A 71,512-nucleotide genomic window follows, 5' to 3' on the forward strand; every position below is an offset into this window, starting at 1 on the left:
TCCCACTGTGACCTGGGTCACTGTTGAGCCTCATGCATTGGAACTGAAATAAAAAGGGGAAAAAAACCCAGAGACTAATCTGAAATAAAAGCATAACTAAATGGGGTGTGAAAACTAAATTGCCATCTCACAGCTTAGTGCCCAGCCCAGAGCTGGGTATTATCAGCACTTATGATACAACAAGCCATTGACTCATCAGTGGCATGACAGTTAACTGCTCTGCTGACAACCATAAATCTATTCCACCACTACTGTTTATTATTAATTAGGAGAAGGGGGGAGCTGCATCCGCAGCACAAACCAGTGGCTCATCCACTGCCTAATGTGAAAGATTTTATTTGGCTTGAAACATCACCCATTTAAATTGTGCATCAAGGTCATAACACACGGGCAGTTTCATTCACCGTGGCGTCTCGATGGAGGCTGTGCGAGCTGGGAGCTCCTATGCCATGTCATTATTTCCCACACATCAGAGAAGCAAATAAACTTTTGATTCATAATAGGAACACAATGGAAGCAAGCTGAAAACCTGCTCTGAACAGCTCTAATTAAAGGTATTAGGAGTTAAGGTACAAGCTTGCAGAGGGATAACAATATAAATCTACTCAGTCTCTACAGGAGTATTTATCACTACCCCCCACTGCTGGTACCTGTGTATGTGTTCCATCAATATTCAGTATCGCCTCCACTTTACCCGGGGTCTGTGCAATATGCTAAATTAGCTTTTTCTATTACCATATCAAAGGTAGGTTTGCAATTGAACATCACTGTAATTTAGCTGAAATTACAGGCAGGCCAGGTCTGTCTTGATCAGTTTGCAAACCCCTCCACATTAATCAAATAAAAGACACTGCAGATGAACAAATCAGCAATGCAGGCAGAAAGCTGGCTGCCTTGGGGAAAGTCCTCACATGCTCTAGCACTGGAGATGCAGGGATGTCTATCTGCTGCTGCAGATGGCTCTGGCCATGCTAGCACCTTGCCCACCATGCCCATCCCCTTCCCCAGTCTCACACCACCCAGCAGTGTTTCACCATCACCAATAACTCATCATCACCAAAGCAGCACTCAGTGGCTAAAGGTTGCTCACAGTTCCTCCCACATGTTTGCCTGATTTAAAACACCATTATTTCCCCTAGATCACGCAGCAATTAATATTTCCAGGTATCTGTCAACAGCTAAAGACGGGTGGCATGGTGCAGGTGGCTTAAGACACGCAGCAGGACTGGTTAGCTCAAACTCACACAGCAGCATCCCCAGCAGCAGGGATGCAGAAAGCCGGTGGGAGGAGCTTCCATGCATCCTGCTCAACTCAAGCAGCATCTATCCTGGAAGGATAAGGTACAGACAGATACACCCATTGCCCTTCCTGACCCTGGTGAGTGCTTGGCTCCTGGTTCAGTTCTTTGCTAAGAACATGAGCTCTTGCCTTTGTCTTCTCCAGCACCTCCACCCTTTGCTGCCTACCTCCTGCTTTGCCTCAGACATTAATTGTTCAGTAGCAATTTCTCTTTTTTCCTGAGGTGACTTACTTTTGCTCAGGATCTTTCTGCTTTTAACAATCCTTAAATTATGTCCTTAAAATAAACCTCACAATCAGCAATATATAAATTATAATTTCCTTCTCCACATGCTTCAACTATTATCTTAATCAAGCAATCACGTCACTTCACATATAGTCCCTCATTATCCAAGTCGTGCCCTGTTTGTATTATATCATCCTTATCTGACGGCACACCAAACCATCTGGCAAATCCTCAAAGTTCCTTAAAAGTCTTCCAGTCTTTTGGCACTGCTAGAACTGATTTCTATGCAGAGCAATGCCCATTAAGGGATCTCCAGGTGATGAGGTGGCTTTCTTTACATGTCCACCACATTATCTGACTTTGTAAGCGAGACACAGAAGGAAAGCATCACTCTGCTAAGTACTGGGTGACCTTGGGTACCACTTTACCTTTAAAAGAAAACTCTCCAGAGTCAGGTCTTTGCTGGGATCGCTTACACAAGTGAAGCTGGCAACATTTGGACTGGTGTTGGAGACATTTTAAAGTAAGTATAAACCCTCCATTGGATGGCCATGCATTTGCCTGGGACATGGTCTTTCAGCTCAGAAGTAGCCTGAGCACCAGGCACAGAATACCTGAACAATGCATCCCTGGCAGTGCTCAAGGCCAGGTTGGACACAGGGGCTTGGAGCAAGCTGCTCCAGTGGAAGGTGTCCCTGCCCGTGGCAGGGGTTGGAGCTGGAGGAGCTTTAAGGTCCCTTCCAACACAAACCAGGCTGGGATTCTGTGATGCAGACTCCTGCTTCTGCAGCCACATCCTCTTCAGCAGAGCTGGTGCTGCTTTTTCACACAACCACTGCCCAGAAAGTGCATTTCTAACATGGAAACACCCTATTTGTATGCTCAGAGCCAGCCTGGCCGCTCGCCTAGCACCCGGCCTCCCTTAATCCATTATTAATGAGCTAAATCAGTCTCCCATTTTCGGTCAGCTAATTTGTTCCCACAGTCATGATTCCAAATATCACACGAATAATTTAGCAAGTTATTTTAACTGTGGTTAGATAAGCCTGTTAGCCATCATAAATTTAAATAAATTACCCTTTTCTCACCCATGGAAGTGCAAAGGCAGAGCACTTTGTCAGATCAGATACACATCCCTGCATCTTAGGTAACACAAATGGTACCTAGCCACTCAAATCTGCATGGAAGCATGCCCTAAAGAGCCCTTCTCTGATCTGCAGCAGGGAAAGGGGGAGCCAACCCCAGCCACCAGCCCTGCTGTTGTGCCAGTGTGCATCTGGGTCACCACAAGCACCTTAGACATGTGCCCCCGTGAGATTTCAATGTCACAAATGTCCCAAGGTGAATGAGGAACAGACCTGAGTGTGAGACCCCAAAGATGGAGAAGCTTGGCTTGGTCCTGTCCTTCGGGAGCCATTGGCTCTTGCCCAGACACCTTATTTCCTTTACAGAAGCCAAACACCTTCCTCTCACACTTGCTCCACTCCTTCGAGAGAGCAGTTGTACAGTAACTCAAGACTCCAGGTGTATGGAACCCTGAGGCTCCTCACTGCAAGATCCCATTTGGTGCTTTGTAATTCTCCCTTATGCATCCTTGCACAGCAACAAGGTGCGCTGCCAAAGGAGAGGTATGGCCAGGCAGTCTTTTGCCACTGTCACCACTTGCTTGACCACAGGGGCTCACCTTGCTCTAGGTAAGATGAGCAGCTCCGTGTGACCCCTTATTTCTTCAGTCCTATGAGGCTCAGCCTCCCCTCAGCAGAAGCCAACAGAAGAGGATGGAGATACTGTGAAAACCACCCCAAAGCACAAACAGCCCTTGGGAAGGAGCTGTTGTAAGCACTGATTGTCATAAAGGTAACCTCAGTGTGGCAGTCCACACATGTGAATCGTGCCTGGCTTTTAACCCACTGTGAGAGAAACACCCATGTGCTGACACACAGAGCTTTGCTGACAAGCCACGAGGCTGTTGTCTTCACCACACCAGGATGGCAGTAAACAGCTGGAAATAATATATAGGGAATCTCATTTTAGAAGGTAGGGAAATGACAATAATAATCTTGGTTTAAATTGCTGGTAAGAGGGGGGTTTTCCCCAAGGATTGTAACCGAACCAAACAGACTGAGGTTTACCATTAACAACAGGAGAAAACATTGTGAGGAATATCAAACCTTGGAGTTTTTGGGACTGAAACACTCACTGTGAGGGATTAGGATCAGATAGTGAGAGGCAGAAGCAGATTATCTCACATCTGCCTATGCTGGGGCTCTTACAGCATCTGGTGTCCACCACCATGTAGAACACAGGCATGAGACTCAGCAAGGGCTGGAGTGGAGTCACTCAGGCAATTCTTAACAGCCTTGCCTCTGCACGGATGCCACTACCTATGGGTGAAAGATGTGCAGCTCCTTAATATCACAGATCTAGAGTAGCAGCTTTAAATTAAACTGGTACAAGTACAGAAGGAGCTGACTTTCAAACACTGCTTAGGAAGCATAGAGAATAAAAAGGCATTTTTCAGTCTAGTTATCCAATTTCTTGGTTTTTTAAAGCAACAAAGGATATGAAAACCCTGTGAAAGGGAGACAGCCCGTGGGCTGAGATTATTCTGATTTCTGAAGCAAACACAGAATGTCATCTGCCTCCTATCTGTTGGCTACACAGACAGATTCAATAACCTGGAAAATGATGGGCTTTTCCCTTCACGTTCATTGCTGCATACAGCACGTGGCACATGGGCACCGGCATCAATCACAGCAGTGATTTTCTTCAGCAGCTCTTCTCAAGTGGCAGTACCAGATCTGCTTTCCCTGCGAGGGGCATTGCTGGGGTCAATGTGCTGCAGCTCCAAGTGCTGAATCAGGGCAGTGCAGGCCCCCCTGGCACTGGGAGATCTCCATCATTGGAAACAAAAGTCAACAGCACACCTAACCTAGCTGGGAAAAACACTTACATCTCTGTAATAACAGGAGGTGTGCAAGGGATTGACTCAGCCGCAGCCATCCTGCAGACAGAGGGGCACATGAACACCTACAGGTCCTGTCTAATCCTTCCTGGTAACTCTCATTTTCCCAGCCCATCTTTTTTGTCCATTGAATGCCATTTTCCTGCCCCTGTTCCTTGCTACCTTCCAGCTCCTCCCTTTGTCATTCTTTTCTCGCTCAGGTCTGTCCTTCCCTAAGTACTCCTGCTTGTTCTCCCACCCCTTCTCATCCATAAATTCTGTTCCAAGATACTTCAGTTCCCTTCAGTTGCCACAGGAGAGGTGAGAAGCGGGAGGTAATTTTTGACCTTGTCCTCCATTTCAGCACCCAGTTTACTCTTCTACTGTACCCATCCCTACTCATAACTGTGTTTAATATTGCTGGGCCCTCTCGTCTCCATTCCCCTTCAGTGCTGGATCCAAAGCTTTCCTTTCACTCCCTGCACAGAGAGAGTCCCTTGGATCTAAACTGAACCTCAGACCCTGCCTGACTATTGCAGGACTCAGTTAATAAATGTTAGTGAAACGCAGAGATCCCTGGATGAAAACTGCAGTGGAGCTGTAGGCTGCCACGTCTCACTAACTCCTTATTATCTTATAAGGGCTTCACTGGAGCCTAGAGGACTGCATGAATAGTGCATGAATCTGAAGAGCTTGCTGTCATCCTCACCTTCAGCTTGAAAACGTGGCTCATAGGAATGCAGACCTGCAGGATCCCTTGGCTGAGGATGGATGACACGCCTGGGAATGGATCCCATCCATTGGGAGGGAGCTGGGCTCTCACATCCCTTTGGAGTTTAGCGCAATGCAGATAAATCACATTTAATTAAGAGGGAAACCCTTCCTGAAGTTAAGGCCAGCATTGTGTAATGCAGAAAAGTGATGGACAGTGCAGGCAAAGCAGGGATGGTCACGCGCAAGGTGGTAGGAGAGAAAGGATGCTGCTTTTCAGAGGATACTTCAGTAAACAGCAAAGCAGCCGCATCCAACACCTCCAATCACCCCAGCACCCATAAAGGATGTCATTTATCTTCTAAGTAAGAAAGAAAGGCTCCCAGGTACCAGAGGAAAGCACTGAAGTTGGGGTTTTCCTCTCCTAGGAAACTTGCTCTGCCTACAGATAGGATGGGATCCGATGGCAACTGCTGCTGCAATTGGTGATGCGTCACTGAGCAATGAAGTGTTACTGCTTTACAGAGGCTTTCCAACTGCTCTTCTAATCAGCACAAGGTAACTCATTTGTTTGTAAGCACTTCATTGTGGTATTTTAAAGGAAAACCATATCTCTTTGTTTAGCTCAGCAGTTTCAAAGTTCATATGGCTGAAACGTGGGAACATCTCTCACCAGGATAGTAGCAATATAGAGAGAGAGATTTATACAATGTAAATCACCATTGGCATTTAATTTATGAGGATAATTGTACTGGTATCAGCTAATTTACTAAGAAACACTTTGTTATTGCAACATTTGTATGGAGAGGGTGAGGAGACCCATAGGTCAGTCATTTAACCTCACTTTCCCACCAGCTCCAGCATAGCTCTAGTACCGAAACCCACACTTACACACACTCTGTACCTGGTGTGTTTTACAGCTAAAACCCAACCTGCTAGAGGATGCAGGTGACCCAAGCAAGGATGCTGGGCAGTGTGTGAAAAACACCCAGTCACAGGTTTTGGCTTTGGCTGTTCTTGGCACTGGGCATTTTCTCACCTGCAACTTCATATTTCATTGTGTTAGAGATGCTTTGAGGTCTATACCTAAATACAGCCTGATTCCTGCCCCCTTCTGTTCTCAGTCAGTGATCTGAGAAGACAGACAAGACTTTAGAAACCATCATGAAAATGCCAGCTGCTATCCCAGGGATGGAGCTTGTAATTCTTGGGCATCCCTTATCTCAGCCCCTTGATGCATTTAACCTAAGTAGTTAATGCTGTGGCTCTACAGTACTACTGTGGAAGCAAAACTGTCTAGAATGTCAGGCTGATGGTCCCTGAGGCTCAGACAGTGCCAGGGGCTCCAACGTCCAGTGTGACTCCAACCAGCAAGAAGGCAATAAAAGCAATGGCTTGAATTGCCTGAAGAATAGAAGTTCAAGACCAGGAAGAAGAGTTAGTGGAGGCCTAATAAATCAAAGCGGGTGCAGGGATCTCCTATGTACCACATACCTGCAGCTCCCAAACCTCTGCCCCTGCAGCCGCAGGGCTGCCCAAACCACAGTTCACCTCCAGCTGCTTCCTACTAAAGCACACAGCAGGAGATGAAGGCAAACACCAGCAGCACAGACTGAGAGCCTGGGGGGAGGTTGTGGCACTGACATCTCGGTTTGGGCTCAGAGCGGTTGCTGAGCACAGGGTGCAGATGGAGGAGGAGGTGTCCCCTCCTCACCAGCATTCAGTACATCTCTGTGACTGTTGTGCTAATGCCAGCCAGAAATGGGTGTGTATCACAAAGCCCTTTCAGATGTTAATGACTCGAGCATCACAGGGCTGGTCTTGGTTAAAAGACTTTTGATGTTGCTCTCCCTCAATTCACTGCCAGCTCCAGCTCAGCCTCAGGTTTGTTTTGGCACTAATTCCAGCCCCACATTGCAGGGCAAAGCTTTAGCATTTAATAAATCCAGGGGCAATCTGTGACGTACAGACATCCACGAACTTCACATTAGCAACAAGGATGAATCTTGACGTTAGCAACAAGGAAAACTCTCCTTTTCCTCCAAGACCACAAGCTCTCATGACCCTAAAAGCACATCTACTGCGTGTCAGCAGCACAGGGCCAACAGCACATGGAGGAGCTGCACTTCCAGCTGGCAGCGAGCACCAACCCCGAGGAAAGCATCCTCCGATGGCACTCACCAGCCTGCTCCAGAGCCAGACAGAGCCCTCGAGTCCACCCCAGTGACTTCACATCGACTCTGGCACATGCAGGATGAACTTGACGCAGTGTGCTTCCCCAGCTGACATTGAAATAACTTTGCAGCAAGCAACCACACAGACACCCCGTGCTCCAGCTACCTCCCCCGAAACAGAAAGACTGTGCAAAGCACTTTTCTCCATCCAAACATATCCCGGAGATTCAGTAAGCATCTTTGCTTCCTAATTGAAATCATACATCACTTAACTTAAGGGATACTAAATCAGACGCAAACACCACTGGCAATTTAAGCAGTTCCCTGGTCCAGGAGACAACAGGCCCTCTGCCATCATAGACCTCACAGCTTCCTGTGAAGCCCACCCCAGCCCTGCTCCTGTCACCTTGCCCCACTTCACTGTTGCATCAGTCCCACAGGCAAGTCTTTGCTTCAGTTGTGACATGCATTTCATGCTAAGGGCTTTAACCTGCCCGAGGGGAGACTGAGATGAGCTCTTAGGCAGAAGCTCTTCCCTGTGAGGTTGCTGAGGCGCTGGCACAGGGTGCCCAGAGAAGCTGTGGCTGCCCCATCCCTGGCAGTGTTCAAGGCCAGGTTGGACACAGGGGCTTGGAGCAAGCTGCTCCAGTGGAAGGGGTCCTTGACTGGTTGGAACTGGAGGAGCTTTAAGGTCCCTTCCAACCCAACCCAAACTTTTTGCATCGCTATCTCCATTAATTTGACTTCTCATACAACGGAGCCCTGCACATAATTCTGAACGTAGCTGAACTAAGATACAGCAAGTAATTGAGTTAAACTTCTCCTCTTCAAAGAGGCCTGATCCCTGCCTGGCCAGCTCGGACCTTGGCTGATGCTGCCGGAAGAGCTGCCAATGGCAAATGGAGAGATAACATTATTGAGGTCTCTCCTCTCTCCCTGTTGAGGTCAGCTAATAAAGATGCCTATTTACTTTACCTGTCCTGTGTGGCTCTCCTCTGCTCGAGCCCCGTGTCACTCATAATAATAGTTATTATGAGTAATCTCTGCCAATTAACTGATTTACGAGACTATTCAAATGGCAGTCCGTGCTGAAATGTAATTTGCTCATTCCCAAGCCTATCCAACTGTCCTGCCCCTATAGCAGAGGAAAACTTCATCTCTGCTTCTGAAACAAGGCGGATTTTCCCTTATTTTTATTTTCATTTCCCATTCAGCTATTAGAAGAAACCCATTCATCAAAGCTATAGGTTTTCCCTCTGAAAACCTTCAGCGTTTAAAAGCTTTTGACTGAACTATAACGTATTAATGGAAGCCGTGACTGCACAGCCCTCTGCTGACCTTCCATAGGCTGAAATTGCTTATTTTGCTTAATCTATTTGCTACCCATTTATCAATCTCAATCTCAGGTGGTTTTAAAGGCCATAAACCAAGCAGCCACTGAAAGATGATTAAAGAATATGGCAATAAATTACAGACTCCTCATGTTATCTCTTCCTGTGTCACAGTGAGAGGCGCTTGCATGAAGTATGAGAACTTGTTTAGCATCTTACATGTGTGGGGATTCATCTGCTCAAGCTCCGTTAATTCTCAGCGTGCTGCTTTGTGCCCACTGAAAGGAGGATCATAGGAGGCAAACTCTGGGTCAGAAGCAGGTTAACAAAAGGGTTTAACTTTCCATAGAGGGAAAAGTCTCTCCTTGGTGACCGACAGCAGTTATTAACAGGGGTTAGCATCATGCTGGGAAGTTACTTCCCATTGAACAAGCAGTGCGGTTGTTACCATGCACGGTGCCCGACCACCTCCAAAATAATTAATGGAGCATTAAACTGCCGTAATGCTGCAGGATTAGCACTGAACCCACTGAAGGTTATAGGGAAAATGAGGAAATCTTTATACTCATTGCCTGGAGGACAGAAGTAAAGGTGAATTTAACCTGATGCTGTGATGCAGGTAAAGCAAGCTTGGTTACGGTAAATACAGGGGTTGGAAACAATTCAGTGGCCAGCACCAGGGAGGAGGATTTTGTGTACAGCTGCAGGAAGCAGCATCGTCCAATTGCCCCGTGTGAGCTGCTCAAGGAGCACCAGAGGCAGCATCAGGCCTTAGCCAGCACTTATTCAGGAGCAATTAGCACACAGCAGCGGTCAAGCTCTCTTCTCCAGCTGCCATCCATCAGCTGCTCCCACCACCAGCCATGGAATCCAGAGGGCAGCAACAGGGATTTGTGTCCAGGTCCTGCCCTGGCACAGGACAGGGCTTCTTCAAAGCGAGGCAGACCAAGGAAGTCCTCAGACCCACACACAGACAAAGCCAGGATCTCCCTCTGCACGATGTGTTACAAGTCACCTGTAAATGATCTTGGCTGTAAAACCAAGCTTCCTGCTCAGAACCAGGCATCAACTCCTCCACGTCATCGGAACAATTTTGGCTTTATTACCAGGAACTTCAGTGCAATGACTGTGCAGTCACTGGTGAATTTTAATTCTTGATGAACCTGTAATTGCTTTGCCCATCGGACTCTGGTACAAGCACACGCAGACGTCTGCTTCCTGCAAAAATCAAACCTCAGCTCCAGAAACTGCCGTTTTCCTCAATATCAATCGATTTCCCAGGGAACTTTTTCTCCATGTAACAGAAGAACATTTTCTCTCTTTTTAAAGCAGATCTACAAAAGAAAGAGCTCCAGATGTCTGATATCTCTGGCAGGGGTATTGCAGGCAGCGCTCGCGACTGATGCAGCCTGAGGTGCAAAGTATGCGCAGCGCAGCTCCGGAGCTGTGATCACTTCTCACTGTTGGGTTTGGTGCCTTTCTTTCCTCTAAACTGATTAATGAATTATTAATAAACGAGAGACGTGCACAGCAGAGAGACAACGTTTTATAAAGACCTCTTTAGACGCAACAGGATGGAGATGAAAACAAGCAAGCAGTAAAAAGGCAAGATGAAAGCAACCAGCAGCCTTCTGAGGGCGTTATCAGTAACAATGGACCCAACAGATGAACAGGAACACAAGCTACTGCCAGGCACTGCCCCTGTAAGGGTGCTGCAGAGATGGATTGTTGAAAAACATATATATATATATATATATATACAGGCATCAAATACATTATTGCAGCTGGGAATAGAACCTTGCACATCAGACCAGTGATATTAAACGTGCTAAATTACACAGCTTTCAGATTGCTTTATCTCTGGTTTTACTCCAAGGCAAAGGAGCCAAAGATGAAATACAGTGTGAAAGACGCCTTAGAGCAATCAAGTAAAACAACAGGGCTTGTGACTTGGTTAAAATACCCAGTTCTTCTCCTCCTTTTCATCCAAACAGGCAGCTCTGCATGAGCCAGTGCAGCTCCTGCTTGCCTTCAGAAGCCCAAGCTTTGGGAGAGCATCCCTGCGAGGGGATCCCTTTCCTCTGCTGATGCCCGGGTGCTTAGCAAGGACTTGAGGCAGCATTTCAGCCTTTCCCATTGTCTAAAGCTCTGAAAAGGGTTTTCTCCACTGTCTGGTTTCATTGAATTTGTAGGGATATCATCGCTTCAAAGCCTCTACCATTGGAAAACAGGGTTAAAGTGTGCTAACACGTCCAGAAATTGTGAGAAGAAAGGCTACCCCCTCGTGCAACCCTGATAACACAAGTGTCATTTCCAAGCTGAAAGAATAACTTGGTCCATGCTGTGACCTGTATCAGTGCTGGCCAGTTTTTAATTCCAGGCTCCCAGCTCTACAGAGGCTATTCTGGGCTTAAGGGATGGGAAAAGGACCCGATGTCAGGCAAGTGATTGCACTGACACAGACCCAGAGGAATGCTGTGGTGGATCAGACCCAGCTTCCATAAGATATTACAGCAATTTCTCCAAGTCCAATTAGCAGCTGATGTGTAATGCACTGAGAGCGCCTGCAGCTCCAGGGTTTGCCTATTAACACTGTTATTACCTGCAGAGTGTGACACATTGTCAGCTTCAAACGTATTGCAAAAGACCTATATTTTAAATAAGGATCAAAAGACCGAATGAATGGGCATAAACAGCGTTCTGCACCTATCCATAATAGAGCAGCAGCAATAGGAAATCAGTGCGTTTGAAAGAACACACAGCCATTCTGAATTACATGATTACAAAACCATGTCTTGATTGACTCTTTGCCTCAGTGCTTGCATTGGCACACTTGGATCACAGAATTTCCTTTGAATGGGTTAACATGTGTTAAAAAAGGATCAATTTTGAAGTTATGAAATGCCCTTGAATTCACCGGTGTGGTTTCCTGCTTGGGAGCCAGTTCCTCTTCCAGACACACTGGGAGCTCATTCTGGCATGTCATTTCTTTCAAGGAAGTTAGCTGTTTGAGTTTCCTAATGATGCTGCTGGGGGGTAACTGGTGCAGACGATGGAACCTCAGCAGAAGGATCATAGTGACTATAAGGACTGCCCTGTTTCCTAACCCCAGCTCTATCACCAACTATTCCACTGTGGAAGTTGCATATGAGAAAGAAATCAATAGTTTTTAAGTTGTTTGAGACCACTACACACAAGCAGTCAGAAACGAGGGACTCATTCTGACCTCACAGATGTGTGTGATGGAGACATCCAAAATAAGGGTGTTTTCTTTCTGCTGAGAACCTGTAACACTCATGAGCTGCACTGGACACGCACATGGAGCACGCTGTGCCTCCAAGCCCTGCTCAGCTTCCCCAAAGTAAAAACCCCATAAGCCTCCACTCAAGCAGCCACCTGAGCCTCCTCCTACCATCAAGGGGAAGAAGAGGTGGGCTCCCTCCAAGACACCATCTGATAGCCCATAAAAGTCCAGGTTCCTATCCGCTCTGATATGATGGACAGGAGTTAATGGACATCACCACCATGAGCAGAAGGAGATCCAGCTCTCCCCTCCACCACACACTCTTTGGGCAATAGCTGCCCTTCAGCACCAGAAGAAGCTCCAGTTTGAAGAAGCTGCACCCAAAGCCCATTTCAAGCTAGTGGTGTACAACAGCACTGCCTAACCCTAACCTGGCTCTTCTCAGCCCAAAGCCTGCACACAGGCAGAGAAACACCGCTCCAAATGCATGTTTGGGACTCACCTAAACGAATGATGGCTGTAGAAACACCTACATGGGACGTGTTTCTGTTGATTCATACAGGACTGGAATTACAGGGATTCATGAGGCTCCTGACTAAAGCAGCAGATAGGGCGCTTATTTGCTAACGCTTCTTCCAACTGCAATAGCAGCCGTATCAACTGAACATACATCATCAGAAAACACAAGCTGCCAACACTAAAGTTCTACCCCACTGCTGAGATTCCCCAGGCTGCAGGGATTTGATTGCCAAGATCTCGGCAGGAATTGAAACGAATCAATTATTGATGTTGCAATCCGGTGCTTACAACAAAGCTCTGCCCCTTGCTGGAGATCTGGCAGCGAGAGAACATGCTCAGTGGCTCTATGGAACATCTGGATGGGGAGCGCTGCTCACAGCACCCCGCTTCCAGCATCCGCTGCCCAGCCAACAGGCACAGGGAGGAACGGGGCAGATAAGGGGGAGAGTTTCCAAACCACATGCTTGCACTTCAATAACAGTCAGCAGCTTGCAACACATTTGGCTCCCAACCGTATGTATCCCAGTTGTCTCGTTAAACATTTTGTGTAAGTTTGGAGGCTCAGCTTTCGCTGTGTTACTACTAATTGCCTTCCTCCTCAGCTGTGCAACAACAAACCTCCCTGAAACACAGCGTTCCATTAGCACCAGGCAGGGATTAACTAATTAGCCAAGAATAAGATCTTCTTGAGATAACATTGCGTAGATAATTAAAACCAAAAAGCTCGGTCCAAGAAGGACAAGCTCTGCCTTAGCCAAGCTCCAGCTTTTGGCTTCGTTATTCCCCAGTCACAGGTTTTCTTTTCCTCTGCCATGCCCGAGGCACAACACATCATTAGAAGTGTACATGCGCCTAATTAAGTAACAAGATATTATTTACTCTTATCTTCAGGGGTCAAAAAGAAAACTTACCTCCTTCATTTACCTACTAACGAATGAGTAACGAATCAGTAACACTGATTAGCTGCTAAGTGCTCACGCAGCACAATGTGATGCCATTTCTGGATCTTTTGGTTAAACCAACAAACTCACCGTGTGCAAACTGGCTGTAAAGGAAAGGAGGAGAGGGGACGGAGGCCTTTACCTGGGAAGACCCCATACTTTGCCTAACAGTAAATCCACACTTCAGTAACTGAGACAGAGAGGGGTGAGAAGTGGGGAAAAGGGGGGGGAAAGGGATAAAAAAGGTGCAGAAAGTTAGAAAGAAAATAAAGGAAGGGAAAAGCAGCAGGAGAACTGTTAAAGCTGCCTCTGAAGCCAACATGTTATGAACATAGGAAACTTTAGCAGGTGTAAAAGCATCAGCTTGCACAGCTGGAGTTTCTACAGCACCACTCAATATGGGCAGCATGACAGAGCAAGGCTGCAAGAGCATCTGATGAAAACATTGTTGGTAGCAGCAAGGCAGCAACTCCTATTAGATGCTGGTGTCTAACAAAGCCTCTCCTGAAGCAGATGGAGGTAACCAGCAACCATCACCCCTGCCTGCAGCAGCACAGCTTTCCAAAGCAAACCAGTCTGTGCTCCTGAGGATCAGAAACTGGAGCCCAGGAAACACGCAAACCCAATTCACATGGACCAAGAAACTCTTTCCCAGGTAACAGATTATCTTTTTCCATTATGGAAATTACCAGCACACGTCCACAGACAGGGCTGAGCATCAGGAATACAATCAGAAAGCCCTCCTGGCTCACATCAAACTCAGCCCTTTGCTGTATTTGATAATACCTGTTCTTTATGCACAGACAGGAGAAGGGGAAAGAAAGGTATTATCTCATTACTGACACTGATCACAGTGCAGGCACTAAATCCTGCCTAAGAGAACATGCATCAAAATATTCATAACTTGATTGCATGAGAAGAAACTATTATCAGTCTGCAGCGTTGAGAGGCAGTGTCCTATGACATTCAGGAGGAGGAGACCACAGCGTGCCCTTCAAGTTTCATGATTGAGACCAAAACTTGCCAGCATTTCATTATGATCTTATTAATGTTATGAGATGAAGGGAAGAGCATGGCGTAATAGAATTTATCATCATCATCATCATTATTATTTCATCTACGTACACCAAACAAATCAGCTCTGTTACGTCCCAGAGCTTTCACTTTGGCTTTCCTAATTTCATTGCCACTCCACTGGCTTTAAATCCGATTGCCATGGCCACTTCCTTATTTAAATCTCCCTGCTTTTTATTGGCTTCACTTTTTAAGGATATCATTTACTTTGGTTCCCAGTGGCTACAGGAAAACGTCCAAGTGAGTCATTCCCATTGTCTTGCCATAACATGAGGAAACCCCAAATGATGCGATTTGCTTCTTCACTCAGCCTTGAGCTACAGAGGACAAGTAAAAGCCAACTTCTCCTGGCTACATCAGAAGCTTGAGCACTTGAAACTGGTTTGCTGTCAACAGATTGGGGACTGCAGGTTATTGTTGCTTTGTGGCTATTCAGATCATGGGTATTGGACATTTTTCACTAGAATAAGAGACAGATTTCGAGCCCACCCTTTTGGCTGGTACCTCACTGGGCTGGCTTCTCGCTCCAAAGCGGAGCCAGAACTTCTGACATGTCCATGGCTGAGCATTGGCACCAGCATCTCCTAATCCACGGCCATGATCAAGTGAGTAGAAGATGTGCTCACGGTTCCCATCACACTGCAAGTCTTGTCTAGCCTGGATTTAGGTCAGGGTGAGAACACACTCAAGTCCTGCTCTTCAAGGAACAGCACCAAGCCAGTAAAATACTGGAACCAGCAACCAACACAGCAGCCTCTGCAAGGCCCTGAGCTTCCTAATTTATGGAAATCTGATAGTTTGGTTGAGATTTTCCCGCTAGGATTAAGTCTTTATTGCCCTGTGAATCTGTGCAACCATTTGCATACCTGTCAAACACATGCAAAACAGACACGAGGACGTGGTGCAGCTGCTGCGAAGCCCTGTGATGAGTTCAGCCATTTAAACATTCCCTTTAGTTCTCACTAATATCCAAGTATCCATCTAACCCCTGGGTTTTCTTAAGTTTCCTGGTAGCACTGCTTTCAAAGCTCTATTACTACGTGCTGGGGTGTGATTAAAGTGTTTGGCTTCCCATGGTAACATCACCCATCTATAATCTTGTTTCTTAGCGAGATCCGAGCCGACTGTACCAGTAATTTCCTTTAATAATAAGGCTTCAGGAGTAACTCTGCCCTTTAAACCCCACATCTGATGCAACACGTGATTGACAGGTATCAGGCTCTCAGCTAATTAAACACTCTGTAAGCTGAGCCCTGGCAGTGCTCTTAATGGAGATAATTACAGGTGCCAGGCTCCCTGCTGCACCTCTGCCACCACCAAAGGGTCCAGCACAGCCCCAGGGTGATGCTGCCAAGCCATGGAGCTGCTCTCCCTCTGCACAGAGGGGGCTCACAGCCTCCCCCCCTCTCTCTAACTGGGGGTAAATGGAACTCCACCCTCCACTGCACAAGGCAATTAAGCATGCGGTGTTAATCAGTTACAGCGAGGCTGATCTGCTAGAGGAGGGATGCGCTATTCCTTGTAAACACCGCTGCCACGGAAGTGTTAATTTCCTTTTAAGATCAAGCTGCCTGGGTATGAATCAGATGCTGCAACCACCTCAAAATACAAATTGCCATGCAAAGATCATCATCAAAGGCAGGGAGAGCGAAGCGCTGCACTATTCTGCACACACTAGATAGCCCTGTAACCCCCGAGATGCATCACGTCGATGCACTGTGATGCATCAGCTTAACTTTCATACAGTGTGAAAGCTCTGAGCTGGGGTTAGGCTTTTGGACCGCAGGAAAGCACAATAGTGCAAGGGAAGGCACATTGGCACTTTGCAGTTGTCAGGGAGGACAAGCTCTCCTGCACTTTGTCACAAGTTCAGCCCCACGGCTGTGGCTGCTGCTCTTGAGGAGCGAATTCCTCTATATCTTCACAAATACCTTTGTGTGCGTATTTGAGAGCCCACCTCTAGTGGAGATGATTTGTTATGATAAAGCTCAACCAAATCAAGCGTTTTGCCAACAGCAGTTGGAAGGTGTCCATGTTTTTATTGCATGCACGTTCTATACATCCCATTGCTGTTGTTCAATAGTAAATGTATTCATTGCTTGTACCGGTTCCCTGCCTCCGATCCAGGTAGCGTTATAGCCAAAGCAGACACCTGTGTGGACTGGAACACACAGACCTCATCTAACAGACTGTGATACAGAATAAGTCGGGTGTTGTGCCCAGTTTTGCTGCAGAGTATTTAATCTGCTCTGGAGCATCCAGGTCAGCCATAACCCAGCATCTCCCAAACCTTTGTGAGTCCTTGGGCTGAGCTTTGAACAACAGGCTTCTTGGAAAGAAAAGCACAAGAAAAGGGGGGGGAAAGGGGGTAAAAAAGCTGCATTTTTTTAAGAAATGAAAGAAAAAAGGCTTTACATTTGCAAAACTAGACCCGTTCGCATGGCAGTTGAGCCTTGGTGAAGTTTTAGCTGTTCCACATAGAAGCATTGACACGTTTTAGTCACAGGATGCAGGTGGGGATATGCTGGAGAAGGTTACAAACAGACTGCAGGCATCTTGCAACCTCATCGCTGTGTTGTTGTAAGCAGATCTAAGTACATGACAGCACACCCAGGCCCAGAGGGCCAGAAATCAGGCACAGAAGTTGGGAATAACCCCTGAAGGCAGTGGCGCTGCCAGGATCAGGCTGTGATCCCAGCTCCCAAACCACGCTGCGCTATGTGATGCATGGGGTTAACATCCCCCTGCTCCGTGAGGATGCGGATCAGTTGCATTGGATGCAGGATTGGCATCAAATGAAGTACGTGTCTCGTCAGGCTGTTAATGAACACACACAGCACCAGCGGGGCCACTGCATAATTTATCACCACAAATCCCATCTTTCTCTAGAATTTCCACAGTTCTCCTATCTCTATTTATGAAGTCTTAATCTGCCTGGAAAAGGGAAAGACAAAAGGGCAAATGTAAACCCTAAAATGTGGCAAAATAAAGGAAGCTGCAACCGGAGAGGAAAAGGGGATCAGCTCAATGATTTAGCGACTTCCAAATGCCACATGTTCCTGAAATCCTGAGTTCCGTGGCAACAACATTCAGCACATGGAGCCTGAAGTCATCCCTGAGCTGCAGCGCTGCAGAAGAGGACCTGGCTTTGGACTGCAACTGAAACACACCGCAGCTGGGATTGCCTAAAGCCAAGCGCTACGATCCCCACTCTTTGGGTCACTTTGCAGCATTAAAAGCCCCAAAACCTCTTTGGGATTATCCATTCAGTGGGGTAAAGGTTCTCATTTCCTGTATATTCCACATGTAACGGAGTGATTATAGCAACTACAGTAACTGAAAACTCCTGGTTCCTGCACTTTTAGGGTTAAAACTCTGCTGGAAGCAACAGGCTTTTATGTATCCTCAATAAAGGAAAATAGCTGAGGATTTGCCTTTTGCTTTGTTTAAGAGGTTTGATGGTAATAGGTGAGATATTCCATACGTCAGTTTTGTACTGAGGACCTCTATTACAATAAATGGTAAATGCTTGTATAAAAACCTGTTAATGTCCCACTCGCCAAACGGAAGAAATTGTGACATTCCAATACTCTCATCCCAAAGGAAGAAGACAGCCTTTAGCAGCCCAGAAATGAAACAAGCAAATTACTGCTCTAGAAATAGGAGAATATGCTTGGAAAAGCTCTTAAGTATCTCAAGAGCAAAGGGTGATTTGAAAGCCACCATTCAGCCAGGCGGTGTGTCCTGAACGTGCTGGTTCCAGCATCACCTCTATAGCAAATAGTTCAAGATAATCTTGTCCTGGGGTAGGAAAACTGCTTTGTTTGAATGCCTCCATCGCTGCTGGGCTCCTAACAGCAAACTAAGGCTGAGCATGATAAAGCAGGTTGAGCTGTGTAATCCTGGGGCTGGGGAGAGCAAAGCCAGGCTTAGGAGGGTGATGTCAGCCTGGGAGGTTTGCTGGTACAACATAAGCACCCTCAAACCCAGGTGCTTGTTGGATGCTTACACATGAGCTATGTGCCCATCTCCTGCCCTTAACACTGAGGTGGCTCCACCTTCCCTAATGTGAAGGGGGGCAACCCCTTCCCTAAGCCAAAAGGACACTTTGGGCCACAGACACAAGGGTTGCTTCCTTTTAGAGTAATGGCATCTTCTTCCCCCTTTCACAGCCAGCAGCTCCTACCCCTAACAGAGCATCCCTGCTCTTGGCGAGGTGTCAGCAAAGCTGCAGCCATGAGCCCTGGGGAGACAGAAGGAAACCACATCCCCCTGCTCTTAAAGCAGGGCCAAGCAACCAAACCACCCCCTGTTATCGCATTTTCCTGTCCTTCCTCACACAGACCACGTTTCCCCTTTGCTCCTCACTCTCAGTAGAGCCTCCTGCAGAAATCACTGCCGTTAATCCCAAAAGCGATGCAGAGAGAGGGGGGAAGAGCTCTGTAAACCCAGACACGAATGAGACCATCTGGCAAGAAGCACCAAAGCCTGTTAAAAGCTCACTTTGTCCTTCCTGCAACTCCAGCACAAGCTGTCAGAGGCATTTCAATCAGAACAGGTTTCATTTGCAGTGCTCAGTTTAATTGAGGCTCCCCCCCTTCCTTCAATATTGCTTGGTTTATTGTACCAAAGCTGGTGAGATTGCTTACAAAGTAAGGTATAATCCAGCTTGAGTAACAGCATCCGAGCCTGCACCATCATCTCTAAAGCCTCAGCTCTCAATTACCCAAGCATCTGTCTGCAATTCAGTGTAGAGATAGAATTTAACAACACTCAAAGCAACAAGAAACTGGACAGAAATGGGTAGACTCATTCAGTCTTGCTGTGTTCACAGAGCTAAACCCTTCCTGCAATAGCCACTCACACTCTTGCCCTACATTAGGCTGTCTTAGGTTAGTCGTTAGCCTCACATCCAGACCGTCAGGGAGCTTTGGAAGGACTCTTCCTCATTACCACTATCAATATCAGGCCCTGGGAAGCTTTACACAACCTTAGAATCACAGAGTGTCTCAAGCAGGAAGGGACCAAGGATCCAAGTCCAACTCCCTGCTCTGCACACGACTACCTAAAACATTGCCAACCTTACCATGAGGAAGAAGCACCACATCACTCCTGCATCCATCGCTGGATGGAAACCAGGGAAGCCGGATGGAGCTACAACACTTCCATTAAATGAGTGATATAAATTAATTGAATTCATTAAGTTCAGTCCAAAACTTCTCAGCTTCCGCAGAGCAGATTCAAATATTTAAGACCAGCACCAGAATAATCACAAGTCACCATCCAGTACCGCTCCAGTGATGCTGCTGAACCAACAGCACCATCTCCAACCGTCCCAAAGCATCAGTGGCATGTTTTTAATGAGAACCCCTATCTGCTGCTGCTATTCCCACCTCTGGATCCTGCTTTATGTCCTAGGACTGCCATGTTAGAGAGAAATCAAGTGGGAGTTCAACCAAGAGGCATGCTGGATGCTATGATGGTGATTTTCTTTTTCCTTTAATAGTTCTGAGCAATCTCTGTTAGGAAATCAATCACCCTCGTGTTGGGAAAAGAAGCATGAGCAATGTTCTTCCCTTTCTCCCACCTCTTCCAAGACACTTTGTTACCCATCATTACAGCTGCACAGGCATTAGCAATTCCCATACGCTGACTGCATACATGTGTAATCGGAAGGAGAAGTGGCTAAACCAAGTAATTAGGCAAACAAACTATTTACAGATATAAAATAACCACTTTTCAGGCACCAGCTTCAATAGAGAGACAGGTATTAGCAGCGTGTGTACCATTAACCTGTTAACGAGTGCTCTGGTGATGCATTTCTATATCTGCATTTACTCGAGCACGTAGCGATCCTTTGTATATTGCTCTGGAAAAGGTTAGATGCTGTCAGGCAAAATTCATCATATTATAATCCCATAATTAGCAACATTGGTTTCTTTGTATTTATTTCTGTTGCCATGCAGTAACATTTAGGAGATGGGTGTCCTTGTTTACCGCTGTTTTCCTATTGTACAATAATAGGAATGGATGCTGGGTTGAGGAAACAGATTTGTTTTCCCCAGGGCTGGAGATCTCCATGATTTCAAAGTTGGAGGTCGCTTTGCTGAGCCCCACAAGGGTGAAGGCTGTTTTTATGCATATAACCATATTATTGCAGCTCAGATGGATCGAGATGTAAGAGCTCCTGATGTAAGAGACCCACATTTTACAGGACAAGAAGAAATAAAGGTCTGGGGATGCAGTGTTAGAACATAGAAACATTGAGGTTGGGAAAGACCCAGATCATTGAGTAAACACACTCAAAGGAAGAAAAACTCCTTGTTTTGAGGGGTTTTGGTTAAAAGAGTAAGTAAATCCCTTCAAATCTCCATTGCCCCAATGGGGTACAGTGGAGGACACACTCTGGGTCAGCTCCCCAGTTCAGCTTGTCCTCGATACCAGCGCTCACCTCCCTGAGCAGAGAAAAGGGCTTTGGAGCCCCTCCATCCTCATCCCATCACCGTGGGCATCGGGGCACATCCGGCACCCGGGGCTGCAACCAGACACACAGCACAGCGCAGCCCTATCCCTCCTCATTCCGCACACAAGCAGCTGGAAGCGGGATCAGTGTGACCGTCCCCACTGTGCCAGCTTTGGGCCAGAGGGATCCCAGCGCTCGTTTCCGAACTCGCTTTGCACTTCAGTGCTTTGCGGGCTGGAATGCCGCATTCCATGGCGCAGCCACACTCCCACCTGCTGGCTGCTTCCCCGAAAGGAAAAGCAGGGACAAGAAATCGGCTTAACACCTAAACTGATCGCTTTTTCCCTGGATATTACTCAGGGAAACTTAGAGACCCCCTGTCCTCAGCAACAGTGGCTGCAGCACCAGCAAGGTAAGCTTGCCTGCCAGTTCAAACACCTTCCTGTGCTCCCCACTCAATCCCTTCTGTAACGCAGCTTTCACTTAGGACTCTCTCTGCTCATCTGGGAACAGGCAGTGCCCCGGGCAAGTGCTATGGATGGCAACAGGACCCTCTTGTTCTCCCAGCAGCAGAGCACATCCCATTGGTAGACGATACCGAAAGAACAAGGTTTAGACCATGAAAACCCTTTGCACCCTTAGAAAGGACAATCAGCAATTCCTCACCCCAGTCACCAGCTACAGTTTCCTTTGGAAGCTTAATAGAACTATTAACAATAATCACAAGTTCACCTTAACAGGTATATCCTAAAGTGAATCATCGCAGCTTGTTGTAATGCAAAACCTATGCACATAGGTACTTTTGAAAGGGTTATTCACTGCCCCCAACTTGCATGGGGGGAACAGTTCCACATTGAGCACAATGCTTTTGCTCTCTGATAGACAGTAAATAAAGACAGGGACAAGGACTTCCATCAATCATCACAAGTCACCATCAGTCATAAGCCAGTGGCAGATGAAAGGCAGGAAGGTGCTAATACAACGTAATTCTATTGCCTTGCAGAGGTAGCTGACAGGGAGCATTAGCTCTGCAATCAACAATGCAACAGCATCCCAGCTCATCCAACCCGATTCTCAACTACTTCAGCATCCTTGGTACATCTGTGAACCTGAACTTCAGTCCTTAACCCCAGCAGCTTCCTTAAAGCTTAATCACATCCCTTTCAACGGTGTTTACAGACTAGTACAGAGTGATGAAATCTGGCTTCACTCACCTTTAATACAGCCTCAGTGGATGCACCTCCATAAGGAGAACCTGACCTTCGGATTTGCATTTTAACAAAGAGAGGAAATTGCCAAGATTGGTGCTTTTCAGTGTTAATAACAAGGCAATAGACCTTGTAATTAAAAATAAGTTTAAGGAGGCTGCTAAGTGATTCTGATGGTGATTTAAGGACCAATTACAGGAAATATGGCATTCTTCTCTTTCTAGTTAGATATACTGGAAACAGTGAAGCTGAGAGCTCTGATATTAACCATTTATTACACTCATATGCCCTGTATCAGAAAAGTTCAACAGAAGCCACTATAGGAACTCTTCTTTAAAGGCCACTTGCTTGTAACAGAAAAGGTGTGAGAAGGATGTTATTAGTCCTGCTGCTTTGTGGTGGCTGGGATATACGGCCTTGAAGATTACTTCTCTATCAGCCTTACGTGAGGATTTAGCACTCCCATAAACCTACTCAGCCTTGCAGGAGCACAAAATGCAGCTTCGGGTTGGATTTAGGGCAGGAGAGGGAAGCTGCACGGCCGACCATCACCGTGGGGTTAGGGGACCATGCAGACACCATCACCTTTGCCTCCCCAATGAATCCACCCAGTGATTTACCCTCCACGTACCACAAAAAACCAACCCAAACCAAAGAAGCCTCAAATCCTGAGGCTGGCCCAGCCCCTCAGCAACAACCAGCACACTGATACTGCAGCCACCACTCACCCGGACTCTACAGCAGAAAACTCTCTTGTTTGGGCTTGGGTTTATGAGTGAGCTTAGAAAGGCTTTACAAAGACCCAAATTTAACAGCTTACTGCTACTGAATGGGGACATGCCCGCCTCTGTCCCATGCAATCCAAGTGTTTGCCTTAAGCCACCCCCGGCACTGGTCTGCAGCACGGTAAATGAGCTCAGTGCCCCAGAGTGACTGAAAAATCAAGCATGCAAGATTGAAAAGAAAGAGGAATTGTTTTACTGGTTCAGAACTCACCTGTGAGAGGAGCGTGGTGCAAGGGGAAGCCAGAGCCTGCTCTCCACATGTTAGGGACCCCCAGTAACACAACTGCATGGCTGGTGACACCCACAGGGCTTCCAACCAACCCTCTCCTTCCTTCCTCACTGAGGCAGTGGCTCCTTCCCTCTCAGCTGCCTCCAATTAAGGCAGAAAATTGAGGCCCAAACAAGCACCAGCTGGGGCAGATATCACTGCCCAGCACCGCAGCTTTCCATGGACAACAAAAGCAAACAGCATCTCACCCACCTGCATCATCACCGCGGTCCTAAACCAACCGCGCCTCCGAATATCCACACCAGTGTTCTGTCCACCCTGGCCTGCAGCTGCTCCTTGTTTGGAAACTGAGCAAAGATTGCCCAAACGTTTGAGTTAAAGCTGTAAGAACATCCCCCTTCTGCTAATACTAAGTCACCTGTGTTAGAGCCACAGAAATATCCCTTTGTGTTATCTTTGTAGCATTTAAATGTATTTAAGAGAGGTCGCATTCTTCATCTCCTCATTGCAGGTTAATTCCCCGTTACTCAAACCACCCTGCTCACATAAACCTTCCTCTGTTCACCCTGTGCACAGCGCAGCAGCAGCCGGGGACAGTTGACTTCACTGAGTACTATGCACTGGTGCTAAATGGAAATGAAACTATAAATAGTTTAAAACACCTGATTTCCTGGCTAGTAAAAATGAAATGTTTCATTTGGTTAAACCAGCCTCTTCATTCTGTCTGTGCCCGTTTCAGCAAGCACCTCCATAAATAAAGCTTCAACTTTCATCCTGGGAAGTTTAATCAGAAAGCTCTTCAGGAATGGTTTATTCCTTTTATCAGAATATTGATGGAAGTCATAACTCACCTTCATGGGAGAAAGTTGCCTTTCTTCTGTCAAGAAAGGCGTGCAGACGGTCCCTGTTGGTAAGCTGCGGTATCAATCTGCTTGCTTTTGCCTCTATTTGATCTCGGCACTTGACGTTATTTCTGATTGCCTGCTTTTAATTTTCCACAAGCAAATTCAATTAAAGAAATGAAAACCCAGTAGCTCAATCCCCATTACCTCAGCAGCAAATGGCTCTTTTATTGCACATGGAATGACACACGCCCCGCTCTCCTGGAGCCTGCATAAAACTGGAGCATGAGAAACCTTTCCCTATTGATACTGTTAGGAAACGGTGTGTCAATTCAGCAGGGCACTTCCGCTGCCCAGGCCCCAACCCAAGGGCTATTGGGAATGAAAAAGCATCCTTGAATTAAAGAAAAACTGCTGAAGTCACTGTGTGCATTTAACATCTTCTGTTTTACAAGGGTGCAGTCCCTCCTTTGCAGTACCAAGATGAGGGGATGATACAACCCAACACAGCCATTAGCCAGGGTGGAGTGATAATCCACCATTTCTTACCTTTGTTCCAGTATTACCTTGCTACAAGTGAAGGTGAGCAAGTATAAATGCAGGGACTGGTGAGATGCCGTTGATAACAGGCTAATTATTTAGCCTTCATCTTTTGAGGACACAAATGACCAGTGTAAATCAGTACTGCAGCCTCTACGTTGTGCTGGCATTACCACTGAGTGCTGCAGCAGGATCTGCACTGGACAGGCTTTATGAATAGAGCTATTCCACAAACATCACCATCTTATCTGCTTAGATGTATCCACAGACTTTCTGCTTTGGCACAACCAAACACACCTCTTGGGGCAACTTGCTACAATCACGATCAACCTGATGGGGTGAATCTTGCTTGAAGTTCTTAAATACATCAGCATCCTAGAAGTGAATCTGTTCAGACAATCCCCCAAATGAAACACAAAGAACTTCAAGGATTTCAAATTCATGTGAATTCCCTGTGAACTCAGAACCATTGGGATAAGCTGCCCTTAGCACCATTAGTAAAGAGCCTCATTAAAAACCTGTTTGTATAAATATTTAACACAGATCTGTGTTATTTGTGAGCTAAGGATGCTGTGCACAACAGGTAACTGCGCACCTTAAGTGCTTGGAGTGAAGTACCTGGAGTGAGACAAAGCTGCACTCTGCTGAAGACAACACACATGCAAGCCATGGTTTCATGACCTCAAATATCAGTTATTTAACTCACAAGATTTGGTTTTCTCCTCTAAGGTAACCCCATGCAAAAGCACCCTCAGAGCAGACAGCTAAACAGACATAACAGAAGAGAATGTATTAACTTTTGCGTTATAACCAAAGTGAGTTGCAGTCCATTAGGCCTAAACACTGCTAGGTGCACCTAATGAATATTAAATCTGTGGGACAAGTCCTGTCAGAGCATAACAGCATTTTAAAACGTGATGACTGCAAACCAAACTGTTTAGTAATTGAGTTTACATCAGGCCTTGGCCAGTTTTCACTATAAAGCTCACAAAAAGCTATCTTGCCATTAGCTGTGTGCACTCCTCCTCCAGCAACAGTTACGTGGTTTTAAGAGTGGGATTGTTGGAAGGAACAGCTCAAAAACAGGAAAGCTAATGGATTTCTTTCCCTACACACATTGTTTCCACAAGGAGAAACAATTTGAGGGAGGGAGGGCAAGGAAATGCAAGATTCTTCCATCACCATATTAACATAGAGTCTTAAAGAGGGCATTGTTACTCGTTCAGAAGGCTTGGAAGACAAAACATTTACGTTGGTTTGATTCAGCCAATTGAACTGTGCTTCAAGAGCTCTGGAAGACATCCAAGATGGAATAAGGTAACACAGCTATGAAGTTCAGAAACCAACCAACTATGCCTATATTGGTGTCCCTGCCCATGGCAGGGGGGTTGGAACTGGATGATCTTAAGGTCCTTTCCAACCCTAACTATTTTATGATTTCTACTAATTCAGGTCCATGCCAATTTTCTCTGTTTTTTTTAAGCAGTATTCCAGGTGTTACAGTCAGATCAGCATTTTCAGGCTGAAAATACAACATGTGCCTTGACGGTCCAATTCACTGGCTGGGGGGGGAAGAGAAAATGACATCCAAGATGAAACTTTTAACATGGGTATCACTGTAGTTGTGTTCACTGGAGCACTCCAATACCTCTATTCAGGGCTCTCTGTAAGGCGTGTGATACCAAGCTGAAAGGAAACATGCCAAGTGTAACCATACCAGTCTCTACTGTCAAAATCACCACACTTTATGAATGTTATTTAAGGAGAAAGCCCCTGAATTTCTTGAGTGTGAAAACACGAGCCACTTCCTCCAATTCCAACATTCAAACATCCTAAAGGAGCTCTGCAAAGTAACCTTTCCCTTTGGATCCCAACCACAACAGTGTTCAGCTTTAATGCAGGTATGTTCAGGCAAGAGTTTCAAATGTCTTCCACAAGCATTAGTAATTATACAAATCAAGGTAAAAGTTACTTAGAAGTGACAGAACTTACTGATTCCTACAGCTTAAAAGATTCCATTTCAGCCTTGCTATCTGCCCTACATACGGCTTAACAGATGCAAAACTCCGTGCACCCTACACAGAGTGAATTTAATCAGTAATGGAAAAGATGGTTTGGAACCACCTTTTATACAAGCTCTTTATCACCAGGTGCTGTATAGAAGCAGTTCAGATAAACCACCACAAACTTATTGTTGTCATTTATTTTAAAAACCTTATTCAAAATATTAAGTGATACAAGTCCAAATAGGATAAAAATTACTGCAAGAAAAGAGTTGAGGGCTATTTTGTTTGTGCTTTACTTCTTGTGGTTACGTAAAGAATGCATTTAACAGTAGGATCTAGAACTCTGAGCACTTCATTTGTAAGTAGTATCATGCTTTCAGCATCCTCATGCCAACTGCTGCAAAGGTGATTTCCTCGTAATGCTACAGAATTACTTGAATACCAAATTCTTAATTATGGGCTCCTGCTCCACCATTATTTACACATTTCTCAGTTTGAAAACTCAATCACAAACAGAATGTACAGAAAACCAAGATTTTATATTTTACAACTCAGGAAAACATAAATAATGGAAGTACAAAAGACAAAGTAAAAAAAAAAAAGCCAAACCCAAACCTACTGTACCAGTAATGTGATTGACACCAATGCATAAATGTCTGTCCAAAATCAGTGTGCTGTCGCAGCCCCACACACCAGCACCTTCATCTGCCTGTTACCTGGGTCAGAATAACAACATCAATTACCCTTCCATTATTCAGGCCTCTCCCTTTTATAATATAGCAAACCACGGAACTGTTCCCCAACTGTCTTAAAATTCAACAGGAAGCTCTGATGTATCAAAAGCCTGTCGACTATGTTTTAGTTAAGATTATTCCACAAGGCTTCTTTTCCATTCATTAATTGCAAAGAGAATGAAACAACCATAAATACCATGAGAGGAAAGAACTGGACAGTCAAGAAGCTGCATACCTTCAAAAAGGTCTTGAATGTTTCAAGGAAATATGTAGCTTCTGAACTAAAATGGGTTATGATCATGAAATTACTTACTGCATGACCACATACAGAAGTTATGAAATTGCCATGCCAGCAATTCTGCCTAAAATAGGCTCGAATTATGCAACAAGAAAACAGAAACCAGAAAAGAAAACACAAGATGATTTGCAGCATCAGGATTTAAGCACAGAAAAATGTAATTATATTTTAAGTTTGCAATGCAGGGGGATTTATGAGCCATATAAGTGATTAGCAAAGAGACCATTAATTTGATTTAGTGATGCCAAAGTCATTAATTTATTAGACCTAAGATATTTTATGCTTATTTTTTTGTATTACCACTATTAAGACTGCTCCAGACAGAAGGGATGATGCTTAGTGAATGGAAAGAGCACTAAGTACTAAAGTCTGTATCTTTATAGTTGATATAAAACCTGACCAAAGTAGCAAACAAATGTATCATGCCCTTGATCTTCCATGAGATTTAATCTCAAAAACATCCAGGTCAAAGAGGGTGCATCTCATTTCAGTACAAGCAGCATATTTAGAATACCTGAATATCATTACATGACTAGGCAGGCAAAGAGTGGTAAGTTCAGCAAACTCAAATCACAGTGCTTTCAAAAGACATAGTCATTAGTTATCTTGAGGGAAGGCATTGCTTCATTAACATTCTGATCTAGACGATGGTATTCCACTGTCCTAGAGCACAGCCCATCCCTCCATCTTCGGCTCTGGACCAGTAAGAAGATCTGGAAGAAAAAGCAGACAACTTACAGAATGCTATGGAGAAACATTTTGGGTTTGATAAACATATTAATGGTTCTATTGACATGACAGTTCTAACCCCTCGATCCTGGCAATCGTGTTACTGTTGCTATAGAACATGGCACTGATAGTCACTTCCACACTGTCCTTGCCATCAAGTCACCTACCAGCAACCTCAGCTGGAGCTTGGCAAAAACACGTCACTCAACCCAGAACTCTTCCAGTAATGTGTGTAGCTTCACAAGTACTGCGCATTCAGACTATTAAACTATCCCCACATGGTGACATTTGTTAGCTTATTACACAGCAAAGACAAGGCATTTTTATCACTTATGTAACCTTCCCTCAAAGTTAAATTTCCAAAAGTAACACCTTGTTCAACATTTTCCCCCATAAAGACTTGGCAATGCACATTCCAGATACACCACTGCACCGTAAAGCAGAAGTTTGGGGGTTTTTTTAGCTGCGTTCTTTTCAGACTCCCCCAAATCCTTGAGTAAATCAGTGTTCTCTATACGAATAAAACCTCCATTTTCCTCATTTCTAAAGATTAACCTATGACTTAATTGCACATTTGTGCATGCATCAGAGAACTGCTTTGCTCTAAAGAAATGGCTACCTGAAAATACTTAACTCGGAGCTTCTCTATGTGAAACTGGAGTGTTAAACATTTCCTTAAAGTCTGTAGTTAAGCCCTCGGAGTATGTACAATATAAAGACCACCTTGAAGTGAATACTTATTATAAGGATTATCACAGTTGTAACAGGAACATTCCCATGCTATTTGGGATTAAACCTCCCTTAATTTGCTATTTATAATCCTGTGCAGAAACAAAATTAATCAATCACCTTCACTTAACTTGGCTCTGGTCTCATTTATGGAAGTCATGTTGTACACTGCCAGAGTCCATTACTGAACTGATTACTGATGGTATCAATCAACTGGTTTTCTAATCTAGAATGTTTTACTCAAATTCATTTTCATTGTGCAGATAAACTGTCAGTAATGATCTGCATATTAGTATCCCAAGAATAAGCTGTCAAAGATATTCTCCCAACAGCTAAGATCCTTTCACTAGGAGAGCACAAGGCAATGCAACTCCGTTTTAACTACTATAGCTGTTTCTCTCAGCCTTTCACAGCATACCTACCTTCCTCTTATTGTGATAGGTGACATAAACAACAGCTACTAGGAAGGCAACTACAATCAGATGAAAAAAGAAATGGCCATCTTCTTCTTCTTCTTCCAACCCCGTGACAGAAACATCTTTTATCTTCTCATGAAGGCTCTTGATTTCCTCATTGTAGTTACTAATGGTGTCGGAGTCATCGTCTTCTGGCACCTCTAGAAGGTCTGGGTTGTATCTGGAATTCGAGGTCACCTCATAAGGATCATAATCATCTCCATCTGACTCCATAGTTTCTTTTATGATGGGTGGTGAACTATTTAGTGTGTCTTTCAAATCTGTTAGAAGATCTTCTTCCTCAATTTTAGTATCTTCAGAAGCATCAACATCAATCTGAGATACTGAACTAGCAGTCACTGCACGAGAGAGGGGTGGAGAACCCCCTTTCACTGTAGATGGTTTTATTGCAGTCACCGAACTGATTTTAGCTGTTGTTGGGAGCTCCTCTTTCTCTGTTGGGCTTGCTTCTTCTCTGGTTGGGGTTATACCCTGCAAGCTGACTGTCAAATTCTGGGATCTACTCACTGTTTCACTCTCACTTCTAGAGGAAACATTTTCCTGGAGCACCTCTGCTCCCACAGACTCTGAGAAAAGGATGAGAAACAGTCAATATTAAGCACAAGGCACTAACCTGTGGTACTCAAAAATTACTGTAAGTCATTCATTTTATAGACAAGAAATCACATTAGGAACAGGGCATATTTCACACTGCAAACCTTTTAGAACTCCCATGCAGAAATACACACTCCTGTACTTTGGCAACTTCCAAAGAGAAGTCTTGAGTGGGGCAGGAATTAAAGTTTGGAAGCACCAGTATGCCAAAGTGTCCCTGAAAAATCCAGCATGCGTATCTTCCACACTCAGAACTTCAGAGACGAGGCCTCCCCTCCCTCCGTGGATTTATGGTGTCTTGTAGAACTGCGTTTTCTCCATCATCAAACTCTTTCTCCCACAGAATTTGCTGAGGTCTGCAGAGGAAGAAGCTCTCAGTAAAGCTCTTCCAGAGTTTTTAATCTGTCACCACTGCCTATTTTACAACACAAAGAGAGAACACGTTGTGGCATCTCCTTCGGGCAGGACACAAGGTCCTGGCAGCTCTTTGCAGGCACTTATTTTTATTGAATTTGTAGAACTCAGAACGATTTCCAACCTTATGTTAACTCAGATGGAAGTACTGAAGCACAGCTTACAAAACAAGCTGAAGAAAGGACAATGTGACTGCATATGCTCCTGTAGGAAAACCTTTTGTCAGCAGCAAGTTATTATAACCAAGTCAGCGACAGTGCTAGGCAGCAATGCACCCTCAGGCACATTCATAATCACTGCAGTGCCAGGACAGCTTTGCAGAACTACATAAAAACCAAAGTGAGCATTAAAACCCCATGCAGCGCCCATCATCCCTCTTCTGTACCCAAAGAAGGTAAAAAAAGATGCAGAGGGAGTTTCTAAATAGCCAATGGGCTTTAATCCTGAGACAAAAGAGCAAACTATTCCTGCTTGTGGCACATCGCTTCCAGACTCAATCAGGAGGCCCCTTAAAAATGAACAGCACATTTGAGACTTTCAGTACATCATAATTTAAATAGCGGAGCCATTCTTGCCTTGTATTTTGGCAAGCCAAACTCATTTTTACTCTTTTATTTAAGAAAGTAACAACACTTCCATTAAGCACTCCCAAGGAGTTCTCTGGAAGGTTACAGGTTCTAGAAAAGAAGCATTCAACCAACTGCTTGTGCCGAATAAGTAAAATATTATACAGGGGACACTGAATCGTGTTATTCATGAATGGGGTATTTACACAGGGTCAGTTACAACAGCCCTCTTGTTTACATGGTACACTCTTCCACTGGAAATCACTCTGCAACCAAAGAAAACAGAGAAGATTCAACTAATCCCATATGAACGAGGCATTATGGAGCCTCTCTGCTGAAGTTGAAGTCAACTACTCAACATTTAACATGCTTGCTGTAGAAGAAACTACTAGCCTGAATTATCACACCAACATTAACTTGTTCAGTTCTTGTATAGGGCAAGCTTAGGGAACTCTCATCCTCCCTCAGCAATCAATCTGGCTAATCGCATACATGGAAATAAATAGGAAGAAAATTTATGCAAGAGAGTTCCATATTTCTAGCTAGTTGGCATGCGCATAAGATGGGTAAAGCTTACTGCTCCCCTCACCAAAAGTATTAGAAAGTAATAGATAAACTGTTTGAAATACAAACAAGCATGTTCCTCCTACAGAACTACGCTGCGTGTATCCTTACACTTCAAATTATTCTTAAACTCATTTTAGAGGGAAGGTTTTAGAAGGATACATGCTTAAATGCACGGGACTTCTACCAGGTAATGCTGCAGCTTCCTGTTATTCCTAAAAGAGGTTATTTTCTGCTTTACTAAGAATAGCAAGTTTAGCAACTACACCCCAATTGACTTATGCTATCTACCCAAAGCTATTTGGCATTAGAAAGGGTGGCTGCACTGTGTGCAGTTACACAACATGGTCAGATGATGTCACACATAGTGCCCAGCTCCAGAAACCCTTCAGCTTCAGAAATGAGATACTAATGTTCAATCACCATGACAGAACTAACAACACAGCCCTCTTAGTAAACAATGAGCAGAACAACACCGGACAGGGTCAAATTTCACTTCCAGAACTTGGGTTTTAGAAAACAAGTTGTTCCATGGGGTTTTTTACATTAAAATGCCTTCGTTTCCTATAGGTTTGTGTCCCACATCTTGAACCTCTTCCATCCTTACTGCCTACCCATCACACCAGCTGAGGGGCAACAGAGAGCGGGTCTGGATATACTGACTGCCAGGGAAGAAAGGAACTAACTGCTCACAACTGCGCCCTTCCTTTCCTTCAGTAATTCCCTTCCTCTTCACTGCCCAACTGATGCTCCAACTAAAACCAACAAAATCACTGCACTTGAAATACACACTTCTTATTAGCATTTGGTTACAGCTGGTTGAAGGGAAGTGGAAGAAAGAAAACGGTCAGGTTGGACGGGGCTTGGAGCAACCTGCTCAATGGAAGGTGTCCCTGCCCATGGCAGGCGCTTGGAACTGGGTCAGTTTTAAGGTCCCTTCCAACCCAAACCACTCTGTGATTCTACGACTCAACTAGGAGTCATCTTGCACAGTAACAAGCTTATATGGGGTTAAAGGGCCTAAACACAGGCATACCACTAGAATAACTGGAACGAGACATTAACTCCGACGGGCGAAGCAGGCAGCTACGCCGATCTTCACAGCAACAACACACGGTGACCAGCAGCCGAGCCGCCTCTCGCCCACCCGTACACTCAACACGCTTCTGCCGAGCGAACGAGCACTAAACCGCTCACTACCCGCGACAACAGACAAACAACCAAGCCGGGGCCGGCCCCACCGGCGCCCCTTCCCTGAGGAGGACGGCGCATCGGCGGTGCAGGCGGTGGGCAGGCCCATCGGCGGCCGCAGAGGCCTAAAAGCGCTGAAAAGGACTCCGGTGAAAGACTGGCGAGGCGGCCGCGCACACCCACACCCCCCCAGCCACCCACCGCGCTCACCGGTGGTGGCCTGGCCGCGCACCGCCATGGCCCATCCGCACAGCAGCAGGAAGCAGAGGGCGCAGCCCGCCGGGACGCGCCGATCGCCGGCGGCCGCCATCTTGCCGGGCAGCCAGTACCGACGTGGCGATGGCACCGCCCCCCGGCGCGCGAGGGGCGGTGGGGTGGGGGCGGAGCCGTGCGCGGCGCCTGAGGTGGAACGGCCACGCATGCGCAAGGGGCTGGGCGGGAAGGCGGTGCGAGGGGCTGAGGAAATGACAGCCCGTGACAGAAACCGGTGCTTTTCCCTCTATTTCCCATTGTTTCCTCTGTTGTCTCCTGTTTCCTTCAGGCAGAGGTTGATGTTCAGGGTTGGACCTTCCCCACAAAGCCACTGCCCCACACGCACGACTGGGCTTCACGCTGTAGAGCCCATGCAGTGCTTTTGGCAGTTATATAGATTTCTGGCAAAGTTTTCCTGATTTCACCCCAAGTGAGGCGGTCCAAGCTCTGAGGGACGCCTTGAGGCTGATCACAGCAGGGAAAAGTCCACAACAGCCGATTCAGAGGTGAGAAAGCCAAGAGCAAGGAGCCCAAGGGCTTATGGAGACCCCAAGAGCACACGGGACACAGAGCATGCAGGGACCTAAGCTGATCTTGAGCATTTGCCACGTTACTGTGAGCTGGTTGCGAGTGGTTTGTTTAAGTGGGTGAAGTGCACCAGAAACAACCGGCTGGTGCGCTGGTAAAGATCACTACTGGTGCTGCCAGGAGAAAGAGACGGGTCATAGTGGTAGGGGACTCTGCTTTCTCTACTACTCTACTTTCTCTTTACTCTACTACTCTCTCGACCTGACCCAGTCTCGAGGGAGGTGTTGCCTACCTGGGGCACAGATCAGGGATGTTGCAGAGAGGCTGCTTGCTCTAGTGAGACCCACGGACTATTACCCACTTCTGATGATCCATGTGGGTGCTAGTGATGTTGATAGCAGTAGGCTGGAGAACATAAAGAAGGACTACAGAGCCCTGGGAGAGGTGGTTAGGGGCTCTGGAGCTCAGATTGTCTTTTCGTCAATTCTCCAGGATACAGGGGAGGACCTTAAAAAAGCTAGGAGGATTGGCCAGGTTAAGAAATGGTTAAAAGGATGGTGCCATAGTCAGGGGTTTGGGTGTTTTGAATACGGGACCCAAGTTAGTAGGCCAGGTCTACTGGGGGCTGGTGGAGCTGATCTGGCAAAGAAGAGGAAGAGTGGTTTTGGTAGGAGGCTTGCCAGGCTGGTCAAGGATTCTTTAAACTAGATGTGTTGGGGGAGGAGGGCATCGTTCCATCCCAACACACCCAGTCAGGTGCCAGCACCTACAATAAATGCTCGGAGCGATGCAGAGATATTCCAGCCGCTCCAGCCAATGAGCCGGCTTCATTTGGAGCTCGGCTCAGATGCCTCTATACAAACGTCCGTAGCATGGGGAACAAACAAGAGGAATTAGAGATGTGTGCACGTCTACGGGAGTATGATATAGTAGGCATCACAGAAACATGGTGGGATGGCTCCTATGACCGGAGTGTTGGAATGGAAGGTTACAGGCTCTTTAGAAAAGACAGGCCTGGCAGGCGGGGAGGGGGAGTTGCTATTTATGTTAGGGATAGGCTGGAGAGTATGGAACTCTGTCTGGGGACGCGTGAGCAGTTGACAGAGAGTTTGTGGGTCAAGGTTAAAGGGAGAACAGCGATGGGAGACATTACTGTGGGGATCTGTTACAGACTGCCTGATCAAGAGGAATCTGTGGATGAAGTGCTCTATAGGCAGATAGGAACAGCCTCAAGTGAAGTTGCTAAGCCACTGGCCATCATATTTGAAAAATCATGACAGTCAGGTGAAGTTCCCGACGACTGGAAGAAGGGAAATATAACCCCCATTTTCAAGAAGGGGAAAATGGATGACCCAGGGAACTACAGACCAGTCAGTCTCACCTCTGTGCCTGGCAAACTCTTGGAGCAGATTCTCCTGGAAGGCATGCTAAGGCACATGAAAAACAAGGAGGTGGTTGGTGACAGCCAGCATGGCTTCACTAAGGGGAAATCCTGCCTGACCAATTTGGTGGCCTTCTATGATGGGGCTACGAAACTGATGGACAGGGGCAGAGCAGTTGACGTCATCTACGATGACGATCAGGGGACTGGAGCACCTCCCGTATGGAGACAGGCTGAGAAAGTTGGGGCTGTTCAGCCTGGAGAAGAGAAGGCTGCGTGGAGACCTCAGAGCAGCCTTCCAGTGTCTGAAGGGGGGCTATAGGGATGCTAGGGATGGACTCTTCATTAGGGACTGTAGTGACAGGACAAGGGGTAACGGGTTCAAACTGAAACAGGGGAAGTTTAGATTGGATCTAAGGAAGAAATTCTTTACTGTGAGGGTGGTGAGGCACTGGAATGGGTTGCCCAGGGAGGTTGTGAATGCTCCATCCCTGGCAGTGTTCAAGGCCGGGTTGGATGAGGCCTTGGGTGGCATGGTTTAGTGTGAGGTGTCCCTGCCCATGGCAGGGGGGTTGGAACTGGATGATCTTAAGGTCCTTTCCAGCCCAACTATTCTATGTGTAAGCAGTCGCAGATGGCGAGGGGCTGTGGCACAGGAGGATGTGCCTCGTGAGGCAATGGCGTTAGGACATCGTGTGGTTGGAACTGCAAGGGACAGCCACACATTGCACAATGCTGGCTGTTTTCCCCCTTACCACAAGTATTGCTGAGCACATCCTATGTGTCTCATGTCAAATACGGGACCTAACGCTGCAGGGGGAAGTCGTCTTCTTCAGATTTAGAATCATAGAATAGTTGGGTTGGAAAGGACCTTAAGATCATCCAGTTCCAACCCCCCTGCCATGGGCAGGGACACCCCACACTAAACCATGTCACCCAAGGCCTCATCCAACCTGGCCTTGAACACTGCCAGGGATGGAGCATTCACAACCTCCCTGGGCAACCCATTCCAGTGCCTCACCACCCTCTCAGTAAAGAATTTCTTCCTTAGATCCAATCTAAACTTCCCCTGTTTCAGTTTGAACCCGTTACCCCTTGTCCTGTCACTACAGTCCCTGATGAAGAGTCCCTCCCCACCATCCTTGTAGGCCCCCTTCAGATACTGGAAGGCTGCTCTGAGGTCTCCACGCAGCCTTCTCTTCTCCAGGCTGAACAGCCCCAACTTTCTCAGCCTGTCTTCATGCGGGAGATGCTCCAGTCCCTGATCATCCTCGTGGCCTCCTCTGGACTTGTTCCATCAGTTCCATGTCCTTTTTATGTTGAGGACACCAGAACTGCACACAATGCTCCAAGTGAGGTCTGACGAGAGCAGAGTAGAGGGGCAGGATCACCTCCTTCGACCTGCTGGTCACGCTCCTTTTGATGCAGCCCATGAAATACAGTACCTGAACTGAAGCCTTAATGAAAAGCCACTGAACTTTACCCCAACTGGTAACTGTTCGTTGCTCACACCTATTTCTACATAGATGAGTAATGCAACTTGGTGCATTCTGCAGTGAAAGATAAGCAAGTCACGTTATCTTGTTTTCCTCATGAGCTAAACGCATGTTTGCAGTTGCCAGCACTCAGCAAGCACTAAGAATGTGGCCGTATCTGGAGCTTAAACCTACTATTTTGTGTGTGTGTGGTACAAAATACACACTAAGATGGTGCCAGTCTGCTTCAGGAGCCAAGAATTAATATAAAAGTGTTCTCACAATTAATACAAAGACAAAGTAAAAGGTGACATTTCAATATTTATTCAAGTTGGGTTTGGGTTTGATATCCATTTTTAGTAGTGTCAGGTACAGCATTTTGGGGTCTAGTTCCACACAAAATGGAAGACTCTCTAAAAATGTACCCATTTAGTTGCTAAAAAAAAGTGGTAATAAAACAAAGCTCCATTTGAAATTCCGTGATGCAACAGCTATGTGATTGCAGTTACAAAGACTCTTCCCTGATTATGTCCCTGTCTTACAAGCTTTCCAGTCTGTGCAAGGGAAAGGAACCACAACACAGGACAGGGAGTATTGGCTGAGTCACATCAAACCTCTTCCGTGACAGACTTACACAAGGTGGACAACCTAAAGCATTCTGGAGACAGCTGTAGGTGTGAGATGGCCAAATAAGACAAACCATTCCTGAAACACCTAGCTAAAAAAGTAATAATTACAACCAAAAAATCCCTTTTTCAGACATGTTTGCACATTCCATCGTGAATTGAAACCTTAAGTGATGGGACATTTTGCTTACAGAATGAACAGAACAATATAGTGGTCTGAGATTCTTAACATCTCAGGTTTTATATCATTTTAGACTATTAACATATTCTTTGTGCAGTCAATATGTTAGTAAAGGTAATCAATACCTTCCTACTTCCTATCGTGTGGCAGCTGACAGACATGATGGGCAGGAACATTCAAAAGAAAAAGCCTGGAATTAGGATTGGTTTTTATGCTTTTGTCTCCATGTCTTTAACAACATCATTTTTAAAGCTTAGCTGTCTTTAACCAGGACTAGCAGGACTGATACTGAGCAATACTTGCATCCCAGACAAACATTGAAAGGTACACTATATTCTGAAGGTAGCTATGCTGTAGTTTTGATTGTAGAATCACTCCTTACGCTTCAAATTCCAATCCTAGACCAAGTTTGTGTCCACCAGCATTGACGTTCTTGCCATCCAACAAAGCTGACAATGTCAGTTTGATACCTGCGAAAGAGAGAAAAGTGAGAGAAAAAGACAAGTTTTGCAACTTAGAATGAGCTTTATGTTCAATAAGTGCAGTGTCTGCATTACTGCTTTAACTTACTGGGCAGCTGGGTTAAGGTAATTTGACAGCTAGCCTTGTAAGGACCAGCATTTTGAAACAATTTGCAGATAAGAAATCTTTATGAATTATGAAAGTTATAACAAACCACAGTGATAGATTCTGCTTTTTATCACTCCAAGTAATTAAAGCTTGAAGACAGTTTGCTGCTGGTCTGATTAATCTAATTTTAGAGTCCAGGACTATGACGAATTGGGACCTTGATACATACCCAACTTTCTGAACCACTTTAAAATCTAGGTAGAAAAAGGCCCAAGCTCTGTCTACTGTAATATCTCATGTCCATCTGCTCGGTATTCTGGCAGCAGATTTATCAGACTACATTAAAACCAATTTCACAGCGGTAAGATTGTCCGCTTCCTGCACCAGGGGACCTTGAGCAAGTCACATTTTCAAGCAAAATAAACTCTGTAATAGAAAGCTTCTGAAAGTATTAAAAATGCATTTACTTATCTGTGAAATACCTAATTGTAGATACGTTTTGTATCAACATCAAGGGGTGTGTGACTGGTAAGTGGTCTCTAATAATTCTGCTGCCAACAGACATTCAACATTAACAGAGGAGTCGGTAACATTTTGTGACAAAACCCCCCTGATATTTCAAGATTAAAGTATCACTTGACTGATTCTCAATTTCTCTTGCATAGACTCACCTGGCTTTAAAGTCTGAGTGTATCCTAATCCGATCAGACTGGAGTTGTTCACTTTAGCCTTAAAGGGAAAAAATACCATATGTAAATGATTTGGTGTCTTGCTTCAGAGTCCTTCCTGCTTGAAGATTAAGGAACACCTTTAAGGCAGGCACAGGATTTCATGTTTTAAATCATAAAAATAACTATATCTAGAGTTATTTTGGCCATAACTTAAAGCCAAAATTTCAACAGATCTACAGTCACTATGGGGAAAAAATGCTTTATTAACATAGTTTTTGATTTTTTTCAAGAGTGACACAAAACCCTCTCAAATATGATTAAACATTCTGTGTCACTTCTAAGGCAAATCCAGTACTTGTGCTCTCATGCTGCCAAAAGCAAGGCAAATAGATTTATGTGCCAGTTGTACATCACAGACCTGCATCAAACCCCTACTTCCACCCCTGGCAGTGTTCAAGGCCAGGTTGGACACAGGGGCTTGGAGCAAGCTGCTCTAGTGGAAGGTTTCCCTGCCCATGGCAGGGGTTGGAACTGGATGAGCTTTAAGGTCCCTTCCAACTCAAACCAGTCTGGGATTCTGTGATTTCCTGACGGAAACGCAAAGCAGCCTTTACATTTTGAGAGCCTATTTTCAAATGCTTATAAAGGTACATGTACAGCACTCACAGAAAAAGAGGCATCTGGGTCAATCTGGTACTTGGCTGCAATTCCAAAGCGAGTGTTGCTATTCCCGGCTGTCCAAGCAAGATTCACAGCAGTTTCCAGTTTATCATTCACCTTCTGGTAAATGGAGCCGCCAAATTCCGTTCCATCATTCCTGGAAGGAATGCATTAGCCCAGTTTTAAACTGCATCCCAAAACAATCATCTTTTTCTTTTCCCAGTAAGATCTATATCTGCAGAACACTCACATCTCATTTAATATCCCTGGAACAACTAAGATAGAGACATTAGGCCAGACTGGTTCTCAAGTTTTTTTTAGAGGCTTAAATCCATTGATGGTTACTCCATTTCAACAGACAACGTGTAGCACTGAAGAAAAGCCATGACAAACTATCAAAAACAGACAAGTGATGCCAGCTTCCAGTTTTCCCTTCTCTAAATGGGAGTCTCTATAGGAAAGAGAGGCCATGCCCCAGTCCCAGAGCCTGAGCAATCATCCTACATCTGCCTCTGTCACCAGACACAGAGGGACTGTAGCAGAAGATGCCCATTTAATGTCCAAGGCAAATTAATACCACTTGCAATAGTCTTTATGGTACATCAGTACTATAGATATCTCTAGAAATTAAACTATTATTACTTTGCAGGGAACACAATAGCTTTCAGCACTGCTACCAGGTAGCACAACTTCCAGTTACTACTGCCACCAATGTCACCCAGGGAATAAAGTGTGGTAAATAAAATGCAAATCGTTGGAGCATGCAGATCATAAAAACAACAGCAAAAGGCTTCTAAAAGCCTCGCACTCCTTGTAAACCAGGTAACAATTTCCATTTTCACTCATTTTCTTAAAAAAGGATACAAACATACTGCACAAAACGGGCTTTAAACCACATGAAGAAGTCTGCAAGTAAACTACAGTTATTTCTGAACAATGAAATAATCTGGTTCCAATTATTAAAGCATACCAAACCTTTAGTGATTAAAAAAAGGGGTAGATTTAGAACCTCTCCACTTTTACCCCTTTGGCCTGATGTTTCTTAGTTCTATAGATCATGCACCATCCCTGGCAGTGTTCAAGGCCAGGCTGGACAGGGCTTGGAGCAAGCTGCTCTAGCGGAAGGTGTCCCTGCCCGTGGCAGGGGTTGGAGCTGGATGAGCTTTAAGGTCCCTTCCAACACAAACCATTCTGTGATAACCACTGACTAAACAGTAATGATAACGCCTATTGAAAAGTTCAAGCAGTAGCAGCAGCCTTTTAAATTATTAGAGCAATTCTTCCAGAAGAACACTACAATACTTACTTCAGATAAGACTGAAGCTCACATATAACTGCTTGTGCTTGGCTCTCAAGAAAAGGAGGGATTAAAAAGGACTGAGGAGAGCTGGTTACACAGGCAGATTTTTGTGCAAGGTTCCCACTCAGCTCTGTCTTGACCTGCAACATTGGGGGGGGCGGTCTGAGCTATGCTTAAAAAACAAGGAAAGTCATATGTAAAACTAGAAATTAGCCAGCCCTACCTCCCTTTAGTTCTTATTTATTATTAAAAATGGTACTAAGCAAACAAACCTCCTTTTAATTCCAATGGTAATAACAGCACTTTGTAGATAAAAAAATAACAAACAAACCATTATCCCCCTGTGAAAATTAATATATTAAATCACTATTAAGGACAGTAACTTGCTGAAGTCCCCAGCTGGTCTGTGGAACACCAGGAACAAAAGACAATGCTTCCAGCCCCTCCTAGTTAAGTTATCAGCTCTGCCACAGCATCCCTGTGAAACACTGAGCTTTCCAGATACAGCAGCTGAGCGGGAGCTGAAACACATCAAATACCTAACTGATGCATTCATATCAATAAATATCTATTCATATCACATATTTATGGGTTTGCCCGTCAATTGATAGAGTATGAATATTAAATAAACAAACTCGGTGTCCTCCTGAAGAGGATTTATCATCCACATACAGTAACAGGAACCCAAGAGAAAGATGCTCAGGAATCCAAGAACAGTACAGCTCCTGCTGCTCTTATAAAGTTATTTTCTGCTGTTGCTTTAATTCGTAGTTAGAGCATTTTATATTAAAGGTCAATAATACAAGGGTTTGAACCACTACAGTACAACAAAGTTCAAAGTCATTGTGCTCGAAGGAAGAACTGAATTACTGAGTGTGGGGGGAACCCACATATTGTTCTGCTGCAAGTTTTCTGCCCACATCTTTGCGCTTTGGCAATCCTTCAAACACAGTCTGGGCTGTGAAGGTTCAATTGTTCTGTAAGGCAGTGAGAGCTTCCTAAACCAGACCTCTGCAAAACAGCATGAAACAGAACAGAAAACCTTTGAAGCAGCAGCTCCAGGAAGGCAGAACAGTTGCTCAGCCCCTGAACAGGAAGAGCCTGCAGTAGTTCTGCCACATGCAAACTATCCAATTACCCGCGGGAATGGGAAAGGAGGGGCTGGGGAATGGATTAGGGATTGCCTAATCTTAAAGAAAACATCTTCTGCAGAGGCATAAATTGCTTTTTTAACAGGAACAGGAGACAGAGAAATTAAGGTTTTCATGGAATTTGGGTCTTGGTTCCTCACTGTTCCTGTGTTCAGAAGGGACAAATACCTGTGTAAATAGATTATTAAGAGTTATGATACTAAACCAAATGTTTACAACATATCCCTTCCAGCACTAAAACAAACCCAGGCCCTATCTCTTCCATGCACTCCCTTTTGCATGCTCTTGCTTGTTCTCTGATTAACTCTTTCATCTACAGATCAAACCACCGTTTTGTTTCATTTTGACATGCTTTTATTTCACATTTCACAAAGAATATTTTCATAACCCACTTGCTTCATTATTCTGCTAATAGAGTCCAATAACCCTTATCTGTTAGAAAGAGATGCTGGGTACTTGGGTGCTCAGTGAATTCCAGTTCCTTCCATCATGCACTCCCTCCCCCACATAATTAAAAGGAAAGTTAATGCAGTCAAAAAATGCAGTTTGCCATCTTAAATGCAGAAGTCATTTCAAACCCACCATTCCCTCTTTCACCATGGCTCAAACTCCATCCCCTTCACTGGTCTAATAAGCAGCAAAATCCTTTCAAACTCCTTTTTCATGCCTCTCTGCCAATACTTACACATTAGTATGAAGCTGGAACTCATCAGTCTTATAGCCAACAGCAAAGTTGCTCTGGGTTACTCTAGACTTCGTTGTCTCAAAGGTCATCTGGTAACCTGCCAGCCACCCCTCGTAGCCAACCACCAGGGCTCCACGTATTGAAGGACCAGCAATGTCAAAATCCATGTCGCAGCCAAGGTTGATGTGTTCCCTTTTGTACCCTGTCTTAACTTTAGCACTCTTCTTCCTGAAAAGGACATATCTTTGAACAGGTACACTCACAGGGAGCAATTCCATCAGATCAGTTACTTTAACGCAGTGTAATAGCTCTTGAAGACAAAGTATGAACCCCTGGAGAGCTACAGGATATGTCACCTTCTTACCTCTGCAGAACCCTATCTCAAGATACAGCGGGTTAACTGCAGTCAAGCAATAAAATGCTGTGTGGTGCCCCACTGAGCCCTGCTGGGCTGTGCTCTGAAATGAGACAGCACAAAAGCCAGATGGGAGATGACAAAACCAGATCCTCATCTCCAGCTCATTGGATGGCTTGGGAAGTTCGGTAGATGCAGGGAAGGAAAGGGAGCTGCAGCAGTTTGCAGGTTTGCCACAGAAACTCCACATACAAATACAGTTTTTGGACAACCCCAGTGAGCTGGGTAATTTCACTTACTGAGACAAACATCAAGAAATCACTGCTTTGTCTCCAGCTTCTTGAGGGAACAGAACAGTGTTTTCTCAGGTGTCCTTAGGTTGGTTTTACATCATGGATGCAGGCCCTCACAAGACAGTTATGTCTAATATATTCAGCTACTCTTATTAAAGATCTTTTTCCCCTTCTCCTTTTACCTTACAGGTATCTTCTGTCCTTGACCAAATCTTCTCCTGAAATCTTCCTGGAAAGTCAGCCTAATTTGAGATTTCAAAGCAACCTTTCCCTTCGGGTAGCAAAAACCAGCCTGCAAGAACTGTTCCCCTCCTGTATCTGACCCACACAGAGATCGCTCTCCATTTTATTATGAGTATTTCAAACTTAAGAATTCATGTTTTGCAAGATCAGACACAAGAGCAGCAGTGCCAGAAGCACTTGGCCTTAGCTCCTCTGCAACTGCTCTAAGTCAGCAGTACTTCTACCAGCGTCAGCAGGGACAGAGGCAAGCTAACACAGAGCACTCCTCAAAATGACTCTCACTGTTGAAAGACTCCTCGCAGCAGGAAGGAAGGGGGAGAAGGTGTCTCATACTCAGACATGATGCATCCCTGTCAACCTAATCCAGGTCACACCAGAGTTGAATCTCACTCCATTTATTCAAATTACAATAGGCCTCCCACAAGGCAATAGTTATAAATCAGATACTACAGTGTCTGAAGTGCTAGGAAATAGCTGTAGAGCTGTACATTGTCATTATCAGACCAGGTTTTTCTATTTCTAGAAAACCCCTACCAGCTAAGAAATAATTAACACCCAACACTAGAGATTATTCTGGTTAACAAAGTCAAAAATATCTGCTTCATGTACAACTGGGAGTGGACTGGAAGCAGCTGGCAAGGCAGGACACTACAAGACAGGGTGCAACCTCCCTGTGACTATCCCATAGCCTCAGTGCAGTGTGCTGCTCTGGGAAGCTCCTGGGCAGAGTATTTTGACTCTCTGGCAGCACTGCTTGCAAAAAGATAATCAGGGGAATGAAAGAAACCAACATCCAGACTCCAGCTGCTGCTTAATCCCTCTGGCCCAAATAAAACATGGCATCCAATGAGGAATACTCATCCACCACCCCGCCGCGGCCAGCGGGAGCTCACATGATAATGCAGCTCGGGAGAAGAGCCCAGCTCCTGTGCTGACCTATTAGAGCCACGGCCAATTGGCTCCTGGAGCCTGTTCAGCCCTGAACTGACTTGTTTCATTCAGACAGCAGCTCAGCCTCTGACACAGCCAGAAAGAGGCAACAGGAGCACACATAAACCCTTCACTTCACACCCTAACTCAGGCTGTCATTTTCAAGTTACTGGCTGTAAAAGTTTGCTTGTTACAGTTTCGGATTAAAAAGGGATTGTTAATAGCGAGATTAAGATCAGATGCACATGATTTCATCACACACAGGCTGACTGTTAACTGTCTTCGGGCCTTAGGACAGAAGCAGTAAAGAAGCAAGACTATTCTGGAAAACTAAAGCAAAAAATGCCTTTTTGGGTCACTTAAGCTTACTGGCTTCTTACCCAGTGTTAGGAGAGAAGGAGGAGTCAAAGGTCAGCTTCAGGCCACGTGCAAGCTGAACAGAAAAGAAATTCACTGGTTGGATTTACAATGAAGAGACTGACGTAAGTGAACACGCAAATTGCAGCTTCTGAGCCTAAAGTTACCTGGTCTTCAAGAGTAATCTCGGTGCCAAGTGTGTTGTCTGTGTTCCACTTCTCTGTGAACATCAGGCCGTATTCCACCCATCTGTATTTTGTTTCCAAACTCCCACTAACTTTGCTTGTTTCTGAGTTTGCTGAACCTGAGCTTGTGAATTCCTAAAAGGGAAAAGAAATACTTAGGTATATATAATATATACATATATATTTGCAAAGATATAGATGCTTGCACACAGGCAAATGCTTGCAGAACATTCAGCACATTAATTTGGGTTATTATTCAATACTGCAGAGTTCTCAGAGGATTTAAGAACATCTGCTAGGTATTAACATCAACACACTCCTGCTCCACAACAAGTTTCAGTGTCAGGGGGAGTGAGGAATGTGCATTTCCCTTTAAAATGAAACATCCAGTAACCACAAGAACACTGAAATGCTTTGATTTCAATATGTCTCCAAACTCACCAGTCCGTTTTCAGACTTAGTTTTCAAATCAAGTTTTATGAGCCCAAAACCTAGAAAATAAGTAAAAAATATGAATTATATATATGATCATTGGAAAAGCATTTCTGATTTATTTCTTACAACTCCCTTCTAAATTGCCTGTGGATTATTAAAGCAATACACCAAGGGTACAGTCACCAAACTGTGTTTTTAGGAAGCAGATTATACAGTTGTGCTCACTTCAGATAGCACCTGATTAATCCTAATGACCTCAGCAATATAACTAGGACCAAATTAGGTCATAAAGTCCTCACTCATACTGAGCAAACTACTGACATTTGTCATCTTGTTCATGAGACAAGGAGACAGTCAAAGTATGTTTTCTTTCAGGCCTATGGGGAACAGACAGAATCCTGCCCTTTCCAGCAAGGGCATTGGAAGCGATGAGAGAAAATTCTCTGCCTTCTAATGGAAATTACTGGAATACTTATCAGAAAAGAGTGATAAAATCATAACATAGAGTGGGGGAGCCTGAGAAAGACCAAACTTCTTTTGCCTTTATTTACCATATCCCTTGGTGAAAACATCCCTGGCGGATTTGCCCAGGTCAGCGTAAGCAGGTGGAACAGCCATCTTCTGCAGGGGATAAAACAAGAAATTACACTGCTCAGAAACATCCAATTCATTTGTGCAACACGAAACCTCAGGTCATTTCAGCCACTTTTATTTTCTCCTCCCCCCCCCCCATCAATTCAATACAGCCTGAAGAATGTAGCTGGAGCAGAGTGATTCGATTCTGCTCATGAGCCAGGAGAAGCCACTACCATGCATTTGCCATGAGGATGAGGATCACGTGGCAGAACAAATATGTATTTAAAGGAAAAAAGAACTTGTCTTTGCCTTTGCAGAGCCAACTGTTGTTCTCTTATCAGTGTAACTGCATGAATGAATGACTTTGTTCTTTAAAACCACCCCTCTGAAACATTTCTCCTCTTCCTTGCAGCAGATTTATGTGTTCTGATGCAAAGCAGGAGGGCCTCAAGTCATCCACTCAGGAACTCTTAACCAGGACCAGTGTCCAGCATCAGGAGCATTACTCCCCCTAATTCAGAGCAGCAAATAGACAACATTTATGTAGGAAAATTAACAAACAGTCATTCCCAACAGTGGGACACCACAGGGGTAGCTTTCTCCATCGTGTTTTGTTTGGTAGGATGCCCACAGTGCCTTGTCAGTCCTCACTTGCCCATCTTCAGCAGGCCCTGACCATTCTTAGTTCAGTGGCCTCCTGCCAGAGATAGGAACACATCCCATTTTCTCAGCCACTGAGAAAACTGTCTCATATACAGAGGAGGAAATAGGATCCCAAGGGAACAAAGCAACCAAATCTACTTATCCAAGTACACTGATTTGCTTGAGGGAAGCAAAGTCAAACAATCTGAAATCACAGAATCCCAGACTGGTTTGGGTTGGGAGGGACCTTAAAGCTCCTCCAGTTCCAACCCCCTGCCACGGGCAGGGACCCCTTCCACTGGAGCAGCTTGCTCCAAGCCCCTGTGTCCAACCTGGCCTTGAACACTGCCAGGGATGGGGCAGCCACAGCTTCTCTGGGCACCCTGTGCCAGCGCCTCAGCACCCTCACAGGGAAGAGCTTCTGCCTAAGAGCTCATCTCAGTCTCCCCTCTGGCAGGTTAAAGCCATTCCCCTTGGCCTATCCCTACAGGCCCTTGTCCCAAGCCCCTCTCCAGGTTTCCTGCAGCCCCTTTAGGCACTGGAGCTGCTCTAAGGTCTCCCCTTCAGGAGCCTTCTCTTCTCCAGGCTGACCCAGCCCAGCTCCCTCAGCCTGGCTCCAGAGCAGAGCTGCTCCAGCCCTCGCATCAGCATCAAATGGTGCACACCTTCTGTCTTTATAGACAAGATTTCATCATTTTAAGAAAGCAAAGGAGAGGAATCAGAAACCGGTCCTCTCGATACTGGATGTTGCACTAAAATTCCACATTCCCAAACTTTCTGGTTATGCAAAAGTAGCAAGTACTTTATTACACATGCATGGAAATGCTTAAAAATAATTCCCTGTCAATGCTTACTCCTGTCTCCTCAGAGGAACAGAAAACTATTTCTTTAAACCATAAGGAAAACAGCTGGCTCTGAACTGAAGGGATGTTGCGAAGACTTCCTGGCTGCACTTGGACACAGCTCTCAGGGCAGGCACAGCACCCCACGAGTATCAGATCCGGAGCTTCAGCAGTCACTCACCGCCTCGAGCACTCCATCCAACAAGTTGCTGCCTGTTAAAGCAGGATATTGCTACTGCCTAAATGAAGAATCCCTGTCCTAGAGGGAACAAAACAGATCTGGTGGCTAAATGAAAGCCAAGTCTTCCCAGAACGTAAATCAAGCAGGATACAAGGGTGAACACCATGATGTAGCTTCAGTTGCAGAGCCTACCTGGATGCATGTCATCTCTTTCCTGTTACAGTTCAGTAGCAAGATGCAGCTTCATATACATAAGAGCTAAAGTTAAATAAAAAGAGGGGGAAAAAAGGTATCCCATATTCCAAAGCAGTTTTAGCTGCCTATATTAAACCTAAGTATCTCTCTTTAGTTTTTGTGCGAACATGAACGTAGGGATTCATTGTTTATACGCAAAGCCAGCCTTAAATAAGACCCCATGCTCCCAAAACTCCCAAACCAAGTATTCACAGATCTGTTTAAGTCATTCCTCTGCTCCTTGTTAAAGTCACTAGAAGCTGGGTGCAATGCCCTGCTTGGAGACTGTAGCCTAGAGTCAGAGCTAAAGCAGCACTTAGGAGGGGGACGGACAGATGCAGTTTGGGCTCTGTGTGCAGATGTTTCTTCCCTGCCAGAGCAGCTCAGTCCCCTGAGAACCCTCTGATGGGTTCTTATTTCCATTTAGCATCATCAAAAATTAAGATGTTGGAAACCCCTTCTCTTCCCCAAGCCCATGAAGCCACTGGTGTCTGTGTGTCTGCACTGGACATAGCCAGGCTCCGCAGGTGGATGAGCTGCTCTGCTGCTGCAGCCCAGGCTGTGGCCATGAACAGTGGGAGACGGCGAGATTTCCACTTAGGCAATTACTATAATTAGGGGGCAATACCGAAAGGCAAATCCCTGCAGGCTGTAAAGGCGAATCATGCAATGCACACAGAGCAAGGTGTTCAGAACTGCTGAGTGTGGAAGCCACGAGGAGCCCTGTACCTGGTGGTTAACCTTGCTGTTGTCAGCAAGAACAGGAAGAATTGTTTCTGTCTGCCCTGGCTAATCAGGAGCCTCTTGTTTAACAGATGGAAACCAAAACTGATTACATCCTGTCGAGTGCAGGTTGTAAGACAAGCGTGCTTAGCAGGGATTCAGACTCTTAAAGGATCAAGGAATGGCCGTGGCCAAGTGCCCTTGCTTTTCACCAGTGAGATCCCAGCACGTTAACTCCAATTAGGTTAGGACTGAAATGAATTCACTGCTTTTATCCTTGTCCAACTGGGCAAATAGCTCAGTGCCCGTGTGCCTCAACCCCTGTGCAGAGCAGGCCGAGTAGAATACATACAGCATGTTCTAAGTAGGAAAAGAGTTTGATCTTCTTAGTAGGAAATGCTGTAGCACAAGTCACAACTGAAGGGAATGTAAAGTGAGGAGTTGGGTCCAAGTGCTGCTGCAAGCACCACCTCCATGAGTGCCTGATTTGTAACTGCCATAGGGAGAAAAGAGGAATCTTCCTTCAGAGCTGCAGGATCCAAGAGCCAGCCCTAGTGAAGAGTTCATTAAAGACAGAGCAGCAGCTCCAGCAAGCCAAACCTGAGCACTTTCCAGTGTCACAGATGACAAAGTTCTCACCCTGCAATTCAGTTCTGGGTAATTAAACCAAAATCAGCCCAACAGGCAGCAAAGCCCAGGGTGCCCTTGGCAAGTGTAGGGATTGACTGCAACCAAAGGAAATCTCTGCTTGGTAACTCTCCTAGGTGCCTCAGTTTAAGTTTCCCTCCACAGACTGATCAACCTCGTAATAATTACAGGAGAGGGGAAGGAGCAATCGACACATCTGAGAATAAAATCCATGATAAGAGTAAAATCTCCATGAAGACAGTGGGAACCTGTCAGATTCAAGGCAAAGAAAATAAAAAGGCTGCATTTAACCTTACTGTGGCCACGTTTTTTGCTGATACATTCGAACTCGTGCACCATTTCTTGATGGTGACAGCAGTTCTGAACATGTCAGCTCCCCGTCTTAACAAGCAGCACCCTTGAAGAGATGGTAACTGCAGAGCTGGCATGTAGCAGGTGCCAGGGACATGTCCCACCAGTGCGTGAGCTGGGAGGGACAGACAGCATCAGGGTATGGACCAGGTACAGCCTGTCTGCAGGAGGGAAAAAGCACACGAGGGTCTCCTGCCTCAGGATAAGCAAATTTTTCCCTGTGAGGGTGCTGAGGCGCTGGCCCAGGGTGCCCAGAGAAGCTGTGGCTGCCCCATCCCTGGCAGTGTTCAAGGCCAGGTTGGACACAGGGGCTTGGAGCAAGCTGCTCTAGTGGAAGGGGTCCTTGCCCGTGGCAGGGGTTGGAACTGGATGAGCTTTAAGGTCCCTTCCAACCCAAACCAGGCTGGGATTTCTCATTTATCTCCTTCATTAAAGGAGAAATTATTCCTTGATATGAAGGAACTTTTAAGCCCCAGCCTGTGCAGTCATTTCCCAACCAACATAGCAATAAACAGACCACGAATGATGGTGCTTTTGCTCTCCAGCAGAACAGGGCCCAGCTCTCTCCAGGCTGGCTGAGTCACCAGCTCTCCATCCCAGATGCAGCAGCATGATGCTGGCTCCACAGTTTGGGTTTATGATCCAGATCCTGAACCCATTCGAGTCACAACTCCAGCGTGCCCTGAATCAGGTTCAGAAGCCCAATTGTGCAGGGATTTAAAGCCACACTTAACCATAAATGCATGAGTAGTTGGGCTGAGGTCAAACATCAAGTCAGGCGCACTCACAAGGAGCAGCCAGTGCAAGCACGTGACTTGGAAATACTCTGCCTAATGGGACACAAACTTAACACCGCTTTTGTCCCAACTTGCTACTGCTCCAACATCACATAATCCATGCACCACTACGAGTCAACACTGAAGCCTCTGGAGCCCACAGGTGCTTTCATGCAGGTATTAGTAACCCCATGCAGCGTCCCTCCAACACTCACAGGATCACAGCAGCCTGCCGCAGCTCCGCTTCTGAACTGCACGTGTGATGGAGCAGAGCTAGGCTGTAAAGACTGGTTTGTGCAGGATCTCTGCAGCCCAGTAACCACAGGAGCAGAGAGGAGTTAAACCCCTTTAAAGCACTAAATGTTATTATTTAGTCTATACTAATATTTATGGAATGAAAGAAAGAGCCTGCTCTTAATTGTATGGGTGTAAATGAAGACTGACAATGCTCCACAGCAACCCCTTATTAAACTATCACTTGTAAGTGTCAATTAGAGAAGCTGGGGATCGTGCAGCTGTAGCTGCTGTAGTTACTGAAGCTGCAAGGGAAGAACAAAGAACCACATGCCCGAAGTTCAATTAAACCTCCAGGTTAACTATCTGCAGAGCAGGAGTCGCAGGGGCTCCGGTGCAGCGCTCCAGAAGGGACATGTCCCTGCAGAACACCAGCACCAGATCAATGGGGATGACTAATTGAAACGGCATTTTGTCTTCCAGCACCACTTGTCAGCTCACTGCCCTCACGCACAAGAGGAGCATCCACACACCAGAGCTCAGGCTGCATCCCGGAGCTGTGGATGGGGTGATCTCTACCTGCAGCAGGTGCCAAACACAGGAAGGCCTGTGCTGTGCTTCCCAGCTGCATCCAGTCTGCATCTCGCAGAGCATCAGGGCTGGGGACATCACTCCAGCTGCTATGGCAACCGACAGGATGTCCCGCATCCCATCACATCCCTCCCTGCATTACCCAAAACGTGGGCAGGAGGAAAAGCAGATGAGTGTGGAGCAACGTAAACCTTCAATGGAGAGTGGTGCGGGGGGACTATTCTGGGATGTTTTCCCAATAGAGCAAAAGCCCTTTTCTGAAGGAATTCTGACTGAATTTCATGGATGAAATGCCATGAGGCAGGTGATGATTCAACCACCCACTGCTGCGAACACCACAAACTGCAACGTGCTTCTGAACCTCCATAGGCCATCTGAGAAATGAGACGGGCTCCGTGTCAGCGGGATCGCCATAAATATTCCCCAGGGACAGAGCCATGGGGATGAGTCAGCTCCGCTTCAGTTTCGGGGAAGATTTGTTCCTCTCTTTCTTACAAATGCCCAAAGACCAAACGAGTCTTTCACCCTCCAGCAGGAGCTGCTGCCAGCGAGGGCTGTGACGAGGCAGAATGGAGGCGATGGCACCGCTGCACTCTGCACTTTGTACAGGAAAACCCAGTCCTCAACATTTATCATGGAATGGTTTGTGTTGGGAGAGACCCTAAAGCTCATCCAGTTCCAGCCCCTGCCATGGGCAGCGACACCTTCCACTGGAGCAGCTTGCTCCAAGCCCTTTCCAACCATTTGAAACTGACATTATCCCCCCGCAGGCCATGTAAAGAGCTACATTTTGAGGATAAGCAGAATACACCGAAACAGAAATCAGTCTGGCCGCTTGGAGCGGGGTTTGGGGTTACGGTGCATGCCAGGATCAATGTCAACCTGCACAACGGATCCCGTGTGAGCAACGTGGAAGCACCTCAGTGCCAAACCCGGGCACCGCGACCTTTGCTCCTAGGAACGTGCAACCGATCCACGCCTGCGGCAGCGCTCCCATGGACCCCGCGGCACCGCCCGCCCCGTGATCCATGCCCAGAGCCCGCGGGTCCGCGCCCGGCCTCCCCGGTGGCACCGCATCGCGGCCGGGCTCCGGGCAGCGCCGGTGCGGACAGCGCAGGCCCGAGCGCCCCGTGCCCCGCGTTACGTAAGGACACGGTTACCCCGCGCGACCGCCGACCCGCCCCCGCGGAGCCCCCGCTCCCCCCGGGACCTCCCCGGCTCCCCCGTACCTGCCCCCGCCCCGGCGGCGGCTCCGCGCTCCCGCCTCGGCCTCCTCGGCGGCGGCTGCCCCTGCCCGGCGCCTCCCGGGTCTGCGGCGGCGGCTGCGTGACGGCGGGCGGGGACGGCACCGGAGGGAGGGGACGGGGCGGGACCTGCGGCTGCACCGGGACCGGCGGCGGGAGCTGGGGAGGGGCTTTGGGCAGGGGCCTGTAGGGACAGGACAAGGGGAATGGTTTTAACCTGCCAGAGGGGAGACTGGGATGAGCTCTTAGGCAGAAGCTCTTCCCTGTGAGGGTGCTGAGGCGCTGGCACAGGGTGCCCAGAGAAGCTGTGGCTGCCCCATCCCTGGCAGTGTTCAAGGCCAGGTTGGACACAGCGGCTTGGAGCAAGCTGCTCCAGTGGAAGGGGTCCCTGCCCGTCGCAGGGGTTGGAACTGGAGGAGCTTTAAGGTCCCTTCAACACAAACCAGGCTGGAATTCCATGATCCTAATTAAATTAGAATTACCCAGAAATAAGTCAATCCTAACTTCCTATCCAGTTGAAATTCCCATTCCCAGTATTCCTGAGCCCCAAAGAAGAGGATGGGAACAATTAGGAGAGAGTTTTGAGGCTGGTGATGCTGTGTGCGATGGTGTCTGAAGGGGCTGTTGGAGGGCAGCGAACAGCAAACCTCCCTGCTCAGGGCCCAACACAGGGATGCTCCCGTTAATTACGGAGCTTCCCACCTTCCACAGCTCCCACTCAGCCACATGGATCAGCCCTCATAGTTCATAGGGAAGCTGGGGCTGAGCTCAGAGCAAAGCTCCCAGTGACAACAGGTCCCACGTGGAGAGCTCCGCTATCAGAGAGGAGCAGAGGCTGAACTATGCTTGTTCAGGATGAGATAAACCCACCCTTCGCTGCTAGAGGCTTCCGCAGAGCTCAGAGCATCACCCACAAGACACAGAGGAGAATCAGCCCACCCAGGGAACTGCCTCAGGTCTTGACCATCACCTTCTGGCCCAGCATCCAGGGGAGATTTCTGTTAGGAACAGATATCATCGCTGAAAGCCCACATCCACTGTTAGCTCTGATTTACTGCTTTCTCTTTCTTATACAACGAATCCTTTCCTACTCTCTCCCTCGCACAGTGGCAGTGGGTGGAAGGAGGCAGTTTCCTGCCTGTGCTCTTGTCTCATTTGCACCTTTGCTGCCCCAGCAGCATCCCTCCAGATAGATCCCATTCCACACACAGAGCACTTAACTTCGAACCAGCGTTCAAGCTAAATGAGCCTTGCAAGGGATGGATTTCCTGTTGAACAGATACACATAGACGGTGTGTGGGATGCAGTGAGATCTCAGGGATATCATGGCATTCCTGGTGGGGTGGTGGAGGAGAAAGCGTTGCATGCACCCACGTGCAGACCTTGGGAATGCAGCTGTAGCAGCAAAGGCTGAAGTAATTGAGCCTGATCCCAACTCCACACTGAAATAAAGCACAGAGCCTTCCACCAGGACAGGAACCCATGGAAACAAGAGGCCTTTTTCAGATCTGGAGAGTCCCTTCCAACCACAGTCATCTTGGCAACCCTGAGAGCGTGGGTTTCATAACCGGAGCACAGGGCTGACATGAGGGGGAAGTGCTGGCTTTGGGCAGCCTCTCAGCTCCCATGTGCCCTCCCTCTTGCCCTGCATGGGGCTTGTCGGAGCCTGCCCAGGGCTGACTTCACTCGCTGCCCCATGGAAAGCCCCAGCCCAGCAGAAGCAGCCGGGTGGCTTCCTGGGAGGGGCACTGAGCCCCATCACCAAGAGCCACAGATGCAAGCGAACAGCTGGGCCTACCGGCACAGAGACAGGGCCCCGGGGGGGAGCAGGGCCAAGGGACATCCTTCATCATCCCTTTGGCTCAGCCACAGGGCACACGCTGATCCCAAAGGGCAGTTCCTCATGCCAGAGTGCAGCCCCAGCTCTTCACCTCTGCAAAGGTAACTCACATAGTGAACGTGGTTCATACAGCGCTGCCCTCCTGCCTTGCTCCCTCCCAGCAGTGGTCCTGCTGCTGCCCCATCTTCTCAGATACATCCTTCTATTACCTTCAGGCATAAACCCCTCATTCCTGCCTGCAGGCATGCAGGTTCCTTACCTGCAGCCTGTTCCCTATGGCTTTTCTCTATCTTGGGAGGTTTTCATACCACCAACCACTCTCCAGATGCAGTGGTCGAGCCCTCACCACGTTATGTTGACATCCACCTTGCACACACACCATTTACCCTGATTTTCACTTCTCTGGTTTTCCTCCTTCCAGGCTTCCACCCCCTCAGTCTCTGCCTGAGCCTCTTCCCTTCAGCAAGACCAAGAAGAAACCACCCGGGCCCATGTCCCTGCACTTGGCCCTTCCAGCCCCAAAGGTACCTTTGGAGGTGTCACTGGTTGAGATTGATTTCACAGGCTGCCTCTGCAGTAGAGGCTGAGAAGACACAGCTTAATGTGTGGCATCCCTGCCCATGGGAGGGGGGGTGGAATTGGATGATCTTAAGGTCCTTTCCAACCCTAACTATTCTATGATTCTATGCTGCAGGTGGGGTAAGAACGAGGAGAGGGAGAAGATGTTCAGTATCTGTGCAGTTTTTCATGACTGGCTGGGACACGCATCTACCAAGAGATGGCAGCAAATCTCTGCACATGGATCTGGGCATCAGTGTCACCTGCTCTGCTGGGCTCAGAGCTCCTGATGATCCTGGCGAGCACCAGCTGAACTCAAGAGTAACACCAGATGTTCTCAAGGGATGAAATCTGTGCTTGGGACTTCAGGTTCAATTTTAGAGTGGTGTAAGAAATCACCGAAATGCTGTAAAGGTCAGAGCCCTCGTATTTTGGCAGCCCAGGGCTTTTGGTAATGCTACATCTGAATTTTACAGGCGAAAATGGAATAAAGGGGAATCCCTAAGAATAGATTTGACAAATAATAATGCACAAATAGCTCATACAAGGTCCGTCTCTGCCATCACAGGCTTTGGGTCTGGAGCTCTCGGGGAGGCTTGTTTCATAGAATCATAGAACCACAGACTGGTTTGTGTTGGAAGGGAGCTTAAAGCTCACCCAGCTCCAACCCCTGCCATGGGCAAGGACACCTTCCACTAGAGCAGCTTGCTCCAACCTGGCCTGTTTAACTCTTGGTTGCTGCAAAACCTGGAGCACCCTTAGTTACATAAATCTGTGTGTCAGCCAAAGGATTATTTTTAAGCCCTGTCCCGTGTCACTGATGGATAGAGCCACGACCCTGGTTCTGAGACTGTTTCATGCCAAAGGAACTTGGAATAAGTCCAAGTCAGTGGAGTTTCACTGCAGGTACAACAAGACCAGGTTACAGTCCTGGGCTGCGTTCCTGATAGGCACAGCCTTACACCTGCATTGTACAGCAGGTAGTGGTGACAAGGTGGGAGCATGGGAGGATCATCCATCCCTCCATCCCTTCAGATCATGCTTTTGATTCAATGCCTTCACTCCTTCCTTTGGAAAATGGGATCAGTAAATCCTATCTGCATGAACACCTTCATAACTGTGCAAAACTGTCCTCTCCTCCCAGAAATCCACCTGCCTAAAATGAAGCTGTGATAAAACTGCCCTTGTGCTCATTCACAGCTTGTGGATTGTACGTGACCGCCGAGATCTAACTCAGCTGCAGCTTCCTTCATGTCACACAGCGTGTTTGAACACCTGAAAGCTCATTAGCCACAGACCAGGGATGTGTTTGTTCAGTAGAGCTTGATTAGATTTTTTATCATATGAATGGTTTTGGCTTGTTAACTTGCAGGGAATTCATTCACGATCAGGAGAGGACATGCTGATGGAGTGATGAAACAAGAGAGGCCGCCTCGCTGCTCGGTACCACGCTATATAAACACCTCTTCATGCCTCTTACACTTAGCAACTCAAACCAGGTTTTGGTCTCAGGGACAAGCCCTGACTGCTGCTGTTCCCAGGTCAGCGAAAGGGTTGTTTCCACTGCCCAACACACTGCATGGGGATGCTTCCGTAGCTTTGCTGCTCCATGGGGCATCTCTATCTCATCATCAACAGTTTCTACCTTGACCAGTGTGAATGGGCTGCTTCTGGTCACTGAGTATAAGGAGCTATTGCCACCATCAGCACAGCCATGTAGCACCCAGCAGGCTGGGCAGTGGTGGTGTCCCTACACAGTCCCTGCTCCAGCGCTGTGCCACATAGCCTGTGGTGGGCTGGGGGGCTCTGAGGGGTTAAAAGATGCGTTGATTCTTTTAAGGAAGAAAGCCCAAAAAGCAGAAAACAAAAGGGGAAGGCAATGAAAGCCAAACTCCCTGCGCTGCTTTTGATCTCGGAGAATAACAAGGAGTTGACCTGACATTATCACACCCCTCACTCACTCCCTTTGGGTTATGTTTCTTTTCCCCATAACCAGCAATGATCAAAGCCAAGAGCTGCTCTGTCACTGTATGTTTTCCTTTTCACTTCAGACAACAGTTGCAAAGGCTCCTACACTTTCCCTCACCCTGTCCTGGATGAGCAGTCTGCTTCAAACAGAGCTGGTGAAGGAGCTCTGTGATCTCTATAACCTTGTCTCCCCACGCTGAGGCAATGTGCATCTCCCCAAGCAGGGGTGAAGGGAAGGGGCTCTGCACCCTCAGCATTGGGCATGGGCTGTCAAAGCAGATGTCAGAGCTTCTACAGCTGGAATTGCTTCGGGAGAGTTGGAAATCTGATGTGTTGTAGGGGCTGGCTGGAGTCACTGCCTCTGAGGATGGAGGATGGAGGGGCACGGAGATGCTGCGAGGGCTGGAGCAGCTCTGCTCTGGAGCCAGGCTGAGAGAGCTGGGCTGGGGCAGCCTGGACAAGAGAAGGCTCCTGAAGGGGAGACCTTAGAGCAGCTCCAGTGCCTAAAGGGGCTGCAGGAAACCTGGAGAGGGGCTTTGAACAAGGGCCTGTAGGGACAGGACAAGGGGAATGGCTTTAACCTGCCAGAAGGGAGATTAAAAGGAGCTCTTAGGCAGAAGCTCTTCCCTGTGAGGGTGCTGAGGCGCTGGCACAGGGTGCCCAGAGAAGCTGTGGCTGCCCCATCCCTGGCAGTGTTCAAGGCCAGGTTGGATATACACCATTGTCTTGTACTGAAAGCAACTTCAGAGAAGCAGCAAAGATATTGTATGTAAGGTAGAGAGGTGATACAAACATGCGAAGCAGAACATTATTTGCAGGCTGTTTAAATTCAGGAAGCACTGGTATTAATTTGGCAGAGAAGTTTTCCACATTGTGGTTACAGAGCTGCAAACATGACTGTTAACAAGACAATCTGACACTTCTTTTACTTGTCCAGGAACCAACTGCTGAATATCATTGGAGAAAAGCTATTCATCAAACACAATACAAGCAGTGGGGTGGCAGAAGGGTGCCTCCAGGTGAGAGGTGTTTCTGGCCACTGGCTGCTAAACCTATGTGCAAAGCAGAGCACAAATAACCCTCCCAGCCCTGCCAGGAGATCTATTTGCAATGAAAAGGGACACAAACCACCTTGGAATGATGTTGTGGGGCTGGATCACAGAGAGGTGATGCAGTGGATCACTCTGTGGCACCATCCCAAAATGCAACCCCAAAGCATGATGCTGATGGCCAGAGGCACTGAACACAGCTTGTGCTTCTCTGCTTCGTGTTCCCGGGCAGGAATGTGGTCGGAAGATGAAGACATCAAGCATTTCGCGTTGAAAAGGGCTGGGAGAGAAACCAGCCCTCACGCAATGGACTAGTTGGTATCAGAGGTGCAGTCCTGGGGCATCCTCAGTGTGTTTGGGAAGGAGATGCAGTAATGGGTGAAAGATTGAGGGAAGGGAGAAGCTGCCAGGGCTCACTGCTGACCATCACTGGCACAGCAGCAGGATTCATGCCATGTAAAATGCTCAAGGAAAGTTCCTCTTGGCAAACAAGAACTGTAGGAGCTAAGAGGATGCTCAGGTTTGCCATCTTCCAAATGAAGTTTAAGCACTAGAACGCTGCTGGAAGCAAACAGGGTTTGGCAGCAGAATATCCACATTGGATTGATACTTGCCAGAATAAAAACGCGAGTGGTTCAGCTCGATTTAAGTGATTAATTAATCAGGTCCCATTTAGGCTGAATAATCCTGCAAATACAGGCAAAATGGAACACTGAGTTTAAAAACAGAACTAAGAACACCTGCACCTCATCTGCAGTGTTTGTTCTGTGCAGTTAAACCAAACACATGAGATCTAATCTAAATGTGGCTAGGCTATGTGAGCACATCCCCAGCCTTAACTGCAGCTGGAGTTTTGGTACCCAGTTAAATAGGACACACAGGTTTAGGCTACAGGGCTGCAAATTCCTTTGGATAAACCTGAGTATTTCAATGAGATGTCCAAGTGTTGTGATGAATTGGTTCTGCTGTTGCTTGAATGGATCTGTCTGTGATAGCACTGAAGGAGATGCTGGAAACTACCATCAGACTCAGGCATTAGAATGATGCTATTCAGTGCAATAAGTAGCATTCATTACATTATTTGATGTCCCAAACAAGCTAGGTACACTCCTTCACAAGGATGCACACAGGGCATCCATTGGAGTGTTACCTTATACACAGCTTTTCCATTCAACCTACTTCTCTCCATGGCAGAAAGGGCATCTCTGGCTCAGGGAAGAACAGCCCAGACCAACGAGCTGCATGTTTGTTCCCTTCCCACCCAGTACTGCAGAGAAGCAAAGCATCCACAGAGAGGACCAGAAGTGGCCAGTGGGTCCTTCCCACCTCACATGGGTTTAAACCATGGTGTTATGCAGGAATAGCCAGAGTCCTCACTTCAGTTCCAAAACACACAGCTTCTCCTCTTCAAGGAGAATTAGAAGTGACCAACACCTGACTGGTGGGAAGAGCAGGGATGTAACATCAGAAACTCGAGAGGAAGGATTACATGGTCAGGAGCCTGCAAGAGAAAAGACCTTTCACAGCCCTCTGGGGCTGTTCAGCCTGGAGAAGAGAAGGCTGCGTGGAGACCTCAGAGCAGCCTTCCAGTATCTGAAGGGGGCCTACAAGGATGCTGGGGATGGACTCTTCATCAGGGACTGTAGTGACAGGACAAGGGGTAACGGGTTCAAACTGAAACAGGGGAAGTTTAGATTGGATCTAAGGAAGAAATTCTTTACTGAGAGGGTGGTGAGGCACTGGAATGGGTTGCCCAGGGAGGTTGTGAATGCTCCATCCCTGGCAGTGTTCAAGGCCAGGTTGGATGAGGCCTTGGGTGCCATGGTTTAGTGTGGGGTGTCCCTGCCCATGGCAGGGGGTTGGAACTGAATGATCTTAAGGTCCTTTCCAACCCTGACTATTCTATGACTCTATGATTCTAAGTCCCGGCATCAGATTAAAGCTGGGTATCGAGTGCACTTGTACTCCCACCCCTGCAGGAACAGCACTGAATTAGCCCAAGACAAATTGCTGTTTGCAATTGAAGCTGAGGGCTCTCTGGGGAAGAGGGTTGGGGCTTTCCTGGAAGCTGGCTCAGCTGGGAAGGGTATTCCTCAGAGGACACAGATCCTGCTGCAGGGGCAGAGGCTGTGCCACAGCACTGAGGAAGTCTGACAAAACCTCCACCTATTCCCTCAGACACAGGAGGGAAAACAGTTCAGATGCTTCACTGCACCAGGCTGAGCTCAGGACACCTCCTCATGGATCGCAGCGGGTTTGGAGCAGACTTCACTTCCTGAGAGCAAGCCAAAGCATCCCCAGTGTCTGGCACCTCTGCGGGGCCAGAGCAGCCTGTCTCCAGGATGTTGGCCTCGAGCACTCAGCACTGAGCTGTGTTCCCTTCTGCAGCCAGCCTGGATTGGGTCCAGGCGGCAAGACAGTGACAGCAGTGTGCAAAGCATCCTGCATGGATGTGGGTTTCCTCTTTTGGAAGAGATTCTGCTCTTTGATCTACTCCACCTTAGAGAGGGAAAAGGCAATTTTCCTCTCAGCCCTGAGAAACATCAGACACAGCATGGAAATACAGTTGAGTTATGAAGGAATAAGGCAGAAGCTGACACCAAACACTGACTCCATGCACATTTGACACATGGTTTAAGCCACTTTGGGCTGTAACTTTGATGCATGTCACTATGTAGTGGCAGTGAGGGGACAGATGCCAAAGAGAAGGAGAACCAGTTGCTCAGGGCCATGCAATGGGACAGTCACCACCCTGTCCCCTGCCAGCAGAGACCATATGACCACTATCATTCTGCATTTAGACTTAGACTGCCATTATAGTTGCAGACAGTTATTTGTACAAAGAATTCATAAAACATGATGAAAATAAGTTATTTATACACAAACAGAATACATAAAATATGCTAAAAGACAACATTTATATAGATAAATCATTTTGGTTTATTTATCATATGGTATTTCCTGGGCTTGTATTTAGTGCTGGGGAAGGATGGCAGAGCGACAGCTCTATCCTGGTCCACCCCTGGGCTGGAGGGTGCAGGGTCAGGGATGTGGCAGAGCCACACTGAGAGCAGGACGGTATTCAGTGGGGCTGTAGGGCAGGCTGGGTGTGTTGTGTGTTACTCTGCTGGCACAGGCAGCCACAGAAGCCTGAAAGTGAGGGAAGAGCCCTCACTGCCTGGCTTCAACTCTGCACAGCTCACACGTGCCATCTAGTGATGCTGAGGTCTCACATACAGCAGCTCTCCCGCCAGGACCAAAAGCATTCAGAGAGGTTTGAGTGCCTGAATCCACGGGGATGGGCACCGGTGATGCTACACAGGCAGCCCTGTCTGACAGCATCCTCCATGTAGGCGTTAGGAGTGATCTGAACACAGACCCCCCCAAAATCCCCCAAACAAGGTGTCCTAAATATAGTAGCAAAGTTCGTGTTCAGAGTCATTCACCCTTTCATGCAAGGGGTAAAAAAATACACCTGGCAAAATTAGACCAACTAAATAGCTAAGAACTAAATAACAGCCTAATATATAAGTAGAATATCTAATAGGTAGGAACTAAATAGCACAGAAAATACCAATGCTTAAATGTGAAGAAAGCCCAAGTTAAAAACACGTTGACCAAAGATGTCCTGAGACCATTACCCGGGGCAGAGCTCACATCCAGATCAAAGCCTTGGCCTTGCGTGGGATTCATAAGGGCAAAGGAACAAAGGTGGCAGACACTGGGATCACCCTTTTAATTCCTGGCAGTGGGTTGGAAGGGCCCAGGCCGGAGGAGGATGTGGGAATAACCATTAAAGCAAAACTGGAAATGGCTTGTGCCCATTCGCTTCCTGTGGCATTTGCCACTGGGATGCAGGATGAGCTGTGCAGTTTCCCATCAGCAGGGAGACACAGTGGAGCCAACAGCCTCTCCTGAGCTAATGGGCTCGAGGCCAGTTTATGTCGCGGTGGTGAGGATGGAGAGCCACAGCACTCATTGCTAAGTGCTGGTGAAGAAGCTTCCTCAAGAGCTCATTAGAAATCAATGGGGAAGCAGCACACTCCAGAGCAGCAACAGGAGAAAACATGAGCCAAGAAGGTCAGGATGGGGAGTGAGTGCACAGGAGAGCTGGTTCCAATGTGTTTGGGGTGGATATCAGAGGGGTACGAATCCAGCCACCACCTCGGAGGTGTTTGTTCAGACCTGAATCCACCACTGGATGGGGCAGGGTGCTGCACTAAGGGCACAGGACAAGGCTGCAGCCCAGGGCTCCTCTCATCCCCAAAACTCATTTAAAGCTGTGACACAGGCACTTTGTCTGCGTCCAATGTGTCCAAACAGGTTTCCATGTTTACCTACAACTGCTCTGTCCTTCATGCTCCCATTTACCCTCCTTCACTGAGGCAATTACAGGACTGCTGTAGCCCACCTAGTGCTCCATGAAAGCAAGCACAAGACACTGGGAAGAATGGACAAGCATCTTCCTTCACTGCAGCAGTGCTCCATTCTTGCTCCTAAGGAGGAAGCTGCTCTCACTTGTGTCTTCAGCCACCTCACGGGGTTGGCTCTCAGGATGTGACCTGACTTTTCCCTCGGCTGTCTCAAATCCTGCCATTTGCTGGATTGGGATGTGGAAGACACCCCCAGATTCTTCCTGAACCATTTAATCCCCCGCTCCTCCAGCAGTAACATGAACAGTTCCACTCACTTTCAACCCCCAAATGGTTGCCCTTTTCCCTGAAACAGCTCCAGATTTTATCTCTCATTTCCCTATCCACCTACTCACACATTTCTCCACGTTTCTCCCTGAATTCTCTTGCTCCCTTTTCATGGCCTGCAGCTTTGCTTTTAACATCCAGAGCATTGTTTCTGGCAAGACATGAAGGTGCTCGTCGGTTGCCAGCCTGAACGCCATAAATACACCATTTGCATTCAGAGTTTGATAGTCCCTCCATCGCTGCCAGGATGGCATCTTCCCTTCCCAGAAAGCCTGGCTGTCTCCATCCTCTTGGCGCAGGCTGGGATCAAACCTTTCCTCTTTCCATCTGAGGTTATTCCAGCCATGACAGTCAGTGCAGCAACAAGAGACATTGCTTGGCTTGGACTCCAGGAGCTTTGCTCTCTTCTTAGGTCTTGCAGCAATCTCATCTCCTAGTGTAGAGCTTGGAGTCCCCACAACACAGTAGTCCAAGGAGGCTCTGTCAGCCTGCTCACAGAGATAGTTTCTCTTTCACCTTATGTGCTCCCATGGAACCATGCTGCTCATCTCCAGCAGTGGCTGGTGTTCCTCAGCCCGTACTGCAGCAGTACCCTGAGTTAACAGCCGGGTTTGAAGTACATGGGATGAATTACAACCTGGCACAGCTCCACATCCACAAACACCCACCACCACTTAGAGTGAAGCAGCACTTGAACACCCTCAACTGCATCTACACAGGTTCAGCTCCAACAGAGCTGTTGCCTGTTCCCCCCTCAGCTGAGTCCAGAGCTGCAGCTCCAGCAATCCCCTCCCTAGTTTCCACCACTCATCACAGTAGAGACTAAAATCTTCTGCCTTTATTGCTGAGCTATGGCAAATCTTTAATAAGGGGCAAAACCAGACCCCCACTGGACTGAGAAATGAGATGAAGTGAGAATGACTCCCAGAACCCGTGATCACCAACTAATATTTCTAGGTTAGCAGATTTTATTCAGTCTTGTCGCCTTTTCAATCAATTCTGGGACTTCAGCAAGAAGATTCGAACTATGAAATATGATTAAAATTATGAAATACGATTAAAAGCAGCCATAAAACATAAGCAAAACCCTCAAAACTTGTGGCTGGCGCCATATATCCTGCCAGTTAACAGCTTCTTAAGCTCCAGGGAGAAGACATTACTTGGCTTCAGCTCTCCTGCGTCTCCTGGGGAGATGGGTTGTCACAGCTCTCTGTCAATGAGTTCTTAGTAGATGAAAGCATGAGATGAAGAAATCCATTCATTCAGTGAGTTTTGCACTGCCAGCAGTTAATGGTATCCCTGTAGCTGCTGACTTTAACCTCACATTCATCACTTTCAAAGCCATGGATGGCATTCCCCAGGTTGCAAACTCTTCCTTGAGTTTGCAGCATGCGGGAGAAGAAAGACTGAAGCTCCTTTTCTTATTAGTACTTGGAAAAGGCACCCCCTGAGACTGGATGTGGAGCTGGGCACCAACACCAGCCACCATGCCCCAGCTCTCTGCAGCCTGTTCGCAGGCTCTCACAGACCATCTGGGGCACGTTTGGCCACGAACATGTGCAGTGCACATATGGTGCCATTTGAACCCCAAAGCGGAAACAGGTTGTGAACTTCCCCAGCACAGATCACACACACACAGCATCACCATTTGCTGCTGATTTGAATCCAAGTTTGACCCAGTTTAGGTCTTCGTTTCTCTTTCTTTTAGTTCCTTTGCACTAAAGGAGCTCAATGGAGCAGCTCAGTGATTCAAAGGGTGCCCCATTCCTCCCATCCCACTGTCCTTTCCATCCAGCTCAAAGCCTCACTCGTGCACACAGCTCCCTTCGACACCAGTAAAACACTATCTTGTTGTTCTCTGACCATTTGCCTGGCATCTTCCTGAAGCACTTGACCTACATCTTCTTCCTACTCTTCCTTTTGCTTCTGTATATTCAAATTAACTGCTTAAAGGAGTTATCTGGTCTTCTGTGCTTAACAGTAATACTATCTGTAATGATGTCTCAGATCAATCATGTTTTCAGTCTGTGACGACTACCACATCTCTTATTTATAAAGCAAATCCCTTTAAAGAAGCTCTGGAATTGCTGAGGCTCTTTTGTACTACCTTATTCATATTGGAGATCTTAATTGGAACTTAAATGGTACATGGTCTGTGTAGGCTGGAGGAGCTCACGAGCAGTTTCCATCTGATTTGATCAAGAAATACTTAAGCAGAGCTGGACACAACCACAGTCCTTACAGAACTGTGGTTGCACATCAGGCTTCACCCCACTCACAACACATGTGCTAACAGGAAGACAACAAAGAGCTCCTACCACCTTTCATCCCCCTCATCTCTTGCCAGCCTGAATCTACGTCTTCCATCAGAGTACTCCTGGCTGCGGGTATGTGGGCTTGAACCAAAGCCAGCCTCCCAAGTCCATTGCAAATAGCTGCTGTCACGAGAAAGGCTTCCACTGAGGTTCCTGCTGAGGCTGGCACTGCCAGGGTCTGCTTGGGGGGACTCAGGACATTGTCGCTGCATCACCTGCCTTCTGCACTGATCCCATTGCCCTTTTCTGATGTGTCCTGCACTTCATGATAAACACCAAGAGCTACCAGCTCATAGTATGACTTCTGGTAAGCCATCTACCTTATTTCTACAGGCAGCACCTACCAGCAGGGCACTTAGAAGGGCCAAGGGGTTCAATTCCTCAGTGTGTGTCAGTCTCAGACAGAAGACGCACAGAGCAAAAGACCAGCCACCACTAGGAAGGGATTTGCTTTGGTTTGATCTTTGCAGCACTCATCAGTGGGAGAAAACCCCTGTTTCATCAGGACAAAGCCAAGGCTCCATGGCTCATGTTTAAGGACAGCACCAAGTACCAACACCAGCAATACCTCCTGAGCTGCCCCTTCACCCCTGGATCCCCAACATGCACAAGACAGCCAGGGAGGAGCAATGCTTTGCAGCTCTGAGTAACAGACGTGGGTACCCAATACCCCTCCAAGCAGCAGCAGCACAAGATGCTGTGTGCTGTGATCTCCTCCCACTGCTGCTTTAGCCAGGCACTGGACATCAGTCAAACAGGCACTTGCACCATTGCAAAACCTGCTTCCCACACACCCTGGGCACAGTGAGTGACCTTTTGCAGTCTCCCAGGTGAGGACTCTGCTGGTGTGAGCACTGTGGTCTGTCCCAGGCTGGTTACTCCGTTACAAGTAAGCAGTTTGCATTAATGGTGTGCACAGCTTTAACTAGCCATGCATGTTATAGAAGCATTTAGACTAATTAGGAACTTGCACTTTCTGATGTGGATTTTGCTGCTATCCCTCCCGTTTCATTATGAATACAAGATCAAGAGGTTAAAGACCAGCTTTTCAAAGGTGACCAGCACTTAAATACCTTGGCAATACTGAGCAATTACTGTGAGGCTGAACAGCGCCTATGTCAGAGCCAGGAGCCTCTCAGGAGACATCTATTGCAAACACTGGGGTTGTTCTTGTAGACACAAGCCTCCCATGCCTTGGGTAGCAGCCCCATTAGCAGAACACAGAGAGGTAACCCCAGGAGGGAGCAGAACAAGGTCATGGAGTCCAAGAAAATCAGATTTGATCTTGTGAATACACCCAAGAAGTGCATTTCTACCACTCAGCCTTACTCAAAGCTCAGGTAGGGCCAGAGGAGGGTATTTGTAACAGGAGCATGATCTCTCTAGATGTTTCTACCAAGATACTTGCACAAGATGGAAACACACAATACCACAAAAGCCATCAAGTGCCCTTGTGCATGATGGAAGAGCTATTCCCATGAGAAGACCGTAGGTGTGCTTATTGCTCAGCCCAGGCATGTCTCCTAGGTCAAGCAGAGGGTGTCATTCCCTGTCCAGTAAAGGCATCCTGTGTTCATACCTGTTCATACCAGCTGTGTGCACAGGGATTCTGCCTATCCCATCCACTGACCACCTATGAAATTAAAGCTTTATCAACAGCACAGGGGGACACTTTGGACCCTACTCTCATATATAGAAATGGCAGAGGAGGATTCCTGCAGCTCTGGTTTTGCAGATAGAAGTAGAAAGCTGGATTTAGCCAAGCAAGCTCTTGGAGGGCAAAGCTACCCATTGTTTCCTAAAGCAAAATGTAAAAGGTCATTTTATTTTCATGCTTCAATATTTGGTTTTAAGACAGGAGCATTTGAAAACAGACTCCAACAGCACTGTTTTCACACTGTGCAGTTTGACCCATTTATGGAAGGATTTTGGGTGCTAACCAGGTAAGCTTCCTTGTGCATCTCTGTCACACTGCCACAGCCTGGGAGCTTCTGTGGACACCAGCACAAAATCAGCATCCCCTGGTGGGTTATCCCAGAGATGCAGACATTTCTGGTCATGTTCAGTGGCCCCACATCTTGTTTGATCCTCACCCATGTGTTCGCTAAAGCTCCTAAGTACAGCTGAACACCGGATGAAGCCCACGGGTGGTCATCCCTGTCATTTTAAGCCATTTTCCTTATGCAAGAGTATCCTTAAGAGTCACACCAGGGTAAATCTGAGCAGACCTCTATAAAGCCCTGACCGCTTGCTCCTTGCTGGCTTTCTCCCTGCCAACACCAGCACGGTTTGCCCGGCTCCCAGCAGAGCTTTCCTCACTTAAATTAAAATTCCTTTGCGGCCATCATCTAAGAACTCATAAGCCAAAGAACTCAAGCCATTGCACAAACCAGCTCCAACTCATACCTCCGGTAAGCCCATTGCGATGGAGTCAACAGTTACACCCAAAACCAAAGCACCAAAGCCTGTGAAGAGCTCCTGGACTCCTCCAGCCTGCCTTTCTCCCACTGGCATTGCTCTTTACCAATATTCCCCAAGACTCGATTCCAATGTAGTTTTCAAGGGGATTAACCTGGGCTTTAAAGATCTCATTTCCAAGGGCACATCCTGATACTGCGTCCGCGTTTTGCTTCTCCCCACGCTGTACTAACAAATGGTGGCATCCCCAAAGCTGAACCCCTTCAGCATCACAAGCCACGACCACCTTAAGCACCTCTTGGCTAAGCTTTGCCCTATTTTGCTGGTTTAACCTTTCTTCTCCAACACCCCAAATAGTTTTGCCCTTCTCACAACTCTTAATTAGCCAAGGAAAAGCTCCAAACCCCAGTGATGCCCAAACCTGAACACAGCCACTGATGAGGAATTCGTACCATCATGTGGTAGTGGGTAATACCATGAAAATGCCCATTTGTCTGGATAACTGAGCTTCATTCCAAAATCATGCCTAACATGGAAACTAACCACCCTAATGCCAATTATTAGCTTCAAAGGCAGCAGCACAGACTAATACTGTAGACAGATAATATCAGACATCCCTATATTAAAGCAAACACAAATGATTTAATTTCATTTCACCTGGAAAGTTCTGGCTCTCCCATTTATTGTGCTGGTCCCCACGTGTCATGGGAATGGCATCAGCCGTGTTCCTCCATCCTACCTCCATCCCAGATGTCACCTCTGCTAACCTGGGCTGGTGGCACCACTCCTTGGCTCACAGTCAAGCCTATCACCACAGTGTGTTCTAATAGCAGTTACTAGCTATAGTAAGGTGAAAATATGTCTACTGGGGAAAGGTTGATCATTAACTTCAGGTATTAAAACCAAACCACTCTCTCACCCAAGTTATAATGGGATTCTCATCTGCTTGGCATGAACAAAATGAGTCTGAGAGAAGTCTGAAGTGATCTGGGCTGCACAGAAGAGTTCCAAGGTATCTCCTGATCCAATCCATGTTTAACAAGGCATTTTACTTCTCAGTGTAGCAGCATTTCAATAGCTCTCAGGAAGCTTTAACTAGCTTGTTTCACAGAATTACATGTTGCAACAGATGCTGCTTGCATGGTGGATGCCAGGCTGTCTATACTGACTAATCCATATGGGTCCTGTTGGAGAAACCACTCTGGTCAATGGGAATTGTCCAAACTGAACCCAGCTCTTTGTGCAAGCTTGTATATTAGCCTGGTTCATGTCAAGAATTAACTCCCATTTGCTTTACCTCCTGTCAGATTTGCTTGTCTCACAACTACTTCTGCTGCTGGATCTTTCTGCTCTGTGAAGAAAACATGCAGGGAAACTCCCCCAGCCCTATTCCCAGCCAGTGTCCGACCAGGAGCTAGACAGGAGGATGGGGAACACACAGATTGTGCTGGAGTCTTACACCCCAAGGATTGTGTGGAAACACAAGGAATGGGTATAGTGCAGTTAAAAGAGAATAGCTGCATAATGTGTATTTACCTGTAATTGCCAAGAATAAATTCCATGAATGTTTTTATGTTCCTTTTCCAAAGTTTCTGGCTCGAGTTCTTTCCAAAGCGACTGTTGGTCTCTCAGCACAATCTCGTGCATCTGGCTTCATTCATTAAACAGTTTATTTCCTCATATGGTAAAACCAACTCTGGCAGTTGACATGAGTGTGCAGAGCAAGAGCAGCGCCAAGCCATCGGCAAAGCTACTGCAGCTTGAGGTTGGATCCAGACCTCACAATGTATTCCAAAGTATTTCTTAGCTAAGAACTTATTACCCTGTACAACAGCCACTGCAGAGCCTCCAACATCTGCAATCGGGGAGGGAAAACTCATGGGCAGCTCCAATGGGATGCAGACACAGGGGCAATAACTCCATGAACTCATGCATCAGCTATTGAGTTCCTCACTGCCAGAGCACTGGTGGGGATGAAAGCAGTGCAGAGCTATAAAAACATTACAAGGCTTTATATAAAGTGCTGCAAAACCATGGAGTTTTGTTCCCTCCCAACTCATCCTGTGGAGTTCTATAGGACTGAATGATCCTTATTCATAGAATAGTTATAAAGCCAGCAGAAACCCTGCAGGCAGATTAAATGCTGTAATACCCTCCAATACTTGGTGGTCAGAGGGACTCTCAGAGGTCTGTATCTTTATATCAGACACTGAAAACTGGGAATACCTAAAGAGGGAGCAGGAGTGCATCACGCAACATATTCATCCAGTGGGAAACAACACGGATTTACAATCTAAACACACCCATAAATTGCTCAGAAGAACACAGAAATAAATCATTCACAGAAGTGATTTAGTAGTGAACAAGGAATTCCTTGCAGGAAAGTGATGGGATGTGAATGAGGCTCCTGCATGTGCATCCTTCAAGGGATGCAGAGGAGAGCACACAGCGGGTCTGCCAACCAGGGCACGCATCTCCTGGCCATGGCAGCGGACCATGCATGGCTGTGGCACAGCTTGCTCCTTCCTTGGAGCAGGAATAACCAGGAGATGGCTGCCCGATTCAGACACGCTGGGATGTCCAGCACAGACATGCCCAAGCCCTGCCCTAGCGCAGGACCAAGCACCCAGATCCATGCTTGGTCTTGCAGCAGCCCAGGGGGTGATCCCATGCAGGATCACTGCACTCCAACAACCCCCTTTCCTCCCTCCCCTCTTTTTAATTTCCCAGTAAATTGCTGGGAAGTCTTTAAAGGAGATCAAGCCCATGCAGATTACTCTTAAATAAGCATTTGGCAAAAGGATGGGCTGCAGTTTAATTGATGAGCAGGGATTTGGTTGGTATGAAAATCCCATCTCCAAGCACTGGGGATGATGGAGTCTAGTTTTCCCCTTTCACAAGCACTGTGGCCAGAAAGCTCTCCAAAAACACGACAAGGAAGAAGTTTTGACTGGTTTTCCTTATATTTTCAGTTTTCAGAGATCAATGGGGGGAATGGATCAGGGGTTTCCCCCTTAGTGGTTTATTCCTTCAGTCCTGCCTGATCCACAGAGCATCACTACGCACCATGTTTCACATCCTCCAAACTTAAAAGTCCTATCTCTGTCAGCCAGACACAGAAAGCAGCCCCTTTTACTCCCAACCACCAGGTCACAGCAATACATACATGTCTTTTGACAGAAAGGTTTATTCCATGAACCCCAAAGCACATGAAAATGGTTTGCCTTCACAGATCTCAGCAGGAGTTGCCTTATTTTCTGTTTTCACACCATAAAATTCTGCCAATTATTTTTAAACAGAAAATGAGCCCAATTTAGCAGAAGAGAGAGGAGGAACCCAAACCCTGACATATAGGCATTCGACCTGCACTGTCAGAACTTGCACTTCATGGGTTTAGGTCCATTACCCCTTGTGCAAGTCCTGACTGAGCCCTTCGTGCTCCTGCTCCGCAGGAGATGTACCACAGCTCTGTGGTATTAAGATGTCAACTGAAACCAAGCCAAAGCCCCAAACTTCCTTTCACAAAGAGATATAAGAACAGATTCTACAGACACCTGTGTGAAATATTATAACCCCTTTACTTGGCTTTTCTCATGGGGAGGGAAGGAGACATTGAAGTCATTGTTTCTCCATTGACGAATTCAAAACACATCAGTGAGAAGGATTAGAGACTTGGAAGCAAGTATCAGAGTAGGTGTCCAATGCGTCTTTTGGACAAAGTCAGCAGAAAAGGTAAGTGGATTTTTCCCCGTGTGCTAGACGAGGTTTATTACACTGGGCGGAAAGGATTGCTACAGAGAGTGATCAAAGCCTGACACATTATACAGAGACATTAACCAAAGGTTTACCATAACCTGCCATGAGATGCAAAACCAAGTTCCTGTGGTCAGTGGAAACCTCATGACCTCTCACAAGAGTTGACCACAGCATCCTGGTCAAATACCAATAAGTTAATTACATTTGGGCTTTAAGCATCCTCTGCTGTGTGAGCAGACCGGGGCAACCTCTCCTGCTGGGGCCAGAGCGCACCACTAACCCTTGTCTGCACTTGGCTCTCAGTGAGGAAAGTACAATTGACAGTGCAATATCAAGTTAGTTGAAGCCAAAACTTTCCGTGTATTTGCTCACGTCCCCTCTCTGACTCAATAGAAACTCTACATGCATCCTGGTCAAAAGAATTTAGTGGTTTAGGCCATTCTTAAGACAAACTCCTAACTGCTATCCAACCTGGCTCCAGGGACACACCAGTAACCCTCCATATGAAAGATCTTTACAGAGCGTTTACTTTCCTCTGTTTCATTAATGTCTTTTATTTCCCCCCACCATTAAAACCATTTTAATGCCAGAAATGTCTGGCTGCTCCAGAGAGAGATGGATGCTTCTATGATCACATCTAATAAAACATAGAAATCAATCACAGGCTCCAGCTCTCTGTTCTCAAAGTCATATATACAATAGAGCATAAAACTCGCAACAGCTCAGCTCTGACACCCTAACTCAGATTTTGAGCAG

At 46.7% G+C, this 71,512-nt stretch overlaps 2 protein-coding genes across 4 annotated transcripts; both read right to left on the reverse strand.

Moving 5' to 3' along the window:
• Positions 1 to 26,719: 26,719 nt before the first annotated feature.
• LOC308225888 (keratinocyte-associated transmembrane protein 2) lies at positions 26,720 to 33,172 on the reverse strand. Of its 3 annotated transcripts, none has more exons than XM_080627103.1 (3): positions 33,043 to 33,172; positions 29,450 to 30,069; positions 26,720 to 28,282 (listed from the first exon to the last, which is right to left on the reverse strand). In XM_080627103.1, exons 1-3 carry the CDS (start codon positions 33,140 to 33,142, stop codon positions 28,151 to 28,153), a joined length of 852 nt encoding a protein of 283 aa, XP_080483229.1. In that variant the 5' UTR covers positions 33,143 to 33,172; the 3' UTR covers positions 26,720 to 28,150. The 3 variants fall into 3 exon arrangements, with proteins under 3 accessions (XP_080483229.1, XP_080483228.1, XP_080483230.1); XM_080627102.1 differs by having other exon boundaries at positions 33,034 to 33,172; XM_080627104.1 differs by lacking the exon at positions 33,043 to 33,172 and adding an exon at positions 30,202 to 30,372.
• Positions 33,173 to 36,769: 3,597 nt separating this feature from the next.
• Positions 36,770 to 52,248, reverse strand: VDAC1 (voltage dependent anion channel 1). Its single transcript, XM_080626986.1, has 9 exons — positions 52,138 to 52,248; positions 45,662 to 45,731; positions 45,117 to 45,166; positions 44,658 to 44,810; positions 44,514 to 44,566; positions 42,313 to 42,540; positions 39,183 to 39,333; positions 38,517 to 38,574; positions 36,770 to 37,745 (listed from the first exon to the last, which is right to left on the reverse strand). The coding sequence occupies exons 2-9, from the start codon at positions 45,726 to 45,728 to the stop codon at positions 37,654 to 37,656; spliced, it is 852 nt and encodes a 283-aa protein (XP_080483112.1). The 5' UTR covers positions 45,729 to 45,731; positions 52,138 to 52,248; the 3' UTR covers positions 36,770 to 37,653.
• Positions 52,249 to 71,512: the final 19,264 nt, after the last annotated feature.

The sequence above is a fragment of the Psittacula echo genome, assembly GCF_963264785.1.
Source record: "Psittacula echo genome assembly, chromosome: 11".
Lineage (NCBI taxonomy): Eukaryota > Metazoa > Chordata > Aves > Psittaciformes > Psittacidae > Psittacula > Psittacula echo.

Excerpts from the sequence above, each read along its gene's own strand:
- LOC308225888 (XM_080627102.1), bottom strand. The coding sequence starts at position 33,142 with ATGGCGGCCGCCGGCGATCGGCGCGTCCCGGCGGGCTGCGCCCTCTGC. Across the intron at positions 30,070-33,033 it reads GGCCACCACCGGTGAGCGCG|AGTCTGTGGGAGCAGAGGTG; the intron begins GTGGGTGGCTGG and ends TCCTTTTCTCAG. Across the intron at positions 28,283-29,449 it reads CCTATCACAATAAGAGGAAG|ATCTTCTTACTGGTCCAGAG; the intron begins GTAGGTATGCTG and ends TTTTTCTTCCAG.
- VDAC1 (XM_080626986.1), bottom strand. The coding sequence starts at position 45,728 with ATGGCTGTTCCACCTGCTTACGCTGACCTGGGCAAATCCGCCAGGGAT. Across the intron at positions 45,167-45,661 it reads TGTTTTCACCAAGGGATATG|GTTTTGGGCTCATAAAACTT; the intron begins GTAAATAAAGGC and ends CTTATTTTCTAG. Across the intron at positions 37,746-38,516 it reads CACTCAGACTTTAAAGCCAG|GTATCAAACTGACATTGTCA; the intron begins GTGAGTCTATGC and ends TCTCTTTCGCAG.